Genomic DNA, 69,483 nt, shown 5'->3' with positions numbered 1-69,483 from the left:
CTCAAAATCCACCTGGGGGACAGCAGGGACACAAGGGGGGTTTGGGGTCAGCAAAGGGCCCGAGGAAAGGATGAGGGTGTGCATGGGGTGAGAGCAGATCCCACATGGAGGGGCCTGGGGATCCCCATCCCTGCAGCCCCGAGCAGGGCCAAGCCCTGCAGTGATGGGAGGTGGCTCAGGGCTCCTGGCACAGCCCTGGGCAGCAGGATGGTGGCTCAGCCCCTCACTGGGGGGGTCCCAGCCCCTGTCCCCTCCCCTGGTGTGGGGAATCAGGTGTGAGGACAGGCAGGGCCCTGGAACAGGAGCTGTGCGTGGGAGTGTTGGCTGCACAGGCAGCCAGAGCCCATTCCTGCCCTTTTTTAGCATTCAGGGACGTGGCCGCCCACTCGGCAGGAAGGTGTTTGTGCTAATAAAGATCCAGCAGCCCTCTGGATTTATGGATTATTTATTTATAACCGCAGGATGAGGTGCTCAGTGCTGTCTGTCCACGCTCCTCCTGGGGAAGGGAGCTGGGGCTCAGCCCTGCCCTTGCCATTTGTGCAGGCCCTGGGGGTGTCTCTGAGTGACACACACTCCCCAAAACTCCAGGCAGAGACCCCTCGGGGTGTAACTCACTCGCAGGGAATGTATAAGCTGAGCTATTTGTCTTGAAGAGCAGCCCAGGCTCCCCTGCGGCAGCTGACGTGTCCATGCTCATGTTAAACCACAATATCCATTCTGCTCTTGGAACCACTTGGATCACAAAATCACTCTGTGTCATCTTTAATTTCCTGGAGTGAGCAGGAGGTGCTAAGGGAAGCATTGACAATGAGGAGGCAGCAGCCCCCAGAGCTGGCCCTGAGGTGCCACCAGCAGCCCCTGGAGAGCCCAGGAGGGCTGGGGCTGGCCCAGGTGACTGCCCACCTGCCTGGTGGGCTCATCAGGGATCAATGAATGCAGGGAGCAGCGGGGTATAAAAGCAGAGGCTCTGCCCTATTGTGCTGGGAGTGGGTCTGGAGGACAGTGGAGGTTCAGACTGGGGCTGGTCCTGGACCCCGGGGCTGGTCCTGGACCCCGGGGCTGCCTGGAGGGCCCAGCACACGCAGGTACTGCCCCTTTATAGAGCCATCGAGGGCGGGGAGGCTCCTGAGGTCTCCAGCGTGGCCGTGCAGGGCTCTGTGCCTGTGCTGGGGGAGGTTTGTGAAGCTCAGCAAACCCACCATGGCCAGTGTAAAATGATCCCAAATTGTGCCTGTGGCTTTGCGATGCTCGGGGTGTTTACCTGGGGCCAGGTGAGCCCTGGAGCACCTGGAGCCCTGCAGGTCCCTGCTGGCGGCTCTGCCCCCCTGCCCGCAGAGCACTCCCTGTCCGGGGTGTGGATGTGCCCCTGGCTGTCCCAGCCCAGCTCCCGCCCGGGCTGGCTCTGCCCTCCTCCCCAGCCCTATCGGCCGGGCTATTTTAAGGCGCAGGAATGAGGAATGCTGAGCTCTGGAGGCTCCAGGGCTGCCGGAGCAGCAGCGTGGTCACGGCTCTGGGGGAGCCTGGAGGGTCCCTGCAGGGTTTGGGGCTCCTGAGTGGGAAAAGGCAGGAATGTGCCAGGGCAGGGGGGCTGTGGGTGGCCAGGGAGGCACTGGCATTGTCACCCAGGCTGGGGCAGTGCCAGCACGGGGCCATCCATGGCTGTCACTGTCACTGTCACAGCCCAGCCCAGGGGGCTCAGTCTGCCCACACCGTGGCTGGAGCTGTGATGGGTTTAATGCCCACACTGAGGTTGGTGTCTCAGCAGGGCTGTCAAGGGAATGGCCTGGTACAGAGCCCGTGAGCAGCTCTGTCCCTTCAGCTTGACAGTCACAAACAGTCTGAACAAACCCCCTCCACCTCCTCCTGCTCTCCTTTGGGCTGGAACTATCTTTGGCCAACAGAGACTGATTTTGTTTGCAGTTCTCAGGGAGCCTAGAGGAAGCCCAAGAGTTGGAATGGGAATTCCTCTTGGTCGGGAATGGAGGGAGGGAGCTGGGGGCTGCTGCAGCCCTGGGGGGAACAATCTGCCACAAACAGGACAACACACATCAAACAGTCCAGTGCTGAGGCTGAGCTGTCTCAGGCCAGCAGCCTTTCCCCAGCACCCCTTTAAACTGGTTATATTTAATTTCTGTGTTATTTTTGGCTGCCAGCCTGCTGGTACAAAGGAAGGCGTCTCCATAAACTTTCAAGCCACAATGAGACTGGAGGGCCCATTCAAAGAACAGGAAATGTGGCCTGGACTGGAGGCAGGATGGCACCCGGGCAGTGCCTGTGCCCCTGGCCAGCAGGGCTGTCACCCCTGGGTGTCACAGCCAGGCTGTCACCTCCCACAGCCCCGGGGTGGCACTCAGGGCACATGGACAAGGACCAACAGCTCTGGCCACGTCCAGCCAAGCACACCCCAAGTCTGAACCCCAAATCTGGCGGCAGTGAGGGGCAGCCCTACCTTCACCACGTCCTCGTTGATGTGCTTGGGGTCCCTGTTGACCAGGTCGATCTCCTTGGTGTGCAGGTCCTTGATGATGATCCTCTCCTCGCTGTGCTCCTCTGCCATGGCTGGGGACTGTGCCCGGGCTGGCCAGGGCAGCCCAGGGAGCCTCTGGCCCCGCCTGCAGCAGCTGCCCCGTGCCCCTGGCACTGCTCCAGGCTAAAATTAATGTCCTGGCTCCTGAGGCCGCCCTCCAGTGTCCCTTAAAGGGGCTTTCCTGGGGCCAGCCCCTGTGCTGTCCCCTCGGGGGGTGGTGGTGGCCTTTGGGCTGGGCTGTGTGTGCAGCCCCCCAGCCCAGCTCTGCCTGGGGTTTGTCCCTTGGTGGGAGAAACGATGCCCAAATTGGGGCAAAAGGCCTCAAAAGCTTGAAAAAAATCGTTTGTAAATCTGTAAATTAAGCAGGAACCACGTCTGTGAATGTCACCCAGAGAGGCCACATGGCCCTGGGGTGGCCAGAGCTCCTCAGGCTCACCCAGAGCCCAGGAGAAGGGTTGTGGTCCCAGCCTGCTTTCTGTGGGCTCCAGCTTTTCCAGCCATAGAAATGCCAGGAAATCCAAGACCAACCCACAGGACCATAGTGGTGAAAATATTTCCCCCAGGGATACTTTGTATATTAATGAAGACTTATTTAATTTGGGCTGTACTTTGCTAATCCTCCTCAATGTCTCCCGTGAGCTCTTGCCCATAATAATGTGTAGATTTATTTAAAAGTGACGCTGTTGTGAAAAAACACTTCACAGAACAGGGGTAGGGAGAGGTGGGTGTTTTATCCCCTAAGGATGGGTGGCAGGGAGGGAGGGATGTGTCCCCTGGGAGCCTGGAGGTGCCCACACAGGGGCTGAGGGTGCAGTGCCCTGCAGAGCCCACGGGCACGGCTGGCACTGCAGGGGAGGGATTTGAAGGCAAAAGGCTTTGCTGCCTTCCAGAATTATCAGTGTCTGGGCAGGGCTGGTTTATCCCCCCTCCCTGTGGCCCCATCCCTGGGGCTTTCAGCAGGGCAGTGACACACCCCTGGGTGACACCGAGGGGAGTGCAGAGGTCACAGAGCTCCCCGACTGCTCTGTGGGGAGAGAGTGGGCACAGCTGGGCTGGGAAAGTCCCTGAACCCACAGGATTCCCCCACAGGCACCTGTGGAGAGGGGACAAGCTGGCAGGGGTTGTGAGCCTGGTGCTGTCAGTGCAAGCCTGGCAGAGGAGGGCCCATCAGTGCTCCTGCTCTGGGCAAGGACAAGCTGGAAAACCCTTTGGGGGCACCAGTTCCACATCCCAGCATCTCCCTCTGCTGCCCCACAGAAGATCCCAACCTTGGGAGTGTTGGAAGTCAAATCCTTCCACACTCCAAGATTTTGGGCAGCAGCTGCAGGGCTGGACCTGCTTGTTCCTGGCTGGATCCTGTGTCAGGGCTGTGCTGCTCAATGCCCCAGCCCTTCACACAATCTGTGCAGGCTGTTCCAGCAGAATCAGCTCTTTTGTCTGTCTGGGGGCGAGGGGCAGGCTCGGGGGTGGGTGAGCACAGCCCTGGCGCTGTGGGCAGAGCCAGACCCGGATTTTGGGGACACGGGGGTGCCCTGCCTGGTGGGGACTGTCCCCATGGGAATTTCTGTGCTGTGTCCTCAGGCAGCCCCACCCGGGGGGCTCTGGGGGGCTTTGGGGGTGTCCCCAGGGCTGTCCCCAGGGCTGTCCCCAGGGCTGTGCTGCACTGGGCGCTCTCCTCCCTCCCGGTGACATTTCTAGTGGCATTTCTGGTGGTGGTGGCCCCCACAGGGATGTGCCCACGGAGGGGACGTGCAGGGAGTGAGTGTCCCCGGCAGGGCACGGGCAGGGATGTTCTGGCTCTATAAATAAATGCATTTCCCGGTACCTCGGGCTGTGAGTGGGGCACCGTGTAAAGGGACAGTCACACACAGGGCAGGGGACACCTGCTCAGGGTCTGCCCCAAAATGGTGCCATGGAGGGGTTTTTTCACTGAAATCCAAACCCCTCAGTGTGAGAAGGTTTGTTAAGAAGTGGTGCCACGTTTCCCTGTGCAGAAACCGGCAGCCACCACTGCCCCACCCTGAGCACCCACGGGTGGGCTCAGGGGCAGAACTGCTCTTGGGAACTCACTGTCAGCACCTGGGCAGGCTCTGGGGCTGGGGCCGAGCACCTGGGAGCCTTCTAGAAGTCAGATAAATAACCTGCTGCTGAGACCCTGCAAGCAAAATAGATTTATTTTTCTTGGGCAGAGGAGAATAGAGCAGAAATAAACCTCATTGAGATCAAAGCTCCTGTGAAAATGAACAGAGCAGAACTGCAGGGAAGGAATAGTAAAGAGGGAGAAGTTGGGAGCTCCTCTTTGTCAGCATCACTGGGGAATCCAGCCTTGCTGGAGCTGTTTGTGCAGAGCCCTGGGGCATTGCCCTGGCCCAGCAAGGGGCTCCTGTGTCCAGGTGGGGCCTCAGCCCTCCAGGACTGGTGCCACAGAGGATGCTGAGGGCAGGGATGTGTTGGCATTAGCTCTGCAGAGGCAATGGGAACCGTGGCTGGCAAAGATGAGTTTGAGCAGAAGCTCCGTCATGTTTAATATCAATTAAAATTGAATTTCACAGAGGAAGTACAGAAGAAGGGCGATTCATCATTCAAGTTGTTGTCGTAGTTTGTTTCTATACAAGGAGTGTTGCCCTTTAAAAGAGAGAGAAAGTCTATGAATATCAGATTCCTGTGATACACAACCCCCGGCCTGTGCACCCTGGTCTGTGGGGAGGGCTGGGGGGGAGCTGGGGGGGCTCTGGGGGCTGGGGGAGCTCTGGGGGCTGGGGGGGCTCTGGGGGCTGGGGGGGGAGCTGGGGGCTGGGGGTGCTCGGGGGGCTGGGGGGCTCTGGGGGCTGGGGGCTGCTCCTCCTCAGCACCAAACCCCTGTGGCTGTGTCCAACCCTCTGGGAAGGCAGATCTGGCTCTGTGTGAGCCCAGCCCAGGTGAGGGGTGTGTGGGGCTGGAGGTCAGAGCAGTGTCTGGGTGCTCAGGGGGCAGGAGAGGTGGGGCTGTGGGTCCCCATGGGTCCCATGGGTGAGGTGCACAGAGGGGTTTGAAGTTCCTTGGCTGTGGCACAGGAGGCTCCAAACGCCTGTAAATGAAATCCTTTCAGGCCCTGGGGCAGGATGGGCCCCACAATAACCAGCACAGAGCACAGTCCTATTTGTAGCTCTGGGAGCTCTGCCTGGGGGGGGTTTCAGCTGCTCTTCCCCACCCTGCTCTGCCTCTGACCTATTGTGGTTCTCTTGTCTCTGGCTAAAAGCTGAATTCTGGGCTGGGCTCAGGCTCCAGGGTGGCTGCTGGCCACCCTCCCTTTGCAGAGGAGCAGCTGTGGGGCCAGGGCAGATGGCCAGGCTGTGTCTGTGCCACTCTGCTGGCCTGGGGGCCTGAACTGGCACCATGGGGGAGCTTTAACCCGGGGCCAGAGCTGACAATATCCCAGCTCAGCCTGCTGACAGCTGCTGGGAACCAGGGGCTGCAAATATAGCAACAGGGAGAGCCTCCTGTCCCCTGGCCACCAGAGGAACGTTTCATGTAGCAGTGGGTGTGATGTGCCCCTGCAAACCTGCTCTGGGGGGGAGCAGCTGCCCAAAGCCCCAGAGTGGCAGTTCCTGTTCCCTGGGCTGAGAGGGGCTGGGGTGATGCTCAGACATGTCCCTGCAGTGTCCCAGAGCCCAGAACCCCCTGGGCTGTGTCTGCCTGCCCTGGCCCAGCCTTGTCTGGGCTCTACAGCCTCCCCTGGGGGTGCTGAGCACACGGGGGTGTCCCCTGGGTCCAGCTGGGCTCTTCCCCCCCTCCTGCCCGAGGCCATTCCCCCTCCCAGCAATGGCCAGCACCAAGAGGAGGCATTACCTCGACTTGATTCTTTTCCCCCTTCCAGACTTTATTTATTGAACGCAAACAAACCACGTGTCTTGGGCAAATATTATGACATTTCATTATTCACACTTGGTGTGATAAGTGAGCTGGTTTAGGGGCTGTGGTTGATGATTTATTTGGTTTGGATGTGGATATAAATCCAGGCTGTGGAGGAAGCACTGTAACTCTGCAGGAATGCGGATGCTCTCGTGTCCACTGGAGCAGAGCCAGTACCCAGAACCTAATTTGTGGTGTTTTAATGCAAACGGGGCACACAAACCCATTTGTAACGTTGTAGGAACCAGGTGGCTCCAGCAGTGTCCAAGGAGATCTGAGCAGTGGAAGGTGCACATTGGCTTATTAGATGGAGAAGGGAAATTCCATTTAAAACAAACATTTATTTGCTGTATAAAATTATTGATTGCTCTGCTCAGGATAAAAGGGAGAAATAGAATAAATACTCTTTATTTTGTTGCATTGTCTTTATGTTGCAGACAGGCTTTGGGGGTTTCAGCTGGGACTGTCCACGTTCACACAATGAACATCCCTGGCAGGGGGTGTCAGGCACAGGAGCTTGTCTGGGTGTGTGACAGTGACAATCCCACTGTGCTCAGGTGAGGAGCTGCCTGGGCACAGCTCTCCTGGGAGCTGCCCCTCTCTGGGCTCAGGGCAGGGAGTGTCTGTGCCCTCCTGGCCCAGCTCCTCCTCCCTGACCTACAGCTCTGCCTGAGATCCAATTTGGGCTCAGAGCTCCCTGGGCTCTCTGGGGTGGGTATAACTGCTCTGCATGGCAAGCTGTGTTCTAGGAGAAAAAACTGCTTCAGCTGCAGGGCAACCTGCTGAGGGCTGGGGAAACCACCAGGTTTTGGTCGCCCTTTGAGCACACGAGAGCCAGCCCTGGTGAGGTGCTGGTGCTGCTGTGGCTGAAGCTGCTCAGGGACCCCATGCTGGGCTCTGTGGGCCGGTTCCAGGCCTGTGCTGGGGCTTTCCAGGAGTTAACACTGAACCATTTGTATTTTTATGGGTGTTGCTGACTGGGACTATTTATGGCAGAACTGGAGGAATTAATATTCATAACTTCCCCTGACTGTGCCATATAAATCAGGAGTGGCTGTCACAGCGGGCCCTTGTCCCAGCCATGGCGTGGCAGTGCCTCAGGGGTGGCTGGACAGTCTTGGTGCACAAATTAAAGCCTTTGGAAAGGCCTGTGGTGCTCTGCCAGGCCAGTCTGGGGCTGCAGGGACACAGCCCTCAGTGCCCCAGGTGGTGGAGGTGAGCCTCATCCCGTGGGCAGGTGTCCTTGGGCAGGAGATTTTGGGTCCCCCAGGGTCCCCAGAGGGGCTTTGCAGGCTGGTCCCAGCTCTGCAGGGTGTGGTGGGAGCACATGGAGCACTGCAGGGAGAGCCTGGGGCTGTTCTGAGGCTGTGCTGGGCTCCCCTGGCCCCTGGGGAGAGGCTGAGGTGTCCCTGCACTGCAGGAGCAGTTCCATGGGCTGGGGCTCGGTGGTTCAGCCTGGCAGGGCAGGGGGGAGCTGAGGCTGCAGGGGGGTCTCACCCTCACTGACCTGCCCCTCCTGAGGGATTGCATGCTGAGCTCAACCAGCCCTGTCCCCAGGGATGAGGAGCAGCCTCAAGCCCTGCTGTGATTGTTGATTTGGAGCCCTTTCCTGGAAAAAGCCAAAATCATTTGTCCTCGGGGCATGGTGGGCATAAGCAAAGGGCAATATTTTCCACCATCCTTTCCCCAGAGGAATATAAACACACGTGAATATTCCGTGTGCTCACGCCTGGTTTGACACATCCCTGGCTGCAAAATCCCTCCCCCCACTGAACCTGGGCAATCAAACCCCCAGAGTGACATTTTCCACTCGATTTTCCCCAGTGACAGTGTGTGGATGCTCTGGGGATGGACGCAGGGAGCAGGGCTGCCTTTGTTTGCACATCTGTCAGGAGCTCCAGGTTTGCTGTCACTCCTGGGCAGCTCGAGGGGGCTCTGCCCAGGGCCAGGTGTCTGCTCAGAGAGTCCTTTGCTCCCTGGGCTTCCACTCCATGGAAGGTGGAGGTGTTTCCACGCTGCCATCCCATCTCTGGCTAAACCAGGGCTGTTTGTGACCCCCCTGCTGCTGGGGATGGTCTCAGACAACCCCAGAGCTCTGGGCAGTGTCAGGTCTCTGCTTTGGGAGCCCAAATCACGGGTTGTGCAGTTGGTTCCATCCCCAGCTGGAGCCAAGACAGAGATCCCGGGCTGCCCAACCTTCATCTGCCATTGCTCTGGAGACTGTGCTGTCACCGTTTGCTGTCTGTTAAATGGCTGTAAAATGAAAATAACAGCGACCCTCCAGTGCTTTGAGCCCAGTGCCTGCTGGAGCTGCAGCTGGAGCAGGTCCTGCTTTGCTTTGCTGGGCTTTTCCTGCAGAAACTTAACAAAGGATCTACCCTGGGAAATCCTGGGTATTTTATACTTGGTGCGGAACACAGAGGAGGAGAGAAAAAAGATGTAAGCACTTCTGCCTTTATTTTAGACAGTTTAAATGCAGTGGAGCAGGAGTCTGGAAAATCTCTTTGCACATGTGCAGGGTAAGGGCTGCGAGTTTAAACTTTCTCCTGTGTGGAACTCTGTGAAATTGTCTTTATTTTAACAAAAACTTCTGTATAGAACCTTTAAAGTAGATGAAAGGAATGTTTCACAGAGGTGACTGGAGAACAGATCTGCTCCCAGGAGCTTTGAGTAAAAAATGGATGTTGCAGTCAATATTCCAGCCTGGAATGTTTTCTCAAACTGGAAATATTTAACTACAGCTTTATTTGAATCAATAGAGTATGGAAGAGTGTAGGAGCTGGGCAGGCGGGGTTTTGATGCTGCTGAAATAGGAAGCGAGGGGAGAACAGCCAGTGCCGTTCTGCGGTCTCACAGCTCCATCTAGTGAGGGCTGAGAGAGAGAGACAGAGAGAGCATCCTCCTCCTCCTCCTCCTCCTCGGGCTGGGATGATGGAAAGGTGCCGGTGGCCCAGGGAGGGATGGATGGATGGATGGATGGATGGATGGATGGATGGATGGATGGATGGATGGATGGAAAGGTGCCAGTGGCCCAGGGATGGATGGAAAGGTGCCGGTGGCCCAGGGATGATGGGCTGGCCCCGAACAGAGGGCAGGGGGTGTGTGCAGGCAGTGAAAGGGGAGAAAGCAATTCCCTGCAATAACCCCAGCCTGCCCTCCCCTCCCCTCTGCAGGGTTTGTGCTGCAGCACAGGTGAGACACTCCTGATCCTGCTGGGGATGGTCCTGTAGAGCCCCGGGATGCTGCAGGTTCTGGTGGGAAATGTCTGCTTTGTCCCCTCTCCCTGCAATGGGATGTAAGGAAATTCTCTGGATATCCTTGTAGGAGCCAACACAAGTTCCCGTGGTGTGAGGGGTGTCCAGCCCCAGGAGCTGACCCGGGGCAGTGGCAGCTCTGACCCCAACCAGCCATGGGGGACCAGGAGGGACCTGAACGGGCACAACTTGTCTCTCTTTAACAGGAGAGGAGACTCCACCTGTCACTGGGAAAAGGGAACTGGCCGTGTGGGGAGTCCCCCCATGCTGTGTGTTGTGGGGTCACCCCTGGCCGTGTTTGGGGTCACCCCTGGCTGTCTGTGGGGTCAGACCCATCCAGGGCAGAGCATCCCTGGGATGCAGAGATCCCCTGGCAGGGATCCCCTCCCCTCTTACCTGCCCCCCAGGTGCTGCTCCTGCTCACTTTGGGGGTGTCTCCTGGGCTTTCTCCTGCTGAACCCCCCCTCACAGCAGCCCCTGACTCTCCTGTGGGACCAGAGCTTGGCCCTATCCCACATTCCAGCCCCAAATGCCAGAGCACACGTTTGTTTTAAACTCACTCGATTGTTATTTGCAGTTCTGTATTTCTGGGGAAGGTTTCTGCTCCAGTGTTCTGCCAGAGTTATTTTTACTCATTAGAACAGTTGTTGGTGCACTTTTATGTTTATTGCTTCTTTCCTTCATGGCTTAATGATAAGAAAAGATAACTGTGGCCCTGGCTTGAAGCACTGCTGGACTAATAATTGTATTTTAATGGCTCCAGATAAGGGATTAGCACTTGGTTTTGGCAAAGATCTGCTTTTACTGCTCGAAATAGTCTGGACTGTGCATTTTATATGGGCAAGTGCCATTAAAAATTATTTGTACCCACCCAAAGGAACAAACCCCAACTATTTGCACTGCTGGGATAAATCATCAGGAAGTGCAGTGACAGGACAAGGAGTAACGAGCTCAAACTCAAAGAGGGGAAATTTAGGTTGGACATTGGAGAGAAATTCTTCCTATATGGCAAAGGCACCTGAGGGAAGGCAGGAGTGCAGCTGGGCTGTGCTGGGCCCTGTCCCCTGGCTGGGGGCACTGAGATGGAAAGATAAGAACATTGGCACTGGGCAGATTGCAGTGCTGAGGGCCAGGACGTGCCTGGGGCTCTGTCCCCTGAGGAGGCTGAGGGGTTGTTGATAAGGGCCAATTCAGCCAATTTCACGCTCCAAGTGCCTCTCCTGTCTCTGTAAATATTATTTTAGTGAGCTGTCCATCTGCACTCAGCTCAGCCTTGCGTTTCCAGGCACCCACAGAGGTCAGGTCGGGTTGTTTTTAGTGCTGTGGTGGGATGAGGAGGTGTTTGGGAAAATCCTGTGTTTGTTTTTCAGCTGCTCTCAGGGCTGGGGGTCAGTGCCAGGGGGGAGGTGACATCTGGTGGGGGAAAGGGCTGGTCACAAGGGACAGCACCGTGTCCTGCTGGGGATGTGACTGTGCCAGGGGAGGGGACAGCACCGTGTCCTGCTGGGGATGTGACTGTGCCAGGAGAGGGGACAGCTCCCTGTGTGTGCCCTGGGGATGTGTCACTGCCAGGAGAGGGGACAGCTCCCTGTGTGTGCCCTGGGGATGTGTCACTGCCAGGAGAGGGGACAGCTCCCTGTGTGTGCCCTGTGTCACTGCCAGGAGAGGGGACAGCTCCCTGTGTGTGCCCTGTGTCACTGCCAGGAGAGGGGACAGCTCCCTGTGTGTGCCCTGGGGATGTGACTGTGCCAGGAGAGGGGACAGCACCCTTTGCTGTTGGTTTGGGGGGTTTTGGTGGCTGTTTCCAGTGAAAGGGGAAAAAAAAATCGGAACTCTGCTATTTTACTGATTTACTTTTCACCAGGGAGTTCCTGCAGAGCTCCTTGGTCCCCACCCCTCGGGGGCCTGTGCTCCTGCAGCCCCAGAGCAGCCTCCCCGCACCAGGGATGTGGCCTTCCCACTGTGGGGTTTGATTTTCATAGGAAGAAATAATGGAGAGATTAATTTTGCAGCTCCTGCTCTCAGAAGAAAAGCCCAATAAATCAGTGGTGGATGACACCCCGAGCCTCTCCCTGTGCTGTCAGGCCACTCTTGAGGCCAGGCTGGCATTTTCTGGCTCCTCTCCGTGCTCTTTTCTTCCCTGGATGGAGTTTTTTTTTTTTTTTTTTTTTTTTTTTTTTTTTTTTTTAATCTGCTGCAATATGAAGGTCACTTTCATAGGCTGAATAACACCAAGGAGTTTGGACATGGGGAGGACTGATTGTTCCCAGTGGTTATTTTTAGACTGATACCTGAGGAAACAAACAGCCCACGGCCCACGAGCAGAATGAGAATAAGTTGGAAACTTTAAGGAAAAGGCTGCCAGAGCCAGGCCCTCCAGGGTGCCCTGTCTGACAGGTGTGTGCAGTGCTGGGCTCTGCAGCCACAGCTCCTCTCCTGCTCCCCGAGGGGCTCTGGGGCGCTCCTGGAGCCTTTTTCCTGCCGGGCTGCTCAGCCTGGGCTGGGGCTCTGGGTTATCCATCCCCGGGGGCTGGGGGGATCTCCAGGGCACTGGGGGGGGGCTCTCCGGGCACTGCAGGACCCCGCACCCGCACCGGGGGTCAGTGTTGCTCCACGCTGGGGCCGGGCAGGGACACCAAACCCGACACTCGATGGGGATGGTGGCCCCGCAGTGACCTGTGCGGGCTCGGTCCTGCCGCGGGGATCCCTCGGGGCTGTGTGGGAACCTGGACCCGCAGCAGGACACGGCCCCTGATGCTCCTGATGCTCCTGCTGCATTTCTGTGCCCTGGGGTGAGCAGCCCCTTCCGGTGTTTTCCCTGCGCTGAAACTTCCAAAGGACAGGTGAGTGAGCCGGGACACTCCTGGGGCCTGGGGTGAGCAGCCCTGGGGCAGGGGAGCAGCTCTGGGGCAGGGGGACACTCCTGGGGCAGGGGGGCAGCTCTGGGGCAGGGGAGCAGCTCTGGGGCAGGGGAGCAGCTCTGGGGCAGGGGGGCACTCCTGGGGCAGGGGGACACTCCTGGGGCAGGGGGCAGCTCTGGGGCAGGGGGACACTCCTGGGGCAGGGGGACACTCCTGGGGCAGGGGGACACTCCTGGGGCAGGGGGCAGCTCTGGGGCAGGGGGACACTCCTGGGGCAGGGGGCAGCTCTGGGGCAGGGGGACACTCCTGGGGCAGGGGGACACTCCTGGGGCAGGGGGCAGCTCTGGGGCAGGGGGACAACTCTGGGGCAGGGGGACACTCCTGGGGCAGGGGGACACTCCTGGGGCAGGGGAGCAGCTCTGGGGCAGGGGGACACTCCTGGGGCAGGGGGGCAGCTCTGGGGCCATGTCCCAGCACACGGGGAGAGCCCTGGGACCCCCCGGCTCCTTGGGATGGTAAATGAGCACCTCACCGCAGTTCTCATTTTCTGCCTCTTTCCTCGCTGTGTGCCAGGTGAAATGGCCAGAGATCTCTTCTCCCTGTTGCTTTTTTCCTCTCTAAGTTTGAGGCCAACCCTTGCCACAGCCTTATCCAGAGGCAGGGCTGGATAATCTTTCCTCTTTCACAGGAAATTCCTGACTTCAGCAGGACATTTGTTTGCGTGACAGTTCCCATTTAGCTTTTGACAAGCTCAGTAGCTGCTCAATTTATTTTCCTTTTTAAGTGAAATAATTAATAAAGGAAAAAAAATTACCTTTTTTTTTTTTTTTTTTTTTTTTTTTGGCCAGCCCTACGGAGACATTTGCCTTTGTGAAATAACTTTTATTTATGATCCTTTAATGGCTGAGCAGCACAGTTTTATGGCTTTGGGTTGTGGTGGTTAGGAGCAGGATTTTATCACTGAATTGGGATGTGGGAAATGTGTGTGTGGATCATGCAGGGCACGCAGATCCCCGGGTGTAGAAGTACCCGTGACTTACAGGGACAAGGGACTCTGCACACCTGAGATATTCTAGAATATGTGGTTTTATTGCAGGGTCGTGGGTAGAAAGGGCTTTGCCTTCAGCCACCAGCCTGGGCTGGAGGGAAGTGCCAGAGAGAGAAGGAGAGAGAGCAAGAGGGTTTGGGCTGAGGAGAGGGGAGAGAGAGAGCAAGGGGCAGGGTCAGAGTGCAGGGGGAAGAGAGCAGAGGTGAGAGCAGGGAAAGGAGAGCCAGGTCCAGAGAGAGCCAGGTCCTGCTTACAATCCATTCTATCTCCTTTTGGGATGAATATTCTAATTTACAGTGACCAACCAACACAAGACACAAAATCCTATAGAATCTCCACACAGCCTATAAGAACTACTACATTACCATGTGTTATATTTTAAACTCTAAAAACTCCTCTTTAGACTTTTCTGTTTTGCTCCATTGACCTTTGGATCCCTCAGGCAGCAGAAGGGGATTGTTCAATCCAAAGGGATTCTCCTCCAGCTGCCCAGGCTGTTGTCTTCAGGTTATAGAGTGACTAAGGCTCGGGATCCTACAACTCAAAGTGAGCTCCCATTTCTATCTCTATTACAGGTTTCACATTTTCAGAATATTTTGCCAAGCAATCATATTGATAAGGTTTCCCTGATTCACCTTTCCCAACAGCCGGGCAGGGATGATCCTCTGCTGCTGTCGGGAATGTCACACCAGTGCCACAGCCCCGGGCGGGTCAGGGACAGCCTGAGCTCCTCTCCCCCGAGCCCGGGGCTCACCTGCCCTGGGAACGGGCTTTGGGCACCCACAGGAGCCCCCGGGTTCCCTTCACCCCGCACCTCAAACCCCCCGCGCTCTCCTGGAGCGGGGATGGCCCAATCCTGCCCGGGGGCAAACCCTCTGCTGGCCCGGTGCTGCCCCGGCCGCGGGCTGGGCTGGGGGAGAACTGAACTCTGCTCTGCGCTGGGAGAGGGGAGAGACCTGGGCAGGGGGGGCAGAGCTGCTGCAGAGCCCTGCGGGACGGGCATGGGTGTGGGCACGGCTGGAGAGCTGGAGAGCTGGAGAGCTGGAGACCTGGAGACCTGAGACCTGGAGAGCTGGAGACCTGGAGAGCTGGAGACCTGGAGACCTGGAGAGCTGGAGAGCTGGAGACCTGGAGAGCTGCCCGGGCAGGGGATGGTGAGGGGCGTCGGGGGATGCTCAGGGCGGGAAGGGGATGGTTGAGGGAGGGAAGGGGATGGTGAGGGCGGGCAGGGGATGCTCAGGGAGGGCAGGGGGTGCTCAGGGCGGGAAAGGGATGCTGAGGACGGGAAAGGGGATGCTCAGGGAGGACAGAGGATGGTGAGGGCGGGCAGGGGATGCCGAGGGCGGGCAGGGGATGGTGAGGGAGGACAGAGGTGCCGAGGGCGGACAGAGGATGCTCAGGGAGGGCAGGGGATGCTCAGGGCGGGAAAGGGACGGTGAGGGCGGGCAGGGGGTGCTCAGGCCGGGCAGGGGGTGCTCAGGCCGGGCAGGGGATGCTCAGGGAGGGCAGGGGGTGCTGAGGCCGGGCAGGGGATGCTCAGGGAGGGCAGAGGATGGTGAGGGCGGGCAGGGGGTGCCGAGGGCGGGAAAGGGATGGTGAGGGCGGGCAGGGGATGCTCAGGCCGGGCAGGGGGTGCTGAGGCCGGGCAGGGGGTGCCGAAGGAGGGCAGGACGGATCCGTCGGGATGGAGCCGCAGCCACCACAGCCGCTCCTCGGAGGTTTCACACCCAGCGCAGCGGGCAGAATTATCACCGCCCTCTGTTTTATCCAAACGATGATCTTTAGAGGAGGGAAAAAAAAGAAAAAAAAAAAAAAAAAAAGAAAGAAAGAAAAAAAAGAGACTGTTCTAAACCCGCTTTGTTTATGCGGCCCCATTAAGTTTTGAATAACAGAGATGGTATCGCGTAGCCCGGGCAGTCACTCTAGAGCAGAACCCGCCGGGGCTAATGACGGCCTGAAGAGCCTCCATGGGTCAGCCATTAACCGCTGCTGCCCGGGATGCTCCTGCCCCTAAAGCCTCCATGGGTCAGCCATTAACCGCTGCTGCCCGGGGTGCTCCTGCCCCTGCCGTGTCCCCCTGAGCCGGGGGAACCGGGATTGCCCTTGGTGAGATGTGCACGGGCACTCCCTGACTGTTCCCGCATTCACAGATAGACCGGAGCCGGCACCGGTGATTTGTTGTATCCCCCGGGCAGGGGGTGATGGATTGATGGAGGATGCGCCGCCGCTGACTCTGAGCACACACGGACCGGGGGGATCTCCGGGCCCGCAGAGCCCCGAGGGTGAGCACAATGACAATCCCATTGCAAACGCCGTGTTTTTGTACCCACAGGTGCAGCAGCTCTGCCCGGCACTGAGGCTTGTGCCACCTGTCCCAGGGAGGAGCACTGGGGGGACCTGCTCGGGCAGGAGCCCAGTCAGCGCTTTCAGTCCTGGTTTTACTGGAATTCAGCAGGTCAGAGGGGGAGCCGGGAGGGGATTGACTGCCCTGGATCAGCAATTCTCCCCCCAGGAGGGTTTGCCAAGGGGCAAAGGGAGCCCTGAGCCTTTGGAAAGGGAATGAACACCTTCCCCGCTGCCAGGAGTTCACAGGAGCCTCAGGAACTGGGTGATCCCCGTGGAGATCTCACTGCGGGAGGGTTTATGCAGGACTCATCTGTTACAGGGTTATTAAGAAGCCAATGTGGGAGTGCACATAAATTAGGCAGGATTGGCCATTGTCCCTGGAAATTAGGGAGCGTTTGGACACGCTCAGGCATCGGGGAAGAGCCTGGAGGGTTTCAGAGGTTTGGAAAAAGCCTTTCCGATTCAGCAGCAGGAGAAGCAGCTGCTGGGGGAAGGTGCCAGCGGGTCCTGTTGGGGCACAGGGTCACCAGAGCCAGTTTTCGTCCAGGCTGGCAGCTGGACCAGCAGCCTGTCCCTGTGGGTGCTGGGTTTGACTGGGCTGGGTTAATTTTCCTCCAGAGGGCCGTGTTTGGGGTCTGCACTGGGCAGAGGGCACAGTCAGCGGCTGTTCTCAGTTTCTGGCTGAGCTGTGACACTGAACTGTCCTGCACCAGCAGCACCAGCCTCTCCTGCAGCACAGACCCTGCTCTGGGCACTCTGGAGGGACGGAGACCTCCGGGGACTCGGAGCTTTGCGTTTATTCCGACTATTGCCCAGGGCTGGCCACACTGTGCTGGGAGCAGGTGTAACAAATGTTTGTGCCAGACCAGTGGGTGTCTCTGCTTGGGTTTGTTTCTTGCAGATCGTTGTCTTTTGGAGCCTGAGATGCCCCTGGTGTGACAGAGGAGCCCTCCCAGCTCCTCCTGCAGCAGGTGAGGGGTGTCCTGCTGCCCACCCTGCCCCTGAGGGGTTACTGAGCCCCAGTAAACACAATGAGATGCTGAGAACAGTCACCAATTAATTTTTTATTTCATTTAGACTTCAGATCTTTGTCAAATGAAAAAAGAAATCCTAATTATCAAATAATACTCGATTACCAAGTGAAATACCAGCAAAATAATTTTTTAGAAACATATTGAAAGATGAAGGTGACTGGGGTTATTATTATTGTTCCTTTTGCATTCTCAGAGCCCGGGCAGACATTATTTATTACCACTATTTTTACCATAGTAGTTAATTCTGAATAAACATTAGGATTCTACTCCATCTGATCCTCACTGGAGTGTTGCAGTGTCTGTTGCTGCTGCTGTTATAAATGTGATTGCAGAGGCAAGAGCTCAGCTGGAACATCCTGTCTTCACACACAGGAAAGAGAGGGTTTCACAGGAAAAATGCCAGTAAACCAAAAGCCCAAAATAAGCTCTGAGTGCGATGGTTTGATTTTCCGTGGTCTGTCAAAACCAATTCCTTGGTAAATCTGTGGCTTCCACTGAACTGCAGCTCCAATATCCCCATACCGAGGGCAGCCTGTGGCCTGGGGGAGCAGAGAGAGCCCTGCCCAGCCCTGACTGCCCCACCTGAGCGTCCTCCTCTCCCTGCCCAGCCCTGACTGCCCCACCTGAGCGTCCTCCTCTCCCTGCCCAGCCCTGGCTGCCCCACCTGAGCGTCCTCCTCTCCCTGCCCAGCCCTGGCTGCCCCACCTGAGCATTTTCATCCCCTCCCTTCGTTGTTGGATCTTCTGACTAATCACCAGCATCTTTAGGAGAGACCTGGGGGCTGGTTCTCTCCCTCTGTTCCTGGCAAACCCTTGGCTTCCAGGTTTTGAGAATCCACAGCATGAAAGAGGTGGGGGCAGTTTTCCTAAACAGCAAAATGTGCCCCTGCAAAGTCATTCCTTCCCATATATTCACAGAGATGTGGATGAAGCTGTGTGTGCTTTCAGACAGGCCTGGAGCTGCCTCTGGGGCTTGGCCCCCTGTGGGAGTTAACCCTTCAAACCTTTTGTCTTCTTGAAGGGTTAAAGTGGCAGCACCTGAGCCCCTGCACCTGCATTAAACCCTCGGGGACCCTGAGCCACGGGGCACCTGCAGAGGCTGAATTGTTGGGAAGAGCAGCAGAGAGCACAGAGAGAGCTGAGGGAGAGTCCCGAGGGTCAGACAGGGAGGGCTGGGGGGAGAAGGGAGATGAGGGATATGGGGTGATGGGAGAAGGGAGATAAGGGATCGGGGTGGTGGGAGAAGGGAGATAAGGGATGGGGTGGTGGGAGAAGGGAGATAAGGGATCAGGGGTGGTGGGAGAAGGGAGATGAGGGATGCTCACCCCAGGAATGCTGTGGGCACAGGGGCAGGGATTGGGCAGCAGCGTGGCCAGGATGAATCCCAGGCTCCTGTCCTGTCCCACAGTGCCCAGGCCAGCAGTGAAATGTGGCTCAGCCATCCCCCAGGCAGCCCCCTCCCCTGTGCAGGGCTGGCCCTGGTGCTGTCAGAGGTCCCTGTGCTCTTTGGGGTGACCCCACAGCACTGACAGGGCAGAGAGCAGGAGGAGGGGAGGTTTCCCCTGAGCCACCAACAGCGAGGGGCCCAGACAGTTTGGACAAGCTGTCAAAGCCATCCAAATAGCCGAAATAATCATCAGGCCAGATTCCTGCCGGCCCCAGCAGCTGCCAGAGGTTGTTCTGAAACAAATACAAACCCAGTTTGCCCTCGCAGAGTCATTCTTGAGGCACGAGATAAACTTCATCCTCTCCAGTGCTGCTGCCAGAGGCCGAGCAGTGACCCCTCAGCAGCCCCCCGAGCCTGCCTGGGGCTGGCTGTGCTCAGCACCCCTGGGACCCCCTGGGACACCCCTGGGACACCCTTGGCCAGGCTGTGCTCAGCCTGGGACACCCCTGGGACTCCCCTGGGACCCGCCTGGGCTCTCCCTGCAGGAACCATCACTTTGCTCTGGCTGTCACACACTCCCTGTTCCTGTGCTTGGGGACAGGCTGTGGCCACCCATGTGTGACCTGGGCACAGGTAAGTGGTGCCTTCCCCCTCCCCACAGCCCCTCCCCGAGCCAAACCACCCCCCAGGTGAGGGGATGAGCGTCCTGGGATGAAGGGACACGGGGAAAGGAGGGGCTGGCACCCAGAGCCCTGTGTCACCTCCCTGGTGCTGGCTGTGGGACGGGAGTCTGCCCGCTCCTGGCAGGTTTTAATAGAACTTCAACTATATTTAGATGAAAAATAAATACATTCTTGGCCCGCACACCCATTTTGATGGCTGATGAATGAGCAGGACCTCTTTCACAGGAAACTCTGGCATTCCTGGGGCTCTGCTGGGCGCGGGGGCCTGCCAGCCGGGGCTGGTGTCGTCACTGCAGAGCGCTGGCCGTGCTGGTATTAATAGCTGCCCTCTGTGTTTATTTTAGTGCTGCATGGGAAGGAGGGACCTGGGGATGCTGACACCCTCAGCCTGTGTGTTTGTGAGGGCACAGGAGCCCTGCCTGAGGAGCTCCCTGGGGACAGAACCTGAGTGTGGCCCATCCCAGCACCATGACTGGGGATGTTTGGGGCCTTCCTGGGTTTCTCCTCATGGTCCTGCTGCCCAGGAATTCCCCCAGCGTGGTCCTGGGCACATCCACCCCGTGTGTCTGTGCAGATGCCACCGGGGCAGCTGCAGCTGGAGCACAGCTGTGCCTTTGATTGAATTGGCTGTTTTTTCCAGTTCTCCAGAGTCTGAGCAGCCCCTTGGTGAGGCCCCATCTGTGCCTGGAGGAGCAAACGCTGCTGGGTGAGCCCAAATCTTCCCTCACCGCCCCCTGGGCCTGGGTCTTGGGGGGTTTATAAATCAGGTTCAATCTTTTGACACTCAATCCAGTTTAATCCAGTAAATATGAACATCTGGCAGTGCCCGTGCTGCCTGCTGGGTGTCAGGGGGGTGCAGCCCCACAGAGGGGAGGTGGGCACGTTCCCAGGGGGTTTGCTGGGAATCCCTGAGCAGCTCTGTCCTTCCCCAGGCTGCTGAGCACACCAGGACACCCCAGGAGGGATGGAGCCTTGTCCTGAGCCCAGCAGCTCCCAGCAGGTCCTGCCCCAGCCCTGGAGCTGCTGTGGGATCTGCACCCCTTCCCCCTCTGCAGCACCATCCCTTCCTCCCTGGCTTTGGCTCTAAACCTCTTTAAAATCACTTTTCTCCTATTGCCCAGAACAGGCTCATTGCTCTGTTGAAAGTCCAAAGTCTTGCTGAAGCAACTCCCCAAAAAGGCTCTTCCCAGGAAGAAGGCTCTCAGGGCAGTGATGTGTCCGTGCTCAGAGCACTGGGATCCTTCCCACGCTGCCCTCTGGCCCTGCCGGCCCGTGGGGAGGGAAGGGCTCTCACTCGGGCTGATTTTCTCTCATCTCCCCAGGTCCTGGAGGGATTTTTCCAGCACTGGGACCGCGGGGGCTCTGGGATACACACGGTAGCATCACCCCCGTGCTCAGTGCCTGCTGGTCATCGGTCCAGCTCCCATTTTAGGGCATATCTTCCCCAAACTGCTGCCTTATTTGGCCTTTCCCTGGGTGATGCCGGTGACATCACCCGGCAGGCGGGCGGTGCAGGGCCAGCACCCCCAGAGGAGGAGCCCTGGGGGAGGAAGGGCCGGGGACAGCGGGGCCGGGGGTGCAGCACAGGCACGGGGGGTTGGGCTGGGAAGGAGCTCTGACCCTCCCTCTGAGCCTCCCTCCAGGTGGGAGGTGCTGGCACCTGGCGAGGGGCAGCATCCCTCACCTGTCCGGGCACAGGGCTGTGCCTGAGGGACACCTGCCTGCCCCAGGTCACCCTGAGCCTGTCACTGTGTCTATCCCTGTCACTGTCTGTCCCTGCCCCAGGTCACCCTGAGCCTGTTACTGTGTCTGTCCCCTGCCCCAGGTCACCCTGAGCCTGTCACTGTGTCTATCCCTGTCACTGTCTGTCCCTGCCCCAGGTCAGCCTGAGCCTGTCACTGTGTGTCCCCTGCCCCAGGTCACCCTGAGCCTGTCACTGTGTGTGTCCCCTGCCCCAGGTCACCCTGGGCCTGTCACTGTGTGTGTCCCCTGCCCCAGGTCACCCTGGGCCTGTCACTGTGTGTCCCCTGCCCCAGGTCAGCCTGAGCCTGTTACTGTGTCTGTCCCCTGCCCCAGGTCACCCTGAGCCTGTCACTGTGTCTGTCCCCTGCCCCAGGTCACCCTGGGCCTGTCACTGTCTGTCCCTGCCCCAGGTCACCCTGTCCCTGTCACTGTGTCTGTCCCTGTCACTGTGTGTGTCCCCTGCCCCAGGTCACCCTGAGCCTGTCACTGTGTGTGTCCCCTGCCCCAGTGGGACAGGAACTGTGGATTTCTGTCAGCCTGTCATTCTCACAGGGTTTCCTGCCTGGTCTCTCACTCCTGTGGGATGAGCACAGAGTCCTGAGGTGCCCATGAGGACACAAAATGCCCAAAGGTGACCCAAGCTGAGGGGACACCATGTGCAGCTGTGATTGCTGAGCCAGATGTTCCAGCAGGGCTCAGGGAACTCCTCTGCAGCCCCGAGGAAACGCTCAGGGCTGGATTTTTGGCTCTGCACAACCAGGGAATAAAGGTCTCCTAGAAAAGGCCATTGATGCTTTGCCAAGACCTTCCCCTGAGACTGCCTAAATAAATTTCCTGGGATTGACAGCGCCTGCAGAGCAGCCCTGGGAGTGAGGGGGGACCTGGGGCTGCTCAGCTGGGAGGGCTTTGCCTCCTGGTGGGCAGCTCTGAACCCACCAGGGCAGGAAAGGTCATTTCTCAAATCCAAGGAAAACTTGTTGTGGGAATTTTTCTTTCCTGGTGACTTTACATTCTGGAAGTCTCCAAATGAATAACAAGTGGCCTTTAGTAAACTAATCTTGATAAACTGACTGTGCCTAATGCTGGGGGGTTTTCACAGAGTTCCTGGGCTTTGGGATGGACCTTCCTGCAGCTGGGAGAGCACGGGGCTGGGACAGGAGGCGCTGCGGGCTCTGTTCCCTGTACAGACATTAATGTCAGATTTGTTTAAATCCCCGAGCAGCGGGAGGGGAGCCTGGCACAGCCCTCACAGGCCGGACAGGGCTGGCCCACAGCCAGGCCTGGTTGTGTTTTAACGCTGTCCAAATATTAACTGTGCCTGGAGGATGTGGAGGTGTTCCCTTGACACGTCTCTGCCAGACACGGCATTGCCCAGACACCGCCTGAGAGGGAGAGTTTGGCTGTGAGCTCCGAGAGAAGGGCAGGGAGGGGGCAGCGGGGCGACAGGGACAGGGGGACTGTGCAGGACAGGTCTGGGACACTGAGGACTGTGCAGGACAGCCCTGGGACAGGGGGGACACTGCAGGACAGCCCTGGGACAGGGGGGACTCTGCAAGACAGAGGAGACTCTGCAGGACAGGTCTCTCCTCCCAGCCCTGGGACAGACGGGACTGTGCAGGACAGGTCTGGGACAGAGGGGACTCTGGAGGACAGCCCTGGGACAGGGAGGACTGCAGGACAGGCTTCAGCTCCCAGCCCTGGGTCAGGGGGGACTCTGCAGGGCAGGTTTGGGACAGAGGGGACTGTGCAGGACAGCCCTGGGACAGAGGGGACTGTGCAGGACAGGCTTCAGCTCCCAGCCCTGGGACAGCACGGCCACATGGTGACACAGTGACACGGTGACACTGGCTCTGGGGGTGAGCACTGACACAGGGCAGCCTCAGGGGCTGGCCTTGCATCAATCCTTCTTTGGAGCCACGATAAATAAAGTTCCTGTTGCTCCTGGTGGTGGTGATGATCCTTCTTGGGAGGATAAATATAGTTCCTGTTGGTCCTAGTTTGCTCCTGGTGATGTTGGTTTATTTATTTATTTATTTATTTATTTTTGTAACATTTTTTTGAAATCAGGCAACAATCTACAAAACCCTCACTGTGGAGTGGATTTTTTTTTTTCTGTTATTTGGCTGAAGAAAGGGAGTTGAAAAGTAAATAAAAGCTCAAATTAGGTTTATATAAACATAACCTCACTTTTTACTGAAGAGCACACAGCCATATGGGCTTTCTTTAGCTCTGCCCTGAAGGAGCAGCTGCTGCAGGTCTCAGGAAGTTTCCACCCCACACTTCATGAATTCTTGCTTTTTTCACCTCTACATTTTTCTCTCTAGGGCTTTTAAGCAAGTTTTATGGTAGTGTTTATACAGCCAACTCACTCTGCCTTTGGTTTATGTTTTTCTCGCCTGCAGCCACTGAATTTTCAGGTTTATTAGTTACAGGTACCTGAAATCACATTTTTTAAAAAGAATTGACTGCCTAATAAAGTCCCTTAAAACTTTCTGTAAAGGCAATTGTCCTCCACCCCAGGATCAGGTTCCTACTGAGTTATACCCAGGATCAAAAACTTCTCTATGGCTGTTTGTAACCACCAAGGTAAATAACAACAGTCCCATCCATTCTGATAAACCAGGTCTGTATCAGTTCATTGGAGAAGTGGGGGGGGACGTGGGGACAAAGGTGACCCAGATGCTGCCACTGTCCTTAGGGAGCCTCTGCCTCTCCTCTGGTTCAGTCTCCCCATCACAGAATAGAATATTCCTTTTTTTTTTTTAAAAAAAAAAGGGGACCACAAATGAGACAGCCCTGCAAATATTTGCAGATGTTAAGCTCTGAAAAACTTCAGCTCTCAAAGCTTTTGCTGAGATGTGTCTCCTGCCCAGGCAGTGGTTGTTTCTCTGTAGGGAGGCTCTGCCCTCCCTCTCTCTCCCAGCCCTACTCCTGGCTGGGTTGGCAGTGGGGGAGGAGGTGAAGGATTTTTGTATCCAAAAATACTTTATTTAGAGCTTTAGGAACATTTAAATGTATTGTCAGTCATGTTTAGAACAACTTAAGTTGAGCTGGAGGTTAAAGTGGAGCAGGAGGCACAACTCCCCTGTGCTCCCCTGCCCTGGCCACTGACAGGACATGAAGGGCTTTGTCCTGTGCAGCCCCCCAGGTTCAAACACTGCCCTTGCTGGGGGGAGGATCAGCTCACACCTCCCCTGAATTTCAGTTCTGATATCAGCACTAAAGGCTCCCAGATGTTTTGAGCTGTTTGATGCATTAATTTCACGCTTTTGCTCCCGACACTGGAGAGGCACAGGATTTTGTTAAGCTGTTTAATTGCAGTAAATTTCTTTAGCAGACAGTATTTTATGAGCTGCAGAAATACCTGCAAGGCTTGAGCAGGTGCCAGCAGTCCCAAAAGCCTGAAGTGAGTAAGTGTGTGCTGAACAGGGACTTGTGTGAATTACAGTTTATAGATCACCAAGCCAAAGCTCAGAACATGCTGCAGTGGCTGCCACTCTCCCTTGTCCACAGTCCCCCCTTGGAGCCCCTTTAGGTTCTGGGAGGTGTCAACAAGGTCTCGCTGGAGTCTTTCATTGTGAATTAAGTGAACTTGCCCCCCTCCTGTCAGAGACCACCCCGTGGCAGGGAGGGTGGTGGGGATGAGCCAGCCCTGCCCTCACAGCCCCCAGGAGTGAGGGCTGGGGAGAGGAGAGGGGCAGCCCAGTGCTCCCCCAAACCCCTCCTCTGCCCTGACATTTCCCCAGCTCCCACCCGCATTCCTCTGCAGCCAGAAACCACCTCTTCTCCACTGCCACCCCTGAGCCTCGGCTGGATTTTAACCCTGTCTGGGCTGGAAGGGGATCCCCTTTTCCCCCAGAGCTCCCCAAGCAGGGGAGAGGAGAGGGTTACCACTCCTCAAGTGCTCATGTGTAAATGTGGATCCCCAAATGCAGCAGAAGTGCCACCCATGGGGGCTGGCAGGGACCTCACCCCCCTCTGCTCCTTCCCTTGGCTCCCGTGGGCACCCCAGTGTCACCCCAGGGGCTGGGACAGGGCTGCTGGAGGCACCAGGAATGCCCCAGACCTGTCCCTGAGGCAGGAGCAGAGCTCACCTGCTCAGCCCTGCAGCAGGTCCAGCTTCACCCAACTCATCTCTGAGTTATTTCAGCACAAACCAGCAAACCCCCACCAAGGGGAGCAGGCCTTGAGGACAAACCAGAGGCTGCTGAGCAGAAAGAGCCCCCAGCAGTTGTGAGCTCCTTGGACACTCACCTCAGTGAGAAAATATCCCAGTTCTCTGGCAAATCACGCAGATCCTCAGTGTGACAGAGCAGAGTGAGCACAGACAGCTGCCAGCCTGGACTACCTGATGTTTTCTGGGAGTATCAGAAGCATCACTTGGTGTAGGGAACAAATATGACCTGCAGGGACTCAGTGCCTGCAGGGACTCAGATCCTGGGGTGGCACCAGACCCCAGAGGCACAGGAGAGCTGTGGGACAAGGAGCAGGGCAGAGCCCAGGCAGGAAGATTTTGGCTCCCAGGGCAAGGTCCAACTCCTGGGCACTAGGAAGGGTCATTGAAGTATTGCAGGGAAAAAGTGACATTGCAGCACCTCAGGGACACACACACGCACTCTGCCCCCCAAGACAGCTGAGGCTGTAAAGCTGTTTTCCACAAAATTCTTCCCATTCCAGCTCCAGGGAGGCAGCTCCATGGGCTGAGTCAGTCACTGAGCAGGCACAGCCCTGCCCTCTCAGCAGGGTGAGGCCCCAGCCCTGTGCCCACTCCTTGCTTTTGCATCTTTGCACAGGACAAAGCCCCAGCTGCGTGTGGCTGCAGTTTTCTGTCATTTGCTTTCAGCAAGTTGATCAAATTCCTCAAGCCCACTGCCTTGGCACAGTGGCAGCAGCCTGTTAGCCTAATTCCAGTAAGGATTTAAAAACCACAAACACCCCTTGTTTTTGACCACAACTGTAGCTTTAGTACGCCAGAAGTTACTGCTGAGATGTGTTATTTCCAAAAGACTATTGCAAGATCTTAGTCATAAGAAGGTTGGACAGAGTTGATAAAAACCAGCCCAGCCCCTCCTTTCCAGGTCCTCGTGGCCAGGTACACCCTGCACCTCCCACCCGTGGGCACAAGGGCTCCCTGTCACACCCCAAAGGACCCCAAGGAAATTCTTCCCTCAGGCTGTGCTGGATACAAGGGCATCTGGAGCTGCTTGCAAGTGAATAGTCAGACTCTTACATATTTTAACCTTCCCCCTGTGCTGTATTTCCAATGCCCCCAGTCCTGGTGGGGCTGCCCTGCTCAGACCCTGCTCTGGCTGCAGGTGGTGCACAGGAGGTTGGCCTTGGCCAGGGTGAAGGGTTTGCCCAGCAGCAGCGTCTCACACTCCAGGCAGGCAAAGTGCTTGTTGTGCCAGGCCAGCCCTTCCACCTGCTGGTAGTCCTCTGAGAAGATGAGCTGTGGGACAGACAGACAGACAGACAGACAGACAGACAGACAGACAGACAGACAGACAACTGCTTATTTCTACCACCTCACCCAGCTGGAGCGTGGCAGGAGCAGGGAGAACCAGCCCCACACCTCCCACCAAGCCCATCAGCCATGGAGGTCATAAAATAATCACAGGATGATTTGGGTTGGAAGGGACCTGTAAAGGTCACCTTGTGCCAGCTGGTAGAACAATGGTGGTTCTCCCCCAGCATTAGTGGTATCAGAGGGTCTCCAGCTGGTCCCACCCTGGCACAGAGGGATCACAGGGACTCTGCCTTGGCACAGAGAGATCACAGGGACTCTGGTCACTCCCTGCCTTGGCACAGGGGGATCACAGGGACTCAGTCCTGGCACAGGGGATCACAGGGACTCTGCCCTGGCACAGAGAGATCACAGGGACTCTGGTCACTCCCTGCCTTGGCACAGGGGATCACAGGGACTCTGCCCTGGCACAGGGGGATCACAGGGACTCTGGTCACTCCCTGCCCTGCACAGGGGGATCACAGGGGCTCTGCCCTGGCACAGGGGGGATCACAGGGACTCAGTCCTGGCACAGGGGGGATCACAGGGACCCTGGTCACTCCCAGGTCTCAGGCTGCCCGTACCTCGTCGCAGCCGGCGCAGCGGGGCCGGAGGCTCTCGCAGTAGTGGCGCCCACACCAGGCGGCCCCGCTCTTCCAGAAGTAGATGAGGTCGACGAGGGGCTCGGCGCAGCGGCAGCACACGAAGCAGCCCGGGTGCCACTGCCGGGAGTAGCCGGCCAGGGCGGCGTACACCACGGGGCAGTCCCCGGGCACCTCCTGCTGGCAGCTGGCACAGCGCTGCGGGACAGGGACAGCGCTCAGGGCTGGGAATGGTGGGGTGGGCACAGCAAGGCAGTGCTTGATCCCACCACCGGAGCCCCGAGTCCTGCACCCACGGGAAAGGCTCCTCGGGACCTCCAGTGCATGGGCACAGGAGGAAGAGGAGCTCACTTCTGAAGGTCCCTTTGGGGCCCCTCCCGAACTAAAACCTTCACCCAAAATCCAAAGGTTCTCAAAGGAAAAGTTAAGAATTCCTATAGTGCAGGAGTGCAGCACATCAAAGATGTAAATCTGAAAAGAGATCAGGAACTGTGGTCTTTTCTCTGCTTTCTGTCTGAGCCTAACTCAATTGTCACTCCGCAGATTTCAGCAAGTGTTTTCCATTTCTGACAGGCCAAAGAGCCAGAATTAGACGTGATTAATCTCAAGATTAATGGCATCCGTGCACATTACACAGGAGACCAACTGGGTTTACCCTTTCTCTGTGCCTGCAGAGTGATGCTGTGATTAGTGAAGAGCCAGATTAAAAGCTGCACCAGGAGCTGGCAGGATCCAATCCCCAGTGAGGCTGGGAGCAGCCTGTGTGTCCCACGGGCTGTGGTGACACTGGCTCAGGGACTGGCAATGCCCCTGGGATCAGATCATGACTTACAAACACCTCAATTTAAGTCAACAGCTTCTCATAGGTGTAATAATAAAACCACAGAATGGTTTGTGTTAGAAGGCACCTTAAGGCTCACCCAGTTCTGACCCCCTGCCATGGGCAGAGACACCTTCTACTTGCCCAAAATGCTCAGGAGAGGAGGAAACACAAACCCAAGATTTCTCAGTAGCAAAGTAAACTAACAGTCCCTGTTGGATTCCAATTAACCATCCCGACCTTGGCAAAGAGAGAAAAAGAAGCCAGAACTGTCACAAGCCCCTGGGCTGCAGGAGGCCATGAGGGAGATGGGGCAGGGACAGAAAAGGGACAATTCCCACCAGTGCCAGCCCCTTGCCCCATCTCACATGGAATGCTGGGCCCCTGCTATTTGCACTGACCAAGTTTCCTTCCCCTCCTCTCTCCTGTTCCACAGCAGAGGCCACGGGGCCTGCTGCACCCCCAGGGGGTTTTCTCTGGTCCCTGATCTTCCAGCACCCCACAGTTTCACCATCCCCTCCCTCAGCAGGGTTTGCAGTGACTGCCCCACCAGGCACTGCCCGTTTTCCCAGGAAATCCAGGCTGACAGTGCTGGAGGAGACAGAACGTTTCCTGGCCTGGCTGTTGATGCAGCTGAAAGGGGATACGTGTGCTGACACTGCTCCTTCCACCACCGAGGCCTTCAGACACGTTTCCACGTCAGTGAAGGGGGAACTCAGCACGGGGCAGGAGCTGTGGCATTCCCGGTGTGCCTGATCCACACAGGATGGAGCAGCTGGCAGAGCCCTCAGGGGCACAGGGGACACAGGGCACCCAGGGGCTCTGCACCATCACACCCCACTGAGCCTTTTCCCTGCGCCCCCAAGGCCTCCCTGAGGCACCAGATTTGGGGTCATTCCCAGAGCCAGACCCTGCAGCTGCCTCTGCTCCGACAGCCCCAAGAGCCACAGACACAGCAGCCCAGCCCTGCTTATCTTGCAGGATCTAAAGCAAGAACAAACACAGCAGTTTCCAACCCCTGAGCTCGAGTTTCTTGCCAACAAGAACTGTTAAAAAAACCCAACTTATTTTGCTGTTTCTTTCTATGGAAATTATTCAGAGGAAAAACTATTCACAGGGCTTTTCCCAAGCATTGTATGACCTCCATATCCTGCTATTTACATGCTACAAAGAAACGATTCTTCAAATCTGAGGTGGGATTACAGTTTAGTGCTCCTTTTACCTCTCCATCATGCAAGCAGAGGAGTGAAGACTTTATTGGCTGAATTACCAGAGGTGTTGGCCAAAAAAGTGTCCTGTTCTCCCAAGCTTTCCCACCCTGCTCATCCCCAGCTCCCAGGGAAGGAGCTCCCTGACACCTCCAGCACTCTGAGCACTCCCTGCACTGCTGCCCTCAAGCTTTTGGCAACAACGACTAATTTGGATCAATTTTCTCAGGATTTGATTTGATTCCAGGGCAGTGACTGGTGCCACCAGAGGAGTTCCCAGTTCTAGAGGGGGGTAAGGATTCTGTGCTCTGTGGGACAGACCTGCAGCAGGGATGTGCAGGGGGATGAGGGATGTGCAGGGGGATGAGGGATGTGCAGGGGGATGAGGGACGTGCAGGGGGATGAGGGACGTGCAGGGGGATGAGGGACGTGCAGGGGGATGAGGGACGTGCAGAGGGATGAGGGACGTGCAGGGGGATGAGGGACGTGCAGGGGGATGAGGGACGTGCAGGGGGATGAGGGACGTGCAGGGGGATGAGGGACGCGCAGGGGGATGAGGGACGTGCAGGGGGATGAGGGACGTGCAGGGGGATGAGGGACGCGCAGGGGGATGAGGGACGTGCAGGGGGATGAGGGACGTGCTCAGCAGGGCCAGTGGCCCCAGTCAGTCCCTCCTGGCTCTGCCGTGGCCTGGGCTGCACAGCCTGGCTGTCCCAGTGGATCTGCCACTGCTGGGAGAGCTGTTCCATTTTTCAGCTGGTGCCTTGAGAGAAATGATGCTTCAAACTAAGGAGAATAACATCACAGTTATGTATTTATTTATTTGAAAGGACAAACTCATAGTTTAAGTAAACCCTCATGCTAGGATGACTTATTGATCTGTTTAAAGGGAGCCTTCCTTTTTTGGTTATTTTTTATCTTAAAATCCAGCGTTTTGTTGCAATAGTGAAAATCTTTAGTGTGTCACTGGATTCAAAGTCAGAAGTACATTAACAGACCATGGCAGAGGGGAGACATTACCCAATATGGGCTGAAAATGAAAACTGCTCTTTACATGTACAACCTCAGTGCAGGAATGGCAGGAAGGAATCTCCTCTTAAAAACACTTGGACACCATTTGGTTTTTCAGCTTTAAATCCTCTGCTGGAAGTCACCCTCACAAGGACCAGGACAAGGTATTTCCACTCACCATATTTTATGATAAGCATCTGTTCAGCAGCCACTCCAGGCAGCGCTGGGGGAATATAAATCTAAAAGGCTGTTGAGGAATCTCAGCCATTTCTCTCTGTGGAAATGTATTTGTGTGCCCAGGGACCCAGGGCAGCTGTTTACATTTCCACAGAGTGATTACAGCCCTGGGAACACTTATCTCCATGTTCACAGCTCTGTGTTAGCTGGACAGAGCCTTCTCCTCCTGTCTTTTGTGCTCTTTCTGGGTAAGAAGCCCACCTGGAAATACTGACCTGCATCACAGAATGGTAAAGGTTGGAAAAGACCTCCAAGACCATCCAGTCCAGCTTTCAACTGAATACCACCCCACACACCACCCAGATCATCCAGGGATGTGTCATGCCCAACCTTTCAGAGCTGCCAAGAACCCAGAGCTCAAACCAGTTCCCCCAGCGAGAATTCCCTGACCCTGGGGGCTCAGCAAGGCCTTGGCTGCAGAGAAAGGGAAAGGAAGAAGAGGAGAACAGCCCCCATCAGCCCTGCCAGGTGGAGCCTTGTGCCCAGCAGGGCTGGCTGGAGCAGAGGGGCTGTCCAGGCTCTCACAGTGCTGCTCCAAAGCATCGTGATATGACTGAGCACCTGCAGCAGGCATGGAGAATCCCCTGGGAGCAGGATGGGGACCAGGCACAGCTCACCCTCCCCCTAGAGCTGAGACTGAATCTATTCCCAGTGGCTCCCTGAGCCCATCCCATCCCATCCCATCATCACTCACATAGCTCCCAGCCGTGGCCGTGCTCTCCAGGGTCCCGTTGGGTGACTCGGGGGCTCTGCCGGGCTCGATGTTCTTGTCCTGGGGCTTCTCCTCCTCCTTCCCGCCGCCGGCCTGGCCCGGCAGCGCCACCTCCCCGACTCCCAGCGCCTCGGCCTTGTACCTCTTCACGAACTCCTCCATGAGCTTGTGCTCGCCCTCGGCCAGCCCGCGGCACTGCGCCGGGTCCTGGTCGTGCAGGGGGAGCTGCCGCGCCAGGCGCCGCCGCCGGTGCAGAGCGCCCTCCGTGCCCGCCACGGGCTGCAGCTCCGGGGGGAGCAGCTCCATGTACTGCATGGCCTGGGGGAGAGAGAACAGCTCCATGAGCTACAGCTCCTTGGGGAGCAGCTCCATGGACTGCATGGCCTGTGGGAGAGAGACACCTGCTCAATGAGTGTTGGGAAAGATGGGACAGGAAGGGCTTGTGAATATAATTCCCTGGTAAGAAATACTGGAGATGTAAAAGCTGTGAGTGAAATAGAAATGAATTTCAGCTTTGAGATGTGATCATGGCAGGCAGGAAGATGGGGATGAGCTGGAGATGGGTGGAAGGACAGGAAAACAAAAGGACTCAGGAATGTAGCTTTTCCACCCTGCCAAGGCATCAGGAAACAAGTACATAAAGTAGTCTTTAGAGTTTAGAATATAAAATGATATGGTAATACAGTAGTTGTCATAGGCTGCATGCAAAGTCTGTAGGTTTTATATTTGAGCACCCCAGAGCTCCATGGGCCTGTGTGCAGCGCAGCTCACAGTGAAAAAAATCACCCTTCATCAATTAATGAAACCATCACAACACAGGAAAGAAATCAGGTAGCAGTTGTGTCTGTGACACTGACAGCCACCAATTGCACCTGGCTGCTGATTTCACAGCAGAGGGAAGGTGTTTGGTCACCAATGCCCTGTGACACAAAAAGGAAATGCCCAGAAACTGCCCAAAATGAAATCTCTGAGTTAACTGGCCACTGCCTCAAGAGCAGAGCAAAGCCCTCCCTGTCTCGGGCTGGGTGAGTGCCTGTGGATGCAGTTAACTTCTCCTGGCCGGGAACAAGGGAAGGGAGTTTCCCACTCGGCATTTTCCTATTGTAGTGTGAGGAGTGGCAGGGCAGCCAGTTGGGCCCCTGCCATTCCCTGTTAGACCAGGTCCAGCTGCACTGGATTTGCCTCTTACTGGGTCAGCCCTTGAGAGCTCCATCTTAAAAAACCCAGCAAAGAGATTTAACTGTTTGTGGCACATGGCTGGTTCAGGCTGGGCTTTTCAACACAAATGTTTGCACAGCACTGAACTCTTCAGCATTTCAGGAAAAAACTCCCAGTCATTTCCACCTTGGCCGCTCTCAGCAGCGCTGCCGGGCGGAATTCCTGACAGGAAGTTTGGAACTGCAGCAGATAATGATTCGATGGGAGCAGGGCTTCTTCCCCACCTCTGGGGTGCAGGTTAAAATCACTGCACACTGGGGTATCAGACGTCAGCACAGCACACTGTGCCCCTGGGCAGAGGCAGGGTTGATGTCCTGTTTCCTGGGAAGGCTCTTGCCCTGTGGGAGGAGGTGGTGCTTGGAGAGCTGTGGGATGCTGGGGCAGAGATCTGGTGCACAAATGGCTTTCACAGACATGAGGAATCCTAAGAGGAATGACAGGAGAAAGAGAAAGAGTTCCCCGACTGCTCCTCCCAGGCTCACACAGACACTGCCCCACGAATGGACAGGAAACAACAGAATTGTTGCTGTGTGACCAGGACCACCAGGAGCTCCAGCAGAGCAGCAGCGTGGTGGGATCTCAGTGGGAGAAATCCTTAATCCACTGATGGCAGAGCAAGGGGCACCTGGAGCCTCCTGCTCCACTCCACCCCCAGATCTCCATTCCCAGTACGAACTGTGCTGAGAGAGGAAAGCAAAGCCTCAAGGCTTTTGTAAAGGCTTCCTTAAAGCCTCCCCAGGGACAGCTTTCAGTGTCTGCCCAGACATGCAGTGGGATTTCACTCCCTGACCAAGGCAATGCTTGAAGTTATAATTGCAGATGTCATAAAAGTGTGTCCAGACAAAAGATTAGGGGGGAAAAAACAATCCAACCTGACACCAAAAACTGTCATGAAAAATAAGAAAAAGTTGCTACATCTGCTGCTATCACTTATTGTTACGGGCAATGCTTCACTATGTTGCCTGAGTGCAGGCAATTTGGAGGAAGAGCATTTTAGTTTTCACTGTTCACTACTGGATCTTGGGGCTGTTTTATGAGCTGTTCTTTTCACTCTCCCCAAGGACCCGAGTATCTGCTTCATGACTTCTGCAGGCACAGCTTAACAAGAACATGCTCTGAACTTCCTCCTATTATCGACCATCCACTTCAGCAAAACAAGGTTAAAAGGCATCCCAAGTTTCCAGCCTGCCTTCAGGAGGAAACCACTGCAGCAAGGCAGTTGTGCACTAACAGCTTCTTGGCCCAAATCCCTTTGAAACTATCCCGAGAGTGGCTGACATCCAACACTTCTCAAAGTTTGTCAAGTCGATCTGCAAGCCAGGATTTATCAAGGTTGTCTCCAAAGCTCCTGCTTGTTGTTTACTTGAACCAAGATCTATTCCAGCCTGCCCAGGCACTATAAAGACATCAGAACCTTTATGGAAGTTTTTGAATCTCCCCCATCAGGAGGGTGAGACTGGAGGTTTAGTTTTGCATCCAGCTCTTGGTACAGGACCATGCTCCCCATCTCCCCTTTTTACCCTGAGTTCTCTTTATCAAATTTAACCAGAGATATTTTGTACCCTCAGAGCTGCTCTCCTTGCCAGCAGCACAGGGATGGAGCTGGATGCTGCAGGAGGGAAGAACTGGGCTCCCACGAGGGCAGGTTTAGGGCCATGGAAGATAAAATCAGCCCAGAAGCCACAGAGTTTGGGCATCCTTTAGGGCAAGGGGCTGACCCTGCCCCAGGCATTTAAACGGAATTAACCACTCTGGCTCTGGGGGCTGCAGCTGCACTTTCACTTCTGTATCCCAAAATTCTTCTTTAGAAAGGTCTGGTTGCATATTCAGCAGCTTTCAGCTATTTGTACCAACACCTTGCAGCTCTTTGTTTCATTTGAGGAGCAGAAGCTCTTCCCCACTGCTGACAGTGGAATACAGAACAGTTTTACACCACAGCACAGGGAAAAGGCACCTAAATGCATTCCCGAAGAAACGTTCTGCTGGCTCACACTTCCACATGCTGAAAACCACTTCCACCCCTTCCCACACAGCTGCTCCAGATGGAAACCAGGCACGGGAGGGAGGTGGGGCTGGGCTGGGGGCTTGGTTTTGGATCCAGCCCTCGGAACAGGACCACCCTCCCTAACTCGCCTTTTTACCCTGAGCTCTCTTTGTAACATATTTTTCCTTTGGATCAGATTATGCTTTAACGGTAAGGAAAAAATTCCCAGCTCCAGAGGTCGATGTGAGAGTGGTTCTGCTGGCAGCAGCGCTGGGCAGAGCTCTGCCCATGCAGACAGGAGCTCTCAGAGCTCAGCTCTCAGCCAGGCTACATGCCTGGGCACAAGGAGCCCTCCTGCTCCTGGGGGCAGGAAACTCCTCATGGCTGGGAACAGGGATGGGCTGCTGTTCTCCATCAAAGGGAGGGTGAGGGACCCCGGGAATGAGGCCTCTGAGCCCACTCTCCAGGGAATGACCCCTCCAGCAGCACAGGGATGCTCTCTGAGAGCAGGACAGGAGCCCTGAGGCACAACCACCCAGCTGCCCACCAGAGGCCAAACCCCTTCCTGCTCCCCTGCCTGCCCAGCCCAGACCCCCCAGAAGGGCTGGAGGAGTCATTCTCACATCCAGCCTGGGGCTTTGGGGCAGACATGGGCTGCAGGACAGCAGGGATGGGATCTCTCCTCAGCCATGCTTTTACAGCAGATGAGCTTTACCAAAAGAGTGAGCTTTCTACTTGTAAAATCCATTAAGACTTCTCCTAGAAATGTAAACAAACCTATAAAACCCCAAAGGGATTCCATCCCCCTCTCCTACCTACTCTGCTTATTTACACAGTTTCCCAAAACACGGAGTGCTCTGTACATCTCTGCTCTCTGAGGCCAACCATGATTTGCTGGTTTTCCCCAATAACATTATCCCAGAGCAGAGCCCTGTTCCCCAGCCCCTTGGACCCCCTTACCAGTTTCTGGGTGAGCCCCGGGGGGGCCCACTCGTAGGTGATGGTGTCGAAGGTGGGGTCCTTGCCCGAGATGTTGGGGTTGGTGACGATCATGCGGTTCCTCTTGTAGATGCGGGCGCCGTCGCCGCCCTTGAGGCGCGCGGTCAGCGAGGCGTGCCCCGAGCCCGAGAGCAGCCGCCCGATCTTGCGGTCATCGTCCAGCTCCGAGCTCAACCCGTGCTCCTCCTGGCTGCACTTGCACGACTTGCAGATCTTCCTGTGCCCCACGAGAGAGCAGGAGCTGTCAGCTGGGCCAGGGGTCACACAGCGGCTCAGCCGTGGGGTGTCAGCCCCTCCCAGGGGCCAAACTGGGCTTAGGGCACGGACAGAAAGCTCGGGATGGAATGGGATGAGTTAGGAGGGACCTTAAAGGTCATCAAGTGTCACCCTGCCATGGCAGGGACACCCCCCACTGTCCCAGGCTGCTCCAACCCCAATGTCCAACCTGGCCTTGGGCCCTGCCCACCCTCCCAGGGAACAATTCCTGCCCAATATCCCATCCAGCCCTGCCCTCTGGCAGTGGGAAGCCATTCCCTGTGTCCCGGCACTACAAAATCTGCTGCCTCCCACCCACGGGGAGCTGCTGCTTCCCCTGAACTCCGGAAAGCCCTTCAAGCATCACTAGATTGGAGATTAGTCCCTCACCAGATTCCAACAGACCAGCACCAGCCTTGCCTATTATGAATCTTTACATGCCATTAAAAAAGGGACTGCTGGAAGGAAGTGATGCTTAATTGACTGTAATTTGAATGATAATAGGTATAAATCACACAGACAAGTGTCTAAGAACACTCTGGTGGCCAGCACTGCCATCAAACACTAACAGCAAAAGGGGCAAAATAACTCTGACACAACCCTGAGGATTTCAGCAGGATCTTGGAGTAAGAATGACTCCAACCAGCCTTTAATGGAGTCAATAAAAAAATGGTTGTGCTTCCACCAACTGAGTGCTTTAAAGTTTGGGTTTCACACAGCTGAGGTGTCACAAGTGGGAGCTGAAGGCATCCAAGGCATTCCAGCTGCAGCAGTACAGCTGGACCACAGCCTCCCTGCACCACCACCACGGGCCCAGGGACTCCCCAGGGACAGAGGGGAGCCCAGTGTTTGTGAGACAGCTCAGAGGGCACTAATTCTCTATTAATTAGTGACATCTGGATGTCTGCATCCCATCTGACAGCCCCTTTGTGGTCCTGCTGGGGCAGGGGGCAGCCCCTGAGCTGGGCACTGTCCTGCTCTGCTCCCCACAGCTGCTGCTATCAGGGGCCATTTACCCCAATTTGTGTTCCTAAGAGGAAAAACTAGAAATAAAGTATCAAATAACGAGCTGCTGTGTCAGCAGGCACATTTGAGGATGCAGGGCAGGAGCAGGGTTACCTCCAGGAGTGTGGCTCGAAGGCCGGGCAGAGCCCTCGGCAGCGCAGACACGGCGCTCCTCTCCCCACCTGGGGCTGGCTCCCCGACATCTGCAAGAGAGCAGGGAAGGATTTATCCTCAGAGGCTGCCTGGGACAGCACTGAGAGTGGGTGTTCCCTTCAGACAGGGATTTCTTCAGCCATTCCTCGTGTCCCAGGAAGCCCCACATCTCCCAAACACCACCTGGCCATGTCCATGCAACCCTGCCACACCTTCATTCCAGGGGCCTTGGGATGAAGGTTTTCCCTTTCACAGGGAGGGAGGATGGAGGGGCTGGCACAGCAAACCCAGGGAACATCCCCACACACGGGACAGCCACCTTCACCTCACCCACAGACACCTCAGCTCTCATTTAAAGGCAGTTTTCAGCCAGTTTATATCCAGTTCATATACTGCACATGGATCTGTACAAGTCAGAGGGTCCAGCAGGAGACATGGAGATGTGTTGCCATAACTGATGCTAAACTTGCTTTACTAAAACAAAAATAAACTCCCTAAACTGTTTTTTTTTCTTTTATTTTCCTTAAAATTATTTAAACCTATCCTAAACTAAATAAACACCAAAATATTACACCTACAACACACCAAAACCTAAACCTCAACATTTTCCAACACCAAAAACCCTAAAACTAATAAAAAACTAAACTAACTCACAACAAAAACATCTCTCAATTTTACTATCTCTCTTCAAAACAACAAAAAGTTTTGTTCTTTCATATTATTCATTCTTTATACTTACAAACACTTCGTTTGTTAAATCAATAATTTTTTCCACTTTTCTCCAAAAAAATTATTTTCCCAAACCAACTAAAAGAAATATATATATATATAAATATAAATAAATAAATTAAATTTATTCTCCAAAAAAAACCCTCCCAAATTTACCCAAAAGCAAAACGACACATTTTTAATTGGACCTCCTTGGTCTTTCTCCAAGTGTCTTTTGGGAACATGGCAGGTTTCCATGCCTCTGGCACTGGGTTTTAGGGGTGGTTTCCACACTGAACAGGAAATGCAGTGAGAAAATGCTCTGGGGAGGAGAGGTGGTGGTGGAATAACACAGGGGGCTCTGGTTGTGCTGCACCTTTTGCTGCTCACTGAAAGCAGAGGGAAGTCACCCCTCCATGGGTGTTCACTGCTGCAGACACATCCCAACAACCTCCCACCAGGAGAAAGAGGAGCAAAAACCCACACCAGGAGCCCATAACATCAGAAAGGTTAATAAAATAAACCTATTTACTGCCTGTGCCATGAATTTACCAACCAGGGCTTTTTGAACGGGAGGAACGCAGCTGGGACGGCGGGAGACAAAAACAAAGCGCTGCAGGAGGCACCAGGGCAAGGTGACAGCAGCAGACACTGAATTTATCTCAGCCTGGCTGTTTATACAGGAGCTGTCAGACTCCTGCCTGAAGGACATGCTTGTTCCCTGTAAAAATGAGCTGAGGGGAAACGAGGACAGTCCTGAGCCCAGCAGGAGCAACGGCAGCACCACAGGAACGTCACCCCAGCTCAGTGATGGGACCCTGTGCAGCCAGAGACCACAGCACACCCTGCAGCCTTCAAACACCAACACCTGCAGCCCCAGGGCAGTGCCCAGGCTCAGGGTGGGCAGGGCTCTGATCTCTCTGGCCAGCCCAGTCTGCATTTCCCATCAGGGCTGGGGACACACACAGGTCTCACAGCTCCCGGCCTTTGGGGGCCATTGATCAGATTTGGAATTTTCACCTGCAGTTTGTCTCAATTTGAAGCCAATGAAAAGACCTCTCACCCCCAGAGTTCATAAAAATACATCTTAAAAATTGCCTTAACACACCCAAATACTCCCCTCTGCCTCTGATATCCAAACAGAGGATGTTTTTGATTCTTCAGCCAAGTGCCAGCTGTCCAGGACAGATAAAGACACTGAGGACTCCCACAGACCCCTCACAACCCTGCCAGCTCTGGAGCCAGGTACCCACTGGGGTTTAGCTGACTCGGCTCTTAGTGAGTCAAACAGGAGCTGAGTATCAGCAAGGGCCTGCAAGTGGTGGTTTATCTAGAATACAAACATCTGGATTAAATAAACTCATTTGGAAGAGGTTCATTCACACCAGGGGAAGGGCACAGGGAGAGGTGTGGGCAGTAGCAGAAGCAGCACAGGAACCTCCCCAGACACTTGGGAGCCCATAGAAGTGTCAGTGCAGGAACCCACAGCCCAAAGGGCTCCCAGCCAGCTCAGACCCCTCTGGGCCAGCACTTCCTCAGGGTTCTGGGAGCCCAGGCAGGCTCAGCTTGGAGGAGAGTGTTATCTCTCACTCCTTCAGGAGCAGAGGGAGACCTGAGCCACCCTCAGTGCCCTCCCTGTGCAGGGGCCAAACACAACAGGAGCCAGTGCCCGTCACTGCCCGGGCAGAGCTGCTCCTCACGCCCTGCTGCAGCTCCTCACATCGGCATAAAAGGAGATTTCTCTCAAAAAATTATGCAAGATACTGCAAAAACCCCCAAGCTGGTAAGATAATGTGAAACAAATGCTCTGACTGTCCCGGGCTCCACCTATGCCCAAGCCCATCTGAGAGCTGCAGCTGAACTTTGGCATCACCTTAAGATAAAGGGTTTGGAGAAAATTGTAATGCTTTTAAAAAAGCACCAAAAACCCAAACCCAGGCCTGTGTCAACAAACTGGCTGAAGAAAAGCAAATCCTGCTCACCAGGACTAGATAGACACTCCTTGCAAGATTTCTGTTTTGGCTTTCTGTGCCTCACAGCATTCTTGCTGCTAGAGGAGAGACAGCAAGTCAGGGCAGAGGAAATTGTTGGGTAGTGAAATGATAGGAAATCAAGGCTGCTCTACCCACAAAAACACTGCTGAGCAGTGTCAGGAGCACACCAGTAATGCCATGGTTTGCTGCAGCCAAAGGCACAGCGAAAATAAAGAGCCTGGAGTGACAAGTGACAAGGAAAGAACCCAAACACAGCTCCAGCTTGGTTCAGAGCTTGAGGACTCCTCTGGAAAGAGGCACTGAGCTCTGGTGAGATGGAGCCCTGGCTCTGAGCAGGTCAGGCTCCAGCCCTGTTTGCTGCTCAGTGAGACTCCACACGGGGCTTGGTTCTGTCACCTTGGCCAAGGACCCTTTGCCAAAGGCTCCTCTGAAACCAGTTTGAAGTTGGGTTTGGTGCCAGAGACCCTCCTCAGGGGCAGCAGAGCCTGCAGAACTCGGGCCTGAAATCATGTTCAGAGTTTCAGGGAGCTTGGCCAGTGTGGTGGTTAATCCAGGACCATGGAGGACCCAGCTCACAGCCAGGACACAGCCCAGCTCACAGCCAGGATACGTACAAAGGGCTTTGGGGACACAGAGCCACCACCACAGGCCCAGAAGGGCCTGGCAAAGGGGGCCCTCCTGCTCCCACAGAGGCTTCTGGATCCCAAAAGCATTTATTGCACAACACCCTATTTGGAGACTGAAAATGGTGCTGGAGACACGTAACTACCTCAAGTATGTTTTCTCCTCCTTTTTAGGGAGGGAAGAGGAAAAGCCGGTTTCCAAAAAGTTACTCCAAGTTCACAACAGCCCTTCAGAGCCGAGGTCCTCGTTTCACCTCTCCCTGCAGCCAGTGCTCCCCAGTGGCCACGACAGGCTCCATCCAAACCCTTCCCGAGCCTCGGCACCACATTCCCCACCCTAAATCCCAGCTCCAGGGAGGCTGGGGCACCTCGAGAACCCCTCGGGGAGGTTCCCCCAGCTGCAATGAGTTTGGAGGATTTACAGCTAACTCTGAAACAGAGCCGTGAACAAAGGGACGGGGAAAAGCCACACAATACTCACATGGGTGGGGCCAGTCTGCTCAGCACAATTGCTGGGGGACAGGGATGGAGAGCAGATCATTTGTTGTCATTATTTGACTACAATGGAGATAAACTTGCACAATAACAGCAGGGTAGCTCAAACTTCCTTCAGGATTTGGGGCTAGCTCAGAATTCCTTAAGGACCTCCAATAACTGCTTTACATCCAGCAAAAGAGGTGTCTGTCCAGCCAGGGGAATGCTGCAGCTCCAGTTCTCACACTGGGCATTTGGCTGAACTCCTCCTTTCCTGCTGATGGCCAGCAAACAGGATGGTTTGGGCTGCAAAGGCCCCTCCTTGACTGCACCTAAGGTCTGCTGAGATCCAGCTCAGGAACCAACTCCCAGTCCTGGCTCAGAACAGCCCAAAACACCCCCTGAACCCCCTTCAGGAAGGCTCAGCTCAGGTGGGACATTGTGGGCTGTTCTTCACTTCAGGAGAGGCTCCTTGACAGCAACTGCAAGGGGAAAAGATCTGAGCAAGGCAAGCAACTGCCCTTAGAAATGCATTAACCAATAACTCACTCACTACTGCAGCTCTGAGAGCAGCAAAGGGATGTTTTGATTTATTTTCTTCTCATTTTCATAGAAAACACCCATTGTAATCATGACCTGCAAGAAATTTGTTTCCCTGCCAGATTCCAAGCAAGCATTATCCCAATTACCACACTCACAGGAAAAGAATTCCCCCACAAAAGGTTGTCTTTCATCTCAAATTCTCTCTGTTGCATTTATTTAAGGCATCAGTGAAAGGGTTGATATCATTTGGAATACTGAAAGCACTTTTTGTGTTAATCTTTGCAGAGTAAGAAGTTTGCTGCCTTTTCTTTTAGCAACATAAAGAGCAGGTAAAGGCACTGAGACTGGGGGAAACTATTTCAGTGGAGCTGCCAGATCCCAACCTACAGGATGACAGAGCTCCAACAACCAGGGCCTCTGCAAATATCTCCCTGTTCCAAGAGCACATAGCTGGCAGCATTCCTTTCTTCACTAACAATGTGTGAATTAATGATAACAGAAGGGCAAATGCTGAAAAATCAGATTTTTTTCACAAGCCAAACAGTGCTTCAGATACTTGGACTTAATTATAAACCCAAACCAAGATGTGAGGAAGTGTCTGGAGTGGGAAGAACAGCCCCCAAAGTTAATTAAACAGCAGATGTGCAGAGTTCAGAGCACTCAGACAAGGGGCTCAGGGGGATCTCATTAGCTGGGTCCCTCCCATCTCCCACATGAGGAGAAGGTTCTGGATGACATTGGGAATGGGGGCCCTCAGAACACTGACAGAGCTGCTCCCATCAAACTTCCATAAAACAACTGGTTTAGGACTAAGTGTCTTCTCAGCAGCAGGAGAAGGGTCTTTACAGTGGGGGGAACAGGAGAAAGCTGAGGGTGGGCACTTGGGCCCCATCCCTGTCCCCCACCCTCCCTGCACTGCAGCCTCTGCATCAGCCCTGGGCTTCACAGCCCCAACACAAACTGGGAAATAGCCTGAGCTGGTTCTGAGCAACACACACGAGGGTTTCCAGAAGGAGCACATGGACATTCCAAGGGAATTTGTGGCTGGTGGTGCCCTGAAGCCGGGCAGAAGCTGAGGGACTGTGCCACCCCAAATGCTGGCAGGACACAGGCAACCATCAGGATGCTTTGGGGAATTGACTTTCCTGTGCTCATCTGATGTAACCAAGGGATGGAGTCAGTGTTGGGAGGAGGTGGGATGGTAAAAGTGGGGGGAATAAGGCAGTACCAGCATTAGGAAACTCCAGCTCTCCAGAAACTGCAGAGAGCTGCCTGGAAATACTCCCCTTTCTCTGAGCCCCAACTCCAAATGGAACAGTAGCTCCGGGATGGGACATCTGAGTACTGCCTTTCCTGGATGGCTGCACTACAGTATTTCCTTCTTTTAAAAGGAGGAGAAAAATCCCAGCCTAAACAAATACTCCAGACACTGCCTCTCTGCAGGACCAGAGGGATTTTGTAATTTGTAAATTGCATTTTATTTGACTCAGTGTAGCTCTGAGTCCAAGTCCCAAAATAAAGTCTTTAACCCCTGTGCTGCTTTATGATTCCACGTCTATAAATACTTGCCCAGAGCAGGTTTCTCCATTAAGATCCACATCTGCTTCCCAGTGGCAGCTGCTTCCTGCCCTGGGCTCCAGCACAAGGACTCTGCTCTGCCAGTGGGGTTTGTCCCATGAGGACAGAGCAGCTCCCAGGGCAGTCACAGCCACCTCCCCGGGCCACCAGCCAAGTGTGGCCTGTCCCCAGCACTGGGACAAGCCCCTGATCCTCCAGGGGTGGCTCTGCAGATGGCACCAGCTCCAAAATGAACCTGAGCTTCTGCTAGAGGCAGCTACAACCAGAAATGACGAGCAGGAAAACTCTGCAGGGGACAAACAACTCCCAGGGGTGTAACTGTTCACAGTTTCATGGTCCAAGCCCACAGAGCCGAGATAAAGCTGTTTTTTCACAGCCCTGACTGTTCACAGAGTGGAGCAGCAGCATCTCCGAGGGACCCGCGCACAGCCTCCACAGCTCCTCACTCAGCATCCTCATCACCACCAGCCCAAACTGCTCACAGAGCTCTGGGACATGGCAGAGGCCTCTCAGATGTGGCCCACAGAAAATCTCTGGACCACAGAAAATCCCCTGTCCCTTGGGAGCTGAGCACCCTTCCCCCTGAGCCAGGCACCTGCCAGGCTGTGGAACAGCTCAGGGCTCAGCCCAGGCACCCTGCACACCCTGGCCAAGGCACCCAGGGTGTGAAAACATCAACCACAAAGCTGAGTTCCCAAGTTTTGAAAAGCTCCAAGGTTTTGGACTTTACCAGTGCAAGCTCCCAGGCCAACCAGCACTGCCATCCCCATCTGCAGATACTCTTCAAGCATCCAAGTATTTTGCTGATGAAGAGGGAGCTCCTGCCTCTCCCAAGACCCCCAGACCAAACCCTGGAGCCCCTTTATCCCTGCTGTCCTGGGGGATGCTTTGGCTGTTTGCAAGCCCCACGCCGAAAGAACTGAAGAAAGAAAAAGTTAAAGAACCCAAATTTGTGTTAACTGAGTAAACTTTACCTTGGCTTTGACGGGTACTTTTAGCTCCATAGGTTATGTTGTTCTGACAAGAAGGGACAGAGTTTAGTGAGAACAGCACACAAGGCCAGAGCCTGCCTGGCCAGCTGGGCCAGCTCCAGCCTCACACCGTGCCAGCCATCGCCTTCTCCCTGCTCGGAGCTTTAACTCTCCACTCAGAATTTAATCTAAACAAGCCCCGTGCCAAACAGAATGCTGTCCCACTCATGCTGCTTTAATTTCCTCAGAAAGAATCCCAGAGTACGCTAGGCAAGACATCAACAATAATTAAACCCAACAGTGATTGAAAATCAAATTTTCAGGGCCTCGCAACAAGCTCTAATGAGTTCCAGACTTGCCTTCCCCGACTTGCTCAGACTGGCTGTGTGACACTGCCAAGCTAAATTAAAATTTGACAGTATTCCACGCCGTGCCCAGAAAAAGTGCCCGTCTCAGGATTCAGGAAATTAAACAGCCGTCTACTGCAGAGACACCCATTTGTGTTTGGGCCTGGATTATTCAGACACTGATACAGGCTCTGTGTTATTCTTTCTCCTTGTTTTCATTATGTCATTTCGTATCCCTTTTGAAGTACAAATTAGCTGGGACGTCCCTTTTCATCCTGCAGTGTTGAGGTGAGGGGAGCCAGGCACAGAACTGTGCAGAGCCTGGGCACCCCCTGCCCACACAGGGGCTTCACTCAGCCCTGGGAGGGTCCCCCAGCAGAGCTGACCTTCCACTGCACAGCCTGTGCTACTGCCTCACACCGTAGTGACATCAAAGGTGACATTTGTCCTTTGCCCTTCCACCGATGGGAGCTGAGTGTCCAGCCTCACATTCTGGGCAGTCTCTGGTGGTCTCTGCATTCACAAGCCTTTCCGGGGTGCACTGTGAGCCCTCCCTGCTGCCTCCCCTGCAGATGATGCTTGAGCAGCTCCTGGGAGGTGCCTCCAGTGCAGAAACAGCTTTGGCAGGGCTTATCCCACAGCAGGGATTTGCTCAGCCCTCCTTGGTGCCCAGACCCAGCCCTGCTCTGCATTCTCCCCCAGCCTGGGGCTGCTCAGAGGAGGAGCAGGAGCCTGGCCCTGCTCAGAGCCCCTTTCTCCAGACAGGGCAGGAATTGCTGCTGCAGCAGCCCCAGGCTGACCACAGCCCAGCAGCCAGCACCAGCCTCGGGAAAAACGCTCAGCTTTCACTCCTGAGGGTCCCATCCCCACTCAGTGCCTGGCAAGAGCTTCTTGAGGGCTCCAGCTGGCACCCAAAGGTGTCCTCCCCACGGCAGCCAGGAGCCTGTGGATCTGCCTGAGGGATCAGCAGCACAGCCCTGCTGGGAGAGGACACAGCAGACCCTGCCCACCTCCTGCCAGGACAGGACCACCCTGCCCTTGTCACCAAGCACTGGCACTGTCCCCGTGGTGGGCAGCCAGCAGGATCAGCAGGGAGGGAAGGAGGAAAAACCCTGAATCCCTCAGCCCCACCTCAAAGCACGGTGTGTCTCAGGGAGAGCAGGGCAGGAGGATGCTGAGGAGCACAGCCTGCTCACCCAGGCCGTGTCAGACACCAGCCCCTGCCCTGCTGCCCTGCAAGGAACACCAGCTCCCAGTAAAACCAGGTAAACAGCTCTCCCCGGGATCCAGCAGGGGCTCAGGCCAAACCTAACGGGACAGAAGGTGCCAGACCTTGACAGCAGCCAGGCTGAGCTTCCCCAAGGCCAGCAGCGACAGGAACACGCAGGGCAGAGGGAGCCGAGGGCACAGGCAGGCTGTGGGTGCCCCGGTGGTCCCAGGGCAGAGGGAACAAGGGCACGGGCAGGCTGTGGGTGCCCCGGTGGTCCCAGGGCACAGGCAGGCTGTGGGTGCCCAGGAGGTCCCAGGGTGGTCCCAGGGCACAGGCAGGCTGTGGGTGCCCAGGAGGTCCCAGGGTGGTCCCAGGGCACAGGCAGGCTGTGGGTGCCCAGGGTGGTCCCAGGGCACAGGCAGGCTGTGGGTGCCCCGGTGGTCCCAGGGCAGAGGGATCACGGCGGGCTGAGCTCACACGGGCTGCTGAACTCACCCCCCAGACACGCCGGGATAAAGGTGCCCGGAGGAAGGTCCCGGGAGCAGCTGCTGCCATTCCACAGGCTTTTATCCGGCACCAGGATCCCTGTCCCGGCCCAGGGCCGTGCCAGGAGCGCCTGGCGGCCCACAGGGCACAGCCGGCATTTCTCGGGGTAAACTTTCCTGAGGGTCTACAAGGGGACAAGCGGCTCCCTGCGGAGCGCAGCCGTGCCCTACACCAGTTAATGCAGACAGCAAACAGCAGCTTTGCCAGCAGGAGCTTTGGTGGAGCGCTTTCTGCACGGAAATGAGCAGGAAGGCGGGCACGGCGCTGGGCAGGGCGGCTCTGGGGACTGCAGAGCACGGCTCAGGGAGGAGGGAGAATTTAAGGGATGGGGTCTGTCCCAGCAGGAAAACCCAGAGATGAGGAAAAAAAAAAAAAAAAAATCCCCAGCGTTTCTCAGCCGTGCGGTGCCCGGAGCGCACCCGGCCCTGCCGGGGACATCCGCGCGGGGACGGGGCCGCTCCCGGTGTGCCCTGGGCTGTCCCTCGGGCTGTCCCGCTGTTCTCCGGGCTGTGCCGCTGTCCCTTGGGCTGTCCCCCGGGCTGTGCCGCTGTCCCCCGCTCTGTCCCGCCGTTCCCCGGGCTGTGCCGCTGTCCCCCGGGCTGTGCCGCTGTCCCCGGCTCTGTCCCGCCGTTCCCCGGGCTGTGCCGCTGTCCCCGGCTCTGTCCCGCCGTTCCCCGGGCTGTCCCGCTGTCCCCGGCTGTGTCCCGGGCCGTGTCCCCTCAGGACTCACCTCCGCTCTCTCCGCCGCTCCCGCGCCGCTGCCGCTCGCGCTGCCCCCGGCGCCGCCTTTCATTGGCGCGCGCGGCGGCCTCGCGCCGCTCTGGGCCAATCCAGGCCCGGCCCGGAACTTCCCGGGCCAATGGAAAGCGGGGAATGCGCGCGTGGGGGCGTGGCCGCGGTGGGAATGGGGACAGGGATGGGACAGGGACGGGGACAGGGACAGGGACAGGGACAGGGATGGGGATAGAGATGGGACAGGGAGGGAATAGGGATGGGACAGGGATAGGGATGGGACAGGGATGGGGATGGGACAGGGATAGGGATGGGACAGGGATGGGGATGGGACGTGAATGGGATAGGGGTGGGGATGGGACAGGGATGGGACAGGGACAGGGATGGGACAGGGACAGGACAGGGATGGGGACAGGGACAGGGACTGGGGGAATGGCCTCAGAGAGGGCAGGGGAGATGGGACACTGGGCAGGAATTGTTCCCTGTCAGGGTGGGCAGCCCTGGCACAGCTGTGGCTGCCCCTGGATCCCTGGCAGTGCCCAAGGCCAGGTTGGACACTGGGGCTTGGAATAACCTGGGATAATGGAAGGTGTCTCTGCCCACACCAGGGAGGATGGAACTGAGTAAAGGTCATCCTTTTCAATAATTAAACCATTCTGAGATTCTGTGCTAGCCCAGCACAGTCCCTGGGGCTTAAAAAAGAGAGAAAAAAGAACAATATCTGTCAGTGCTCCTGCCCCAAAGCTGCAGGGCCAGAACGGGTGCAGAGGGGAGGGAGGGAGGGGTGATGCTCTGGGGTACCCCAGCCCTGGGCAGCCCTGGCTGTGCTGGGCAGTGCTGGCAGCTCCCAGCCAGGCTGCCTGGGACTGTCCCTGTGTCCCCCTGTTCACCATCCCCAGCCCAGGCTCTGACAGCGAGCACAGGGAAATGGATTTCCGACTCAGACAGGAATGTGCTGGGGCAGTTTATCACCGCAGACTGACACGGAATGTTTTTAGCAGAAGAAACTGTCCAAAACCATGTTTCTCTTGTTATTTCAATGGATGTCGAGCACTGAATGACAATCTATTGCCTTTTGTATTTTTAATTTTTTTTTTACATGGCTTGGTGAGGCCTTTACTGCTTTAGCAAACATTCCTGCCTGCTCCAGCAAACATTCCTGCCTGCTCCTGCTGAGGCCAAGAGGTGCAGCACAAAGCCCCTTTGTGCAGGTGAGGGAGGGAGGGCTCCACATGCTCACTCCCCTGGTTCCCCATGTCCCACTGATCCAGGCCATTCTCCTTTCTTCATTGTGCCTGAGTCCAGGAAAACCCCTGAAATAACAGAAATAACCAGGATCCAGCTGCCTGTTATGATCTGTGATCTGGGAGCACAACCCCAGCTCAGAGCCAAACTGGCTCCTTGGAACTGCAATCTGAAAAAAAATATAAAATCCTAAACTCTCGTTGATTTAATTTCTCCCTTGCTGGTACATTTATTTCTGAAATTTCTCCAGCATTCCTGCAGAGAAGTGGAACAGGGAAACAGACATCCCGGGGTCATCTGGACCTGGATATGCTTTTCCAAACGGGAAAATGGGGAAGGGGCACAGGAGGTGGCACTGGCTGGGCACAGCAAAGAGGGGAAAGGCTCTGGGGGCTGGCAGCCCCTGCAGAGAGCAGGGATGTGCCCCTCAGGAAATGTCTGAACAATTTTAGAAGAGTTATTTGAACATCCTAAAAAAAAAAAAAAAAAAAAAAAAAAAAAAAAAAAAAAAAAAAATCTGGGTTAAAAAGCAATGGCAGAGGAGAAATTCTGGAGAAATAAAGTCCCTCCAGGGAGGGGGTTTGAACCTGACCTTCCAGAGGCATTTTGGGAGGGAGCAGAGAGAACAAACAGCACAGGGATATTGTTTTTCAGGCTCACGAAGGGCTTGGCAGCCCCGGGAGAGGTTTGACATGGCAATGGGGTGACATGAGCTCCCTTTCCCAGGGCACACACGCGCGTGGCCACCTGCGACATAGGAAAGAACTCACCGAGGGATTGCAGGGCACACGGAGGGACAGGGGGGACAGGGGGGACAGGACAGCAGCCAGCGGGAGCAGTGGCACTGTCCTGCTGCCACCCGCTGCTGGGACATGGTGCCAGGTCCCCATTGTCTCCCAGGGACACTGAGCTGTGTCCCCATCCTCTCCCAAGGACACTGTGCCATGTCCCCATCCTCTCCCAGGGACACTGTGCCATGTCCCCATCATGTCCCAGGGACACTGTGCCATGTCCCTCCCCATCATGTCCCAGGGACACTGTGCTGTGTCCCCACCTTGTCCCAGGGCACAGGTGATGTCCAGGCCAGCAGAGCTGCCCGGTGCTGCCTGCAGGGCTCAGCCGAGTCCCGGGGCTGGGCTGTCCCAGCTCCGTGCCAGGAGCAGACAGGACCTGCTGTGCTGTGACTAAACCCGGCTGATCCCGCAGAGTCATCCCCGTCACTGCCCACAGACGGGACAAGATGCTCCGTTATGGGAATCGAGGATTTCAGCTTCCTGCTGACTCACTCAGCTTTATCAGCACAAAACCATCCCCGCAGAGCTGTCCCCAGAGCAGGGGGTCTGTTTGGGGACAGCCGCCCGAGCCTGCAGTGCCCTTTCTGCTGCCCCCAGGTGTGTGCGAGGCCAGCGCAGCAACCAGCAGAGCATCTGGAGAAATGGATTGCTTTGATTTTGGTCTCTAAATGGGCCTTGGTTTGTGTCTGAGCTCCTGGACTGTTTAAACATTTAGGGAAACGTTGGTGGGTGTGTGTTTGGTGTTGAGCTGCTGCAGGTTCTCCTCCAGAGCTGAAATCTGTGCTGGGAGGAACCTGCAATGAACCTTGTCCTGGGATGTTTGGTGACCCAAGGTTTTGTCTTTGTCTTTCTGTTTCTCTTTGGTGGATAAAGTCAGTTGTCATCCACTCCTCAGTCTGAGCTGATTGCGCAGCCCTTGGTCACTCCCAGACAAGTCTCCATGGATGTTGTGGTTTGAAAGCAAAACCAGTGAGAGGCTGCAAGTCAGAAATACAATTTAATAAGAAGAAAGATAAAAAAAGTAAAATAAAATCAATGCAATAACACAAAGGAGCAGTGGCAGAGTCAGAACACACCCTGAGCAGGGTGGGGGGAGCAGTCCAGGTGAGGGGCTCTTCCTGAAGCAGTGATCCCACAGAAAGGTCTGGGAGCTCTGCTCCTCTGGGAATCCAGTGGCTCAGGGCTGCTTGTCCTGTCCCAAATCCCAGATTCTCTCCAGGTGGGAATGCTTGGCTCCTCCCCCTGGGCATTGGGAGCATCTCCCAATGGGATGAGGAGTCGTGCAGTGGCTCCTTGATGGCCCATTAAACAGAGAGAGCTCCTGGAGGGAGTTCCCTGTGAGTCCTGGGCAAGGCATTGATGGGCCATGAGCAGAAGAGCCCAAAGGAGGGGCCTGGGAAAACACTGCCCCACCTGGTTCCAGCAGCTCATGGGGATGGGGATGGGATAAATACTGTGTGCACATCCCACACTAAACCCAGGACAGGGGCTCTGGATGCTCCCCAGGCACATCCACACCAGGAGGGGCCATTTAAAAGAGCTGCTTGAATGGCCTCTCGATTAATTCAAATACAAATCTGGCCCACAGACAAGAGAACTGGCCAAGGCTGGTGAATATTTCTGAGGCTGAGGGTCAGTGAGGTGGCAGCAGGGACCACCCCAGCAGCCCCCCTGGGATGGGGCTTTTCCCCTCTGTGCTGCAGGAGGAGAGCCCTGGTTAAAGGGATTACTGCAGACTCCGCTGTGTTTTCTAGGAGAGAATCCGTGGTATTACATTCTTGGCTAATTTTCAATTTTTCTCTTTTTGTACAAACATAAAGGGATAAATGAAGTAGAAAATACGTCTCTGCAGCTGCTTTCAGTTAAGTGTTTCCCCCCTCTCCCTGAACGTAGTAGTAAAGCTACAGATTTGGTTGAAATATTTCTGAAGAAATTTTCATCTCCTGGATCCCCAGTTGGAGCAGAGCAATCAAAGGGAGATGACAGGAAAATAAATGGCAGAAACTGATCAGAAAGGTAGACAAAAGTCAGTTCAATCCAGGCAGCTCCTTTTCTATTAAATATTGAATAAGATTGTCTAAATTTTTGTATGTGCTGACTTTGCCTGTGGTTGATTTACAGAGATACAGGATTGAAGTAGGAAGGAAAGAAAACACTGCATCAACTCTAAGAAATATTTTGTGGCGACACACACACGATGTTTTTTCACTGGTCGTGATCAAATGAGTCATCCCGTTTGTAGTCAAAAATAGATCCAGTAATGTAGATTAAAAAATAAACCAGCAATACGTGTGGTTTTGAACACAGCTGTTACAGGAGGGCTTTCCTAATTTGGCTATATTCATGCAGGGTCTTTCTTCCAGAGTTTACCAAGTTGGTTTCATCATCAAAAGATTATTTGCAGTGAGTAAAGCCCTTGAAATCAGGGAGCAGTGGGAGGCTCGGGGCTCTGTGAGCCTGTCTATAAAGTGAGAAACGCCATACAACGCTCAGGAAGAACATTAATTAATTACCTTTTATTTTGAACCAAGGGCTCCCTTTGCTCCTGCCTGTGCTGTGCTGCTCAGGGGAAGCTCTGGGGGCTCTGGGGCTGCAGTGCCCAAACCCAGCTGGGGCTGCTCAGGGGCTCTGGAGCCTGGGGAGCCTTTTCCAGGTGCTGTGGGACCCTCCCCAGGTGCTGTGGGACCTTCCCCAGGTGCTGTGGGACCCTCCTGCTCAGGGATGGACAAAGCTCTGCGCTGGAATTGGCCTTGCCCCCTCTCCATCCCAGGCACCCTCTGCCCTGCTCCCTCACTGCCCAGAGGGACTTTGGCCCACCTGGTGGGAGGGCAGGTCTGGGAAAAGGGAGGAGATTGAACCTGGAGGACACCAAACCTCTTGAGAAAGGCGTGGGTGTGCACAAAGAAAATCAGAGATATCCCAGAAGGGCATTTCAGGATGAAAGGGGCTGCTTTAGCTGACACCTGTGGCTGTTCAGGGCCACCAGAGGCATCTGCAGGGCGCTGGAAGGGTGGTGGGGATGGTCAGGGGGGTGGAGATGCTGAAGTTGGATCAGGGGGATGAAGGTGCTGGAGGTGCTGGAGACTCAGGGGATGGTGAGGGTGGGGCAGGAGGAGGAAGATTTTGGAGGCTCAGGGGATGGTGAGGGTGGGGCAGGAGGAGGAAGATTTTGGAGGCAGAGGTGTCTGTGCCAGGATCCTGCAGCTGCCTCTGGAGGATGAAATGTTATGACATTCAGAACTTTACTACCAGGGAGAAATCTTAGAAATGCAAGAAGGCAAAAGTAACAAAAGTAATTTTGCAGATCGTTGCAGTTAAAAAATAGAACCATTAGCAAAGGAGGACTAACCTTATCTGATGCTCCTCTTCAGAGTCTGGCGTGTAGTTTTATGGATTGAACTGTTTTTCATTTTGACACTAAGAGCCCTCTTTTAACTTCCCAAAAGGCACATCTGAAAACAGCTCAGGAATCTCAAAGAGAAAAAGAGTCAAAACCAAAGATTCCTCCTCTGCACAGAATCTTTTTCACTGAAACTTGGCCACAAAAGTCTCTCTCCCAGCTCCAAACCCTCTTTGGGAACAAACTGAATTGCTTTTTATAAATGGGGCAGTTCTGTCTGCCCCCAGCACAGCCCTGGGGTGGACCAGGGTGGGCAGGGATGGAGGAATTCTCTCCACAGCCTCTGTGAGAAGAACATGGACATTCATCTTGTGACTGTTCTTCCACTTTCTGATTATTTTGTGTGTGAACAGAGGTGCCTCACCCGGGGACTCCAGTGAGGCCAGGAACCCTCTGCTGCTGCAGGGAGCAGCTCCAGGAGCTCCTGTGGAAATATCCAGACCAGCCCCACCATCCCCATTGTGCTTTGATGGGAGGTGTCCTGTTCCCCTGAATTAACGACGGGCTGCAGGGCTGCACCGGATATTTAAATTGCCGTTTACTGGAGTAATAAATATTAATCATCCTCTAAAAGAAGAAATGGGCCATTGTCAGAAGGAAGCAAAGGAACATTTTTATGTTACCCCGGGCTGCCTTGTTTCTGCAGGGACACAAGAAAAATTGTGTTTATCATCTGGTATTTCAACAGAAAAACACTGTAGGGCCTCTCTAAATCCATCCAGCTTAACTGGCTGCTCCCAAGTTCAAAAAACAACTATGGGTTCGAAAGAAAGCATTTATTTCTCTACACTTTAGCTACACTTTATCAAATGCTTTTTTCCAGCTGAAAGAGCAGTGGGAAGGAAGGGCTTTGCTGTGCCACGGGCTGGAAATGACACCTCCCAACGAGGACCCGCGTTTTTTGGAAAGAAAGGGAAGGGAAGGGAAGGGAAGGGAAGGGAAGGGAAGGGAAGGGAAGGGAAGGAAGGGAAGGGAAAGGAAAGGAAAGGAAAGGAAAGGAAAGGAAAGGAAAGGAAAGGAAAGGAAAGGAAAGGAAAGGAAAGGAAAGGAAAGGAAAGGAAAGGAAAGGAAAGGAAAGGAAAGGAAAGGAAAGGAAAGGAAAGGAAAGGAAAGGAAAGGAAAGGAAAGGAAAGGAAAGGAAAGGAAAGGAAAGGAAAGGAAAGGAAAGGAAAGGAAAGGAAAGGAAAGGAAAGGAAAGGAAAGGAAAGGAAAGGAAAGGAAAGGAAAGGAAAGGAAAGGAGGCTGGCACTGTCTGTTGTGCCCACAGTGTGTGTCCATCCATCACACCCATCACACACACTCACACACATATTCCCTCTTCCCTGGGTTGGGAATGTGGCTCGTGGCCACAGATGGAGCAGATTTACAGCTCTGAGCTCCAGAGGAGCCTGTGGAGGTAAATCTGGGCAGAGGAATTTCCTTGTACCTGTCACTGTAAAGATTTCACACAGCGCTGCTCCAGCAGAATTATTTATCTGTGTGATCACATCAACAGGAGAGGAGCAGGGCTGTGTGAGGCCTGTGGGGGGGATCTGAGAGCTGGTAATGCAGACCCAGGTCCTGTCACACACACAGTCCATTGCCACCTTCCCCAGGGGACAAAGGGCTCCTCAGCCCAGGGGACATGGCTGGGAGGAGGAAATGCCCAAAGGAAGGATGTTCCCCAGCCCAGGACACAGGGAAGTGGAGTTTGCCATTTCTAGGCAGGATCATTTGTGGTTTAGAGGTGATAAAGCAGTAAAATAAGTGACTTTGCCAACCTTGGCACTACAGCTTTTAACCAATATTCTAATTCCTTTAGAGAATGAATCTTCTGCCTTTTCACTGAATTCTGGTCCTTTGGGTTGAATTAGGGAACCAGTGATTGGTGATTGAATTAAGGATAGTCCTGAGTGACTAAATAAAAGCAAATGGGAGCAGGGAACCCACTAAGGCAGCCCTCACTTGCTCTGTGAGGAATATTCTGACCTCCCAGGGAAGTAACAATACTGTCCTGTAAATACTGGGGAGGAAAATCTGGGGATGTCCCAGCTGAAGGGACTCCTGGACAGGAACTGGTGCTGCTGTGCACCTGAAAGGGGCCACGAGACAGAACCAGGTGTGCATTTCCAATAAAATGGTACAAACTCTGTCACCTCGGGTCAGTCCTGCCCATGGCAGGGGCTCTGGGTGCTGAGGGACCTCGGGGGTTTGGGCAATTCAGCTGAAAAACTCCTGCTGGGGAAGGGCTGAGGAGCTGCAGGGGTGACACAGTGCCAGCCCCGGGGCTCCTGGGGGGTCCCATCCCCAGGGAGCTGCAGCCAGGGGGGAAAGGCAGGTCCCAGTGAGGTCTGGGCACTCTGGGCTGGCCATGGGGAGCCTTTCCCACAGAGGGAGGGCAGAGCTCCACTCCAGCCTCGGGGGCTGGGAAAGGGTCACTGACCTCCCTCATATTTGTAATTGCTGCATCATGAGGAGTAAAGGGCTGTGCAGCCTCAGGGACACAAAACCAGGCAAGCAAACAAACTGGAGTGTAAGTTAGAGCTGCCCAGGGACTTCTCTAACTGGCTTCTGGCCCCAGTTAGGGGTTTATGTGTCTCTTTCCTCCCAGCAGTCAATAAAAACCATGGAAACTGCCTCTCTCATCAGTCAGAGCCCCAACGTGCCCTTGGGAGGACCCTGGTGCCAGTTAGCACCAAACCTGGGGCACTCAGAGCCCTCGAGACCAAACCTGGGACACTCAGAGCCCTTCACACCAAACCTGGGGCACTCAGAGCCCTTGAGACCAAACCTGGGACACTCAGAGCCCTTGAGACCAAACCTGGACACTCAGAGCCCTTGAGACCAAACCTGGGCACACAGAGCCCTTCACACCAAACCTGGGGCACTCAGAGCCCTTCACACCAAACCTGGGACACTCAGAGCCCTTCACACCAAACCTGGGGCACTCAGAGCCCTTGAGACCAAACCTGGACACTCAGAGCCCTTCACACCAAAACTTGGACCCTCAAAACCCTTGAGAGGAGCTGCCCAGCTACAGAACACCTGCCATGACATTTTTAACCATTCACAATGTGTGTGAGAGCTGATCCATCCAGGATGGGATGGTGGAGATTCTCCAGGAATACTCTGCAGGAATATCCCATCACACAGAGCTCATCCACAGGTGCTCCTGTTGGAAACCCCGTCCTGAATCCAAAGGCAAAAGTGCCTTTTGGACGTTCCCTGCAGCCTGTGCATTCCAGATTTGCAAAGCAGTGTCTGCATAACTCATTGCTGTGGAAAGAGTCATCAGGATGATGTATTGAAACCCAGCCATCTCCATTATGGTATGCCATGTATGTTTTTAGAAGCTATTTTTAAAATTAATAGTACTCTGTAATGCTGATAAAGTAGAAAGCATTTATAATTTGTTGTACTCCCAACCTCTATCTGAGCCCACATTAGTTCACTTTCCACTCGACTGGAGGACAATTTTTTAAAGATATGATGGTTTGGAATTTGCTAATAGTGTATTAAGGGAAAAAACCCTTTGTTATTTAATGAGTACACGGCTCTGAAGTGTTATATAAAAGCTGTTGTGCTTCCTTTCCACCACTGATTTACGTCTCAATATTTTATGGCAGCGTTCCCAGCGCTCCCTGCACAGGAACTCTCCCCCTTATCTCTCAGCCTTCTTGCTCTTGATTGAGGCTTGGGTGACGTTTGGTGACAGGGACAGCTCTGGTTGTCCCAAGGGTGAGGTTTGGTGACAGGGCACAGCTGTCAAAACCCTACAGACTTTGCCTGCAGCCCATGAGAACTGCTCTATCACCACATCATCCTGTATTCTAAACTCTAAAGAGACTTTTCTCATCCCCCTTTTCCCTGATGCCTTGGCAGGGTGGAGAGGGGCTGCACCCTTGGGGCCTTTTGTTTTCTGTCCTTCCACCCATCTCCAGCTCATCCCCGTCTTCCTGCCTGCCATGATCACATCTCAGAGCTGAATTTCATTTCTATTTCACTCACAGGTTTTACACCTTTAGTATTTCTTACCAGACAATCATATCTGTCAGCTTCTCCTGTCCCATCTTTCCCAACACCTTGGAGCCCTCCTGGATCCATCCTCTGCCAGGGCAGGGACACTGCACAGGGCAGGAGCTCAGAGCTCTGCAGGGATGGGAACAGCCCCCTGTGAGGGCAGCCCTGTCCCTGTCCCTGTCCCTGCCCCTGTCCCTGTCCCTGTCCCATCCCTGTCCCTGCCCTGTCCCTGTCCCTGTCACTGCCCTGTCCCTGTCCCTGTCCCTGTCCCTGTCCCTGTCCCTGTCCCTGTGCTGTCCCTGTCCCTGTCCCTGTCCTGTCCCTGTCCCTGTCCCTGTCCCTGCCCCTGTCCCTGTCCCTGTGCCTGTGCTGTCCCTGTCCCTGTCCCTGTCCCTGTGCTGTCCCCTGTGCTGTCCCTGTCCCTGCCCCTGTCCCTGTCCTGTCCCTGTGCTGTCCCTGTGCTGTCCCTGTGCTGCTCCTGGGGACACTGAGGGCTGGGCTGGTGGCAAACTCGTCCCCAGGGATGTGACACCTGGCACCAGAGGCCACCAGGACACAACCAAACCGCCCTGGTGTGTCCTGCTGCCAGAGCCACCCCGTGCAGGGCTCTGGGTGCACTTGGACACGAACTGGGGCATAAACACAGCCCATCAAAATTATTAATGGTGTTTTCCTAACCTTTTTAACGAGGAGATACTCACTTCCAACAGCGCTGCCAGTGTTGGCATCCTGGATTTTTTTTTCTTTCCAAAGAGGTTTAATTGAGCTAGGTATAAATAGCCTATCAGTAAACAAGACCTTTTGGCTCTCTGAATCATGGCTAAAATATTTGAAGCCCTCCACAGGCTCTGTAATGGTGAAGAATGTGCTCATTAGGCTGGTCCAGATGCGTTCTGCATCCCAGTGAGGAGCAGCAGATAAATCACAGCAGTGTGAATGTTCCTGTGCAGGCACAGAGTGCTCACAGCTCTGTGGCCTTGGCACCTGGGGCTCTCTGGCCTTCCCACATTGTCAGAGTTCACCCCAAAATAGTTCTGACATAAGAACTGCAGGACCCGAGTTTATTTCCTTCCATTGACTCAGAGGATTCCACAATGACTCCAAAAATCCCATCGATGATCCTGCACTGAAATCGAAATGGACACTGGAAAAAAAGAGCAACTCTTGCTCTGAGTTCACTTCCTTGGGAATCTCTGAGCTGAGCATTTACACGACAAACATCTCCAGTTAATCTTGCCCGGGTGATGTCAGTGAACGGCCCCATCGTCCCCAGGAATGCATCTTCTTTTCCCTCACTAATCTCCATGGCATTAATTACGTCTGGTCCGGGCTATGTGGAAGTGTTTGCAGCATCGGAAACTTTATTTTTAAAGCCACACTAAGGCCTAAAAACATGTGTGCACGTGGATTGACACCTACCCCCACCCAGAGAGCTGCACAATTATAGAACTGCAGAGCTGGAGCCCAAACACAGCAAATGCCTCCGAGGTGAAGGGCGTAGAGAGCTGTTTTGACCTGAATAATAAAACTGAAATGCCCGGCTCTAAAAATAGCCCGGAGTATACTTAGGTCCCAGATTCTTCAAATTTCCTTAAAATGCAAATATGAGGATTGGGACTTTTCTTATCTCGCCTGACGCCGCTCGGAAATAGAATTGGTGGCATTTATAGCCTTGCTTTTATCTGAGGGGTCCAAAACCCTCTGCTGATCTTAACTAAAACTTGGGTGTGGAGCTGAGGAAGGTTTAGAACCCTTGATTGAGGTAAGAAAAACAACATTATTAAAAAAAAAAAAAAAAAGAAAAAAAAAAGAAAAAAAGAAAAAAATAATCCCCCAAGGCTGAGAGGAGGCAGGAGAGCAGGGCCAGGTTACCTGCCCAGGGCCAGGTTACCTGCCCAGCACCTGTGGGTGATTCCCCTCACCCCCAGCACATCCCCATTCCTCTGGAAGGGAGCAGGGGAAGGCAGAGCTGGCCCAGTGCTCACTGTGGGCTCTGCTGCTGCCTTTCCATCCCCTGGAGTGACACACAGAGCAGCAGCAGTAAAAGCATTTTATAAATCTCCCTCCCTGTTTCAGAGCAATTGCATTGTGACATCTGATATTTGACCATTTCTGCCGGGGTTTAACAGAATAAACTGAGCTCACGCCTGTCCTGGGACGTGGCCCAGCTGCCCCTCAGGGCTGGGTGATTTTGGGGGTGAATTTGGCATGGACATTTCCATCCTTGTGCACCTCCCCATGGTGGGGCAGTAAATCCACACGGGCTGGAGGGGTGGGGAGGGTCTGCAGGGCCAGGGCTGGACACTGACCAACCCCAGCACAGCTCAGGACAAAGGGACTCTCAGACCAGGAATATTCCCCATTATTTTCATCCCATCAGCACCTGTTCTATCCCAAACCCAAGTGAGGAGCCCTTGCTGTGCTCAGGAAATGCTCCCGGAGTTCTCAGGGGTGTGAAATGCGCTGAGCTCACCCTGGGGCTGCTCACCCCCCTCTGCACTGCCGGCAATTAGAGCCCATAAACATCTCAGGCATAATGAATGGCTTTATTATCCTTATCTGAGTGCTGAGTAAACTCTGAGATAAGAAACACAAAGATGGTCCATAATCTTAAACTGCTTATTAAATCATTATCTTTTAAGTGTTTTATGGGCTGAGGAGAAGAGCAGCAGCTCCCAAAACTGAATCCCTCAGAGAACAACCTGGTCTGGTAGAAGGTGCCCATGGCAGGGGATTGGAACTGGGGGGTCTTTGGGGTCCTTTCCAACCCAAACCACCCCAGGATTCTGTGATCCTGTGAAAGAAACATTTAATGGTTGGGCTCTGATCTTAGAGGTCTTTCCCCACCCCAGGATTCTGTGATCCAGGGTAATAAAGCCAAGCAGGCTGTGCTCAGAACCACAGGAAAAGGTCACAGGTGAGCTGAGGCTCGTCTGCTCATAAATCCCAGGTTATTTTGGCAGCCAGGAAAACCCAGGCTGGGATTGTCCTTTAGGAAAAGCAGCAGAAAGATTGACAAACCCCCACTGACCATGTCACATTCCCCTGGTGTGTAATTGCTGGTGACAGTGACCCCGAGGTGCCCAGGGCCAGCCCAGGCTGCAGAGTGATGCTGAGCTCTGCACGAGGGCCAGTGGCCCTTAATTTAGGGACAGAAAGGTGAATTCCTATGAATTACAGCACTTCAGAGGGTGTGGGACAGGGCAGGGATTAGTTTATTACTGTGGAGATCTTTGAGTGCCTTTAATTGGGCAGGATTAACTGCACATCTTCCTGTGCCACTTTTAAAACACATTAAAACGTTCCTTAGTTCTCCTGCTCATTTCCAGGCACTGCTGGGAAAGCTCCCATCTCCCAATGAATCACAGGCCTTTTCTTGTCTAATCACCAGATCCCTGACCTGGCACAGCAGTAACAATTCACTTAAACTATTTGTAATGGTGGAGCAGTGTCTGTAAATCAGCCTCTCTCTGCTGACTCTGCTGCAGCCGCACAGATTTACTCCAGGTCCGGATCTGCCGCGTTCATTTTTCAAACTGAACCTTTTCCTTTATTGATGTGACATCTGTGAAGGTCACGGACACATCCGTGTGATGCCGTATGAGAGGAGACAGCACAGGGAGATATTGTTCATCAAACCCCAGACAGTTCATTCCTGTTGATGCAGAGGAATTCCCAGAACTGCTGCCCCAGCCCTGAGCTGTAAATCTGTGACTGCAGCCGAGGTGTCCAGTTCATTCATCCCGGGAGGATTCTGCTCAAATGGTCAGGAAAGTGCAGCTTTGGGCCAAAGTGTGGCCCTGCCCTCTGTGCTTTGGTCTCAGGGCTGTTAAGAGACTCTCACTGGGTTTGTTTCCATATTCCAGCAGGGCTGGGCTTTTGTGAACCTGGAGAAATCAGACCTGGGGCTGGAGTTCAGAGTATGGAAACTGCACCTGCCTGAAATCCACAGCTGTGCTTGTGGTCTGCAGAGCTGTGGGGGACACAGGGGACACAGGGGACACAGGGGACACAGGGGGCACAGGGGGCACAGGGGACACAGGGGACACAGGGGGACACAGGGGGCACAGGGGGGCACAGGGGGCACAGGGGGACACAGGGAGGCACAGGGGGCACAGGGGGCACAGGGGACACAGGGGACACAGGGGGACACAGGGGGGCACAGGGGGCACAGGGGGACACCGGGGGGCACAGGGGGCACAGGGGGCACAGGGGACACCGGGGGACACAGGGGGCACAGGGGGGCACAGGGGGACACAGGGGGCACAGGGGGGACACAGGGGGGACACAGGGGGAACACAGAGGGGACACAGAGGGCACAGGGGGGACACAGGGGACACAGGGGGGACACAGGGGGCACAGGGGGACACAGGGGGCACAGGGGGACACAGGGGACACAGGGGGCACAGCGGGCACAGGGAGGACACAGGGGGCACAGGGGGGACACAGGGGACACAGGGGGACACAGAGGGGGCACAGGGGGGACACAGGGGACACAGGGGGGCTCAGGGGGACACAGGGGACACAGGGGGACACAGGGGGACACAGGGGGCACAGGGGGGACACAGGGGGAACACAGAGGGGACACAGAGGGCACAGGGGGGACACAGGGGACACAGGGGGCACAGGGGGCACAGGGGGCACAGGGGGGCACAGGGGGACACAGGGGGCACAGGGGGGACACAGGGGACACAGGGGGACACAGGGGGCACAGGGGGGACACAGGGGACACAGGGGGGCTCAGGGGGACACAGGGGACACAGGGGGACACAGGGGACACAGGGGGGACACAGGGGACACAGGGGACACAGGGGACACAGGGGGGCACAGGGGGACACAGGGGACACAGGGGACACAGGGGACACAGGGGGGACACAGGGGGACACAGGGGACACAGGGGGGCACAGGGTGACACAGGGGGCACAGGGGGCACAGGGGGGCACAGGGGGCACAGGGGACACAGGGGACACAGGGGGGCACAGGGGGCACAGGGGGGCACAGGGGGACACAGGGGACATAGGGGACACAGGGGGCACAGGGGGGCACAGGGGGCACAGGGGGGCACAGGGGGACACAGGGGACACAGGGGACACAGGGGACACAGAAGTGCTGCTCTGGGGGAACACGGTGGGAATGTCCTGCCCAGCACAAGGCTCCCCGCCCGGCCCGAGGCTCAGCCCCGGCTCCAGATCACCGAGCGCTCCGGGTCCGGCTGGAGAAGCGGCTCTCGCCACCTGCGGAGCCCTGCGGGAAATGCAGGAGCGGCCCCGAGCTCATCCCGGGAAAGGACAGCTCCTCCTCAGGCACAGGGGAAAAGCCCTCCCAGCCCATCCCCAGCTGTGCCCTTTAATGTGATGTTGCCTTTTTCTCCATCCCTTCCTCCATCCATCCATCCATCCATCCATCCATCCATCCATCCCTCCCTCCCTCCATCTATCCATCCATCCATCCATCCATCCCTCCATCCATCCATCCATCCATCCATCCATCCCTCCATCCATCCCTCCCTCCCTCCATCTATCCATCCATCCATCCATCCATCCATCCATCCATCCATCCATCCATCCATCCATCCATCCATCCATCCCTCCATCCCTCCATCCATCCATCCATCCATCCATCCCTCCATCCATCCATCCATCCATCCATCCATCCATCCATCCATCCATCCATCCATCCATCCCTCCATCCATCCATCCATCCATCCATCCATCCATCCATCCATCCATCCATCCATCCATCCCTCCATCCATCCATCCATCCCTCCATCCATCCATCCCTCCCTCCATCCCCATCCATTTCTTACCCTCTCGAAAATGAAGCCATCATTAGATTTTGGGGCAGGAATTGTTCCCTGGCAGGGTGGGCAGGGCTGGCACAGGTGCCCAGAGCAGCCCCTGGATCCCTGGCAGTGCCCAGGGCCAGGCTGGACATTGGGGTTGGGGACACTGGGAGGTGTCCCTGCCCTGGCCCTGGGTGGGATTTAACCATTCTCTGGTTCTGTGATCACTGAAGTGCCAGGTGAGGACATGAAAACAGGAGTTTATTCCTGTGCAGAGCTCAGCTCCAGACCCAGCCCAGCAACTCCTCGGCCACCACTACAGCAAAGCCAGGAGGGATTTATTCAATCCATCCTGCCTCATTCTCTTGTCACAAATTACCAGGATTCGCTATTCAGTTCATCACAAAGTAATTCTGGCAGACAATTCTTGATCTGAAGTTCATTTGTAGTTCATCTTCAGAATTAATTTCTTTTTGTCGGACACATTAATGGCATTTTGCTGGTAATGCTCCTAATGAGGCTTCCAGCATGAGCACTCACATCTGCAATCTGCAATAGGGTGCACGAAAATATTCCCCACTAGGTTAAAACTGATTTACAAAAGAATGTCCAAGTAAATCACTAAATATTCATGAGCACTGGGCATAAAATACCCCTGAGGAAATGTGAAAGGCACTGAAGATTTTGGGGATCCCTTTGTGGCTGGCTGTGTGGGTTTCCCCTTTGTCCTGTGGGACTCTGTGGTGTCACTGCTGTGCCCAGCCCGGGGAGCTCCTGCAGAGACCCCTCTGGACAAACCCAGCTCTCAGATAAATCCAGTGGGGGCTGCTCCTCCTCCCTCTCTTTCCCAAGAACATCCTGGGCTTCCCGTTATCTCTGAGCAGACTCATTATTAAAACCCTTTAAACTTTATCTCCCATTTCTCATTAAATCTTGCCTGCATTGATGATTTCAGCTGTTCTGTCAGAGATGTTGCCCCCTCTGTGTTAAACACAGAGTTAATGAGCAGCTCTTCCTCTGTATTGAACCTTCACTTTTCTCTGGTTCAGAACCAGAATCGATAATCCCTGATCAAGAACATGCAGTTATTAAAAAAAAAAAAAAAAAAAAAAAAAAAAAAAAAAAAAAAAAAAAAAAAATCTTGTTTCTGGAATTTAAAGTTAATTTTAGATTTGGCAGCGGAACATAAATTATTTGGGAAGGAAAAGCTTCTCAGTGCAGTGACCCATCCAAAATACACCTGAAACCTGTCCTGGAACATGAGAAGGGGAATTTTCTGGTTCTGTTTGAGTGATGTGATGGAGGAGCTGGGCAGGTCTGCAGCAGCTCCCAGGCAGTGCCTCCCTCCAGCTGCTCTGATGGAAGCAGCAGTGACAGGCCTGAGCAGGGATGGAGCACCAGCCTCTGCCGGGAAACGCAGAGGGAACTTGTTCTCCCACCACTTAACATCTGTAAATATTAAATGGCCTTTGCAAATATTCTCCTGGTTGCTGAACAAATTTAGAACTTGAAACATTTAAGGGGAAGGAAGGAAGAAAGGATGGGATGAAGGGAGGGGACACTGACACTGGAAACTTTAACCTGTTTCTGTGAGCAGCAAACACATTTCCTCCTGGATTTTTATCTGCCACAAGGGAAGGTAACGTGGCATCAGCTGTCCTGGGGTTTGTGGGTTTTTTGCCCCTAATTGGGCAAAATTTATTTGGCAATTTATTTTGCCACTGCAAATTAATAACACGATTGTTTACACCTTTGTGTCACTTTATTTTTATCAGTTGTATTATTTGTGTACCCTTGAGGTGAGATTTTGCAGGTCAGGAGGAGCAGTGGCCAACAATGCCCTGGTGAGCAGGATCCCCCTGCCTGCCCAGCACAGGAAAAGGGACATTATCATGTCCAGCACGTCCCGTCACTCCTGTCCCTGGCAGAGCCCCTTGCAGCTCCCAAAGCTCTTGGCTGAGGAGGCCCCTGGTCCACCCCAGCCCCTCACAGGGCAGGATGTTCTCACCTTCATCAGCACTGCAAGTTTTCCTGCAGTGATTCCTTTTCTCCCTCTCTGGAGCATCCCATTTCCATGGAGAGGTGTCCAGGTGTAAAATCAGGGCTGGAGCCCAGCAGGGCTGTCCCCAGCTCTGAAATCCTGCAGACACTGGTGTCCAGGCAGCAGGAGGAAGGCAGGAGTGAGGAGGGATGGATTGTTCAGATTTATAACTACAGACACCACAGAGGTGCTAAAGAGCCAGACAGGCTCGTGGGGAGATGGAGTCTGTGTTTGGAACACCTGAGGAGAGTTAATCTGATCTTTTATTAAAACTCTATTGAATTTATCCATTAATAATTAACTCTGGACAAGAGGCACGTCTCCCTGAGCAGGTTCTGAGCACTGTGAGGCACAGAGGGGAGGAGGGGAGAGCCTGTTCTGTCTGTGGGTGCCTGCCTGGGGCTCAGCAGGGTTTGGGAATTGGGAATTGGGAATTGCTCTCACAGACCCTGGGGATGCTCTCTGCCCCCAGGCCAAGGCCCAGCACACCCGAACACGGATTTGGGCTCTTTATTCCGTGTCAAACTGCAGCCCCCCACAGGCAGGACCTGTTTATGTCACATTTTGTATTTATTTATTCCCACTGCATGTTCAGTGCTAATAACGGGGACCTGCAGGACACACTGCTGGTTCTCATTCCCCGCTCGCATTTCCATGTGTCCTCTCAGGCATTATCTAAATTAATTCTTTATTCTTTATCCAGCTGCGATCAGGGGTGTCCCATGGAGGAAACCCTGGAGCAATGACCTGAGGCCTTTTTAAATCAATGAGGAAACTCCTGGGGCATTAAACCCAACCTGATCTCTGCACAAACAGCCCTAAACCACAACCAGGGGCTGATTTACAGCCCGAGGGGTGAGGGGCTTCACCTCCGTGTGTGGCTGAGTGCTGGAATTCCTGGAGCGGGGAGGGAATTCCCGGTGTTCCCGGTACAGGGACGGAATTCCCAGTGCGGGGATGGAATTCCCGGTGTTCCTGGTGCAGGGATGGAATTCCGGATGTTCCCGGTGTGGGGATGGAATTCCCGGTGTTCCTGGTGCAGGGACGGAATTCCCGGTGCGGGGATGGAATTCCCGGTGTTCCAGAGCAGGGATGGAATTCCAGATGTTCCCGGTGTTCCGGAACCGGTTCTGGTCCTGGGTTGAATTCCCGGTGCTCTGGCCCCAGTTCCAGTGCAGAAATGGAATTCCCAGTACAGGGATGGAATTCCCGGTTTTCCAGAGCAGGTCCCGGTGCAGAGAGGAATTCCCGGTGCAGGGCTGGAATTCCCGCTGTTCTGTCCCCGGTCCCGGTGCAGGGATGGAATTCCCGCTGTTCTGAGCTGGTCTGGAATTCCCGGTGTTCCAGTTTCGGTGCAGGGATGGAATTCCCGGTGTTCGGGAGGCAGTTCGGGTGCAGGGATGGGATTCCCGGTGCTCCGGAGCCGGTCCCGGGTTGGAATTCCCGGTGTTCCCGCTGTTCCCGGTACAGGAATGAAATTCCCGGTGTTCCCGGCATTTCCAGTCCGGTGCAGGAATAGAATTCCCGATATTCCCGGTGTTCCCGGTCCTGGTGCAGGGATGGAATTCCTGGTATTCCCGCTGTTCCCGGCGTTCCCAGTCCGGTGCAGGGATGGAATTCCCGGTGTTCCCGCTGTTCTCAATATTCCCGGTGTTCCCGGTCCCGGTGCAGGGATGGAATTCCTGCTGTTCTGAGCCGGTCACAGTGAAGGGATGGAATTCCCGGTGTTCCAGAGCCGATGTTTCAGTGCAGGGATGGAATTCCCGCTGTTCCCGCTGTTCTCAATATTCCCGGTGTCCCGGTCCCGGTGCAGGGATGGAATTCCCGCTGTTCCCGCTGTTCCCGGTGTTGCCGGTCCCCAGCGCTGTCCCGGCCCTGTCCCCAGGCTGGCAGCCCCGCGGGGTGGCACTGTGACAAAGCGTTCGGTGACAAACCCTCGGTGACAAACCCTCGGTGACAAACCCCCCCTCCTCATCCCTCCAGCGCCGCCGGGTTCCCCATCCCGGGGGCACAACGGGGGGACACCGACCCCGGGGTGCCGCTCTGGGATGGACCCGGGGCCTGTAAAGGAAATTTTAGAAGATTTTCCCGCTGTTTCACCCCTGAAGAGCCCCCAAGTGCTGACTGACACATTTCTAAACCCTGCTGATGGTGAAACCCGGGGTGAACTCGGGAATTCTGAACAAAACATTGTGAAAAAACAGGTTAATTTTTCCAGCAAATTTTAAGAAATAGGTTTAATAATAAAAATTAAGACAATTAGGAGATAAAAAGCAAAGTACGGCCGGGTCACTTGGCACACAGCCGAGTCCACACTCTGCCATATCAGAGACATTATTGAAATACTTTTTTTTTTTTAATTGCATCAGTTTGATGAATATTCATATTTTTCCATAAACTCGTTTCCATATCCCAGGAGCTGTTTTTTGCACGGCCCCTCCTTGGGTTTGCCTTTTTAGAGCATTTGTGTTTCTGGGCTGTGTCTCCATTGTCACCTCCAGCTGGGCCTGGGTCTGTGCTTTCCTCAGATGGAGATGCTGATAGTTGGTGTATCAATAGCAGAGTCTTCTTTACATGTTCACTGGGTGTTATCCCCACCAAACAGACAGCTTTAGCAGACTTATATCAATTACTACTATTATGCCTAATTTTCTTTACTAATAGCAGAAATAAAAAACTTATATTTTATATTGTTACCACAACATTATTAATCATATAGCACAGGACATCCCTGACACTGTGGGACATCCCTGACACTGTGGGGACATCCCTGACACCTGGGGACATCCCTCACACCTGGGGACATCCCTCACACCTTGGGGACATCCCTCACACCTGGGGACATCCCTCACACCTGGGGACATCCCTGACACTGTCCCCAGCACCTGCAGCCACCTCCTGCCCTCCCCAGGGCTTTGAATTCCAGAAAACCACAAAAATTCAGGAAACCCTCAAAGACAAACCCTGCTCTCTCCGGGAGCACATCCCATAGGGCTGGAATGAGGAGGTGCTGCTGGAAACCCCAAGGAAAATGCCTGTTTTAAACCCCTCAGCATTTATTCACCAGCTGCTGGGAGCATGAGGAGCAGAACTGTGACATGCAGGTTCTCCTGTCCCCTGGAGTGCCCAGCCCTGCTCACGTCTCTCCACGGAATGCTTGGCTGGTCCGGAGCACTCCCAGGAGCAGCAGTTTATTTGTTTCATTCTTGTGTGTCAGAGGAATGAGTAAATACATCTCACACTTCACAGCCACCAACCCTCCTGTTCCAGGGGCGTTTTAACCCTGGTGGTGAGAGAACAGCAGGAGTGTTCTCTCCTCCCAGTGAGACCTGAGCGTGAGAGCAAAACAAACGTTAATTATTAAATTGATTTTAATTTTAATTATCTCAATGAATGATCTAGTTACTTCATTCTTACCCCCTGTAATTCAGGCCCAGGTGGGAAAGAAGCATTTTTTGCTCATTTGGAGCTGCTGGCAGATCCTCTGTGAGAGCAGGATCAGGTTTTATGAGCAGAGGTTTTGAATGCAAATGTTTCTCTTGCAGCAGCCCCTGGAGGCCGGAGCTGGGCAGGCCCTGAGCACACACAGAGCTGTTGGCAGCACGTCCTGACAGGCTCGCAGGTACCACTGAAATGTGCTGAAATGGCTTCATTTGCTGCAGACAGCCCGGGATTTATTGATTGATTTATTTATTGCTTTGCCACCGTGCTGCTGGTGATCATTGCCTGCTCTGCCCCAAGGGGAGGCGAGTGGGGATGGGAAATAAAGCTGGGAAGCAACAACAGGGATGTCCTTCCCCCTGAACTGCTCTGGCCTCAGTCAATGGGGGCTCAAAGGGGTCCCAGCTCAGCTGCAGGTCACTGTGCCCAGTGTGCTCCTGTCAGCCCTGCCCAGGCCCTGCCATCCCTTGCAGTGCTGTGGGTTTGGTTTTATCAGTTTGATGGATGTATTTGTTCCTTGTATTAAGTTCATTTTTATAAGTTATAATGGTTTGCCCCATGTTCCACCCTCATTGGTTTCACCCCAACCCCAGTTATGTGTCAGTCAGAAGTTTTCCAGCCCCTGGGCCTTGTCTGTCACTTTGGGGTCTCTCCTAAAAGTCTGGAAAGTTCCAGAAAAAACCCCAAGTGATTGGACAAGACTTCAGCTGTCTCCCCACCCGAGTTATTAATTTGTTTCTATTTATCCATTTATCCAGAGAGCCATGCCCTTTGGCCCCTGATTTGTCCCCAGTTAAACCCATCCCTGAGTTCCTCCCCCCAATAAAAGGTGTTGCATTCGGGGGTTGAAAAAAAAAAGATTTTTTTCCCTCACTTTTCTCTTGCTGCTTCTGCTGAGGGGTGTCTGCTGGGGCAGATAAATAAATAAATGATGAATAAATCCAGCAGTTAACCCAGAACAGCCTCCTCCTTTCCTGCTGTCATTGCTTCACTCCTTTGGGCAAGACAAGAACTCAGAGGGGTCGGTGAGGTTCATCCTGCTCCCAAACCCTTCCCTGTGGAGGTGTCAGGGCTGGCCCAGGCAGAGACAGACACCTCAGCAATCCATCTGCACATGCAGAACAACAGAGCAGATCATTGCTGGGGCCCCTGGCAGAGCCTGCCTGCACCAGAGCACCCACTGTCACTGTGTCACCAGTTCACTCTCATGGCAGGCTCAGAGCTGGGAGAAAAACGGCCCAGCCCCAGAAATGAAGTGTGTGCTCAGCCCTGAGGTCCTGTGTGAGCCCCCAGCCACGCTCAGCTCTGCCCTCAGGGACTGTGCTCTGCAGGGATCCAAAGGCAAATGCCTCTTCCCCAGCAAAATGCAGAACCACTGCTCTTCCAGCAGCATTTCTGTGAGTTCTCTACTAATTAGGAGTTCCTAATCTTTAGATTTCTCAGTGCTGTAACAAGGCTTGGCTGTGATAACCTTTGGCTCTGGATAGCACAGCTCCAAATTGTTCTGTGCAGGAGAACTCTGTGTTATCCATTAGCAAATTGGAGTTCTTGCAGCACTTTATTTTATTTTATTTAATTCTCAAGCTGACAAGGAAAATGGCTTTTTAAATTTTTATTATTATTTTTTTTAAGCTATGGCTCCCAGTTTCAGACAAGGTCTGTCATCCCAACAAAGCCCTGGGTCTGAATTTCCTCATGTTCCCCTTCCCTGCTGCTCCTGCCCCTCCCTGGAGCTGGACCTGCTCATGGGGATTGTCCAAAGGATGGATGTGGTGAGGAACTGGCACAGAGCTTGTCCCAGCCATGGATTCACCCTGGATCCTGCACCTTTTCCAGGGGATGGATGTGGTGAGGAACTAACACAGAGCTTGTTCCTGTCACAATTTCACCTGGATCCTGCACCTTTCCCAAACACCTCATGGTGCAGGTAATCCCTGAATTAACTGCAGGGCTCCCCTGGAAGGATTTTGGAAGCCGAGGGTAGCTTGGGCCTTTCTGTAACAGCCAGAGGGCCAAGGAAGGCAAATCTCTCCACAGGTTAAATTCTGTAAGAAGGAATTAATCATCTGGAAGCCTAATCTTTGCTTCTCACCCAGAAAGTGAGAGGACAAAGGCAAGTTGCTGTGTGATGTGAATGAGGACCTTGGCAAGCAGCAGGTTTTTTTTTCTTGCTGTTATCCTGGCCTGTAGAAGAGCCTCAGAAAAAGATCAAGAATTGGGAAAGAGTCATAGATATCAGAGTTCTCATTCCCAGTGCTTTGAAAGGCCCCAGGGAGAAGTAATTGGAAAATACTTAAGATCATATTGTTATAAGGCAGCCACATTTTGCTTTAATATTGTAGAGCAATAATCTCCTTTACTGATGGGAAGGAGCTTGGTGAATTTAAAGATTCCTGATAAAGAGCAGTTGGGAAGGGCTGTGTGCTCAGAGGAAATGGGGATGTGGCTGCTGCTGGTGACACAATTTGGGATATTCCAGTGTGTGCTGGAGGGTTCCTGGACAAACACTGAGCTGAACTGGGGCTGGAGGAGCTGCAGGGACAAAGGGAGGCTGGGCATGGAGGGGATCAGACCA

General features: G+C 54.6%; 2 protein-coding genes and 1 long non-coding RNA gene across 3 annotated transcripts in view; 1 reads left to right on the top strand and 2 right to left on the bottom strand.

The window, feature by feature from the left end:
* The window catches only part of CAV3 (caveolin 3), a 2,943-nt gene extending 361 nt beyond the window's left edge, over window positions 1-2,582 (bottom strand). Inside the window, exons 1-2 of the mRNA XM_083869687.1 lie at window positions 2,450-2,582; window positions 1-12 (exon numbers count right to left, since the gene is read on the bottom strand). The exon at window positions 1-12 is cut by the window's left edge and continues 361 nt beyond it. Coding sequence (XP_083725813.1) covers window positions 1-12; window positions 2,450-2,557 — 120 coding nt within the window. The 5' untranslated portion in view covers window positions 2,558-2,582. The remainder of the gene's footprint in view (window positions 13-2,449) is intronic.
* Window positions 2,583-19,394: 16,812 nt separating this feature from the next.
* Window positions 19,395-19,988, top strand: LOC310913585. The gene is made up of 3 exons (XR_014590846.1): window positions 19,395-19,478; window positions 19,671-19,736; window positions 19,963-19,988. It is a non-coding gene; the product is annotated as an uncharacterized lncRNA (long non-coding RNA).
* Window positions 19,989-24,669: 4,681 nt separating this feature from the next.
* LMCD1 (LIM and cysteine rich domains 1) lies at window positions 24,670-46,221 on the bottom strand. The gene is made up of 6 exons (XM_083869794.1): window positions 46,205-46,221; window positions 36,442-36,530; window positions 35,029-35,284; window positions 30,849-31,184; window positions 26,861-27,076; window positions 24,670-26,222 (listed from the first exon to the last, which is right to left on the bottom strand). The coding sequence occupies exons 2-6, from the start codon at window positions 36,528-36,530 to the stop codon at window positions 26,067-26,069; spliced, it is 1,053 nt and encodes a 350-aa protein (XP_083725920.1). The 5' UTR covers window positions 46,205-46,221; the 3' UTR covers window positions 24,670-26,066.
* Window positions 46,222-69,483: the final 23,262 nt, after the last annotated feature.

This window comes from Zosterops lateralis (genome assembly GCF_965231275.1).
Source record: "Zosterops lateralis genome assembly, chromosome: 11".
NCBI lineage: Eukaryota > Metazoa > Chordata > Aves > Passeriformes > Zosteropidae > Zosterops > Zosterops lateralis.
The sequence above is the reverse complement of the archived record's forward strand: the minus strand, read 5'-3'. Positions and strand labels throughout refer to the sequence as shown.

Bases quoted from the DNA above. Each gene is read 5' to 3' on its own strand.
- LMCD1 (XM_083869794.1), bottom strand. From the start codon at position 36,530: ATGTCGGGGAGCCAGCCCCAGGTGGGGAGAGGAGCGCCGTGTCTGCGC. The intron at 31,185-35,028 runs GTAAGGGGGTCC...TCTCTCCCCCAG, and splicing joins CGGGGCTCACCCAGAAACTG to GCCATGCAGTACATGGAGCT. The intron at 27,077-30,848 runs GTGAGTGATGAT...CCTGTCCCGCAG, and splicing joins CGGCCACGGCTGGGAGCTAT to CGCTGTGCCAGCTGCCAGCA.